Source organism: Solenopsis invicta, chromosome 12 (genome assembly GCF_016802725.1).
Source record: "Solenopsis invicta isolate M01_SB chromosome 12, UNIL_Sinv_3.0, whole genome shotgun sequence".
Lineage (NCBI taxonomy): Eukaryota > Metazoa > Arthropoda > Insecta > Hymenoptera > Formicidae > Solenopsis > Solenopsis invicta.
This window is the reverse complement of record NC_052675.1, coordinates 1,444,782-1,516,870: the sequence shown is the minus strand read 5'-3', so window position 1 is coordinate 1,516,870 and position 72,089 is coordinate 1,444,782. Positions and strand designations below refer to the sequence as shown.

General features: G+C 34.2%; 6 protein-coding genes across 6 annotated transcripts; 1 reads left to right on the top strand and 5 right to left on the bottom strand.

Annotated features, from left to right (window-relative positions):
- Positions 1 to 18,361: 18,361 nt before the first annotated feature.
- On the bottom strand, positions 18,362 to 18,802 carry LOC113004356 (uncharacterized protein F54H12.2-like). Its single transcript, XM_026137405.1, has one exon. The coding sequence runs from the start codon at positions 18,800 to 18,802 to the stop codon at positions 18,362 to 18,364; it is 441 nt and encodes a 146-aa protein (XP_025993190.1).
- Positions 18,803 to 20,384: 1,582 nt separating this feature from the next.
- Positions 20,385 to 21,499, bottom strand: LOC120359233. Its single transcript, XM_039456043.1, has 2 exons — positions 20,952 to 21,499; positions 20,385 to 20,745 (listed from the first exon to the last, which is right to left on the bottom strand). The coding sequence occupies exons 1-2, from the start codon at positions 21,497 to 21,499 to the stop codon at positions 20,385 to 20,387; spliced, it is 909 nt and encodes a 302-aa protein (XP_039311977.1).
- Positions 21,500 to 24,561: 3,062 nt separating this feature from the next.
- On the bottom strand, positions 24,562 to 26,761 carry LOC120359232. The gene is made up of 2 exons (XM_039456042.1): positions 24,731 to 26,761; positions 24,562 to 24,618 (listed from the first exon to the last, which is right to left on the bottom strand). Exons 1-2 carry the CDS (start codon positions 26,759 to 26,761, stop codon positions 24,562 to 24,564), a joined length of 2,088 nt encoding a protein of 695 aa, XP_039311976.1.
- A 24,153-nt stretch (positions 26,762 to 50,914) lies between these two features.
- LOC120359231 lies at positions 50,915 to 58,142 on the bottom strand. The gene is made up of 5 exons (XM_039456041.1): positions 58,133 to 58,142; positions 52,760 to 52,931; positions 51,316 to 51,484; positions 50,984 to 51,179; positions 50,915 to 50,931 (listed from the first exon to the last, which is right to left on the bottom strand). The coding sequence occupies exons 1-5, from the start codon at positions 58,140 to 58,142 to the stop codon at positions 50,915 to 50,917; spliced, it is 564 nt and encodes a 187-aa protein (XP_039311975.1).
- A 1,476-nt stretch (positions 58,143 to 59,618) lies between these two features.
- On the top strand, positions 59,619 to 63,865 carry LOC113003723. Its single transcript, XM_039456040.1, has 4 exons — positions 59,619 to 59,898; positions 60,182 to 60,903; positions 60,945 to 62,804; positions 62,861 to 63,865. Exons 1-4 carry the CDS (start codon positions 59,619 to 59,621, stop codon positions 63,863 to 63,865), a joined length of 3,867 nt encoding a protein of 1,288 aa, XP_039311974.1.
- A 1,471-nt stretch (positions 63,866 to 65,336) lies between these two features.
- On the bottom strand, positions 65,337 to 70,974 carry LOC105206659. The gene is made up of 4 exons (XM_039456039.1): positions 70,878 to 70,974; positions 67,470 to 68,855; positions 66,891 to 67,382; positions 65,337 to 65,392 (listed from the first exon to the last, which is right to left on the bottom strand). The coding sequence occupies exons 1-4, from the start codon at positions 70,972 to 70,974 to the stop codon at positions 65,337 to 65,339; spliced, it is 2,031 nt and encodes a 676-aa protein (XP_039311973.1).
- Between the last annotated feature and the right edge of the window lie 1,115 nt (positions 70,975 to 72,089).

Genomic DNA, 72,089 nt, shown 5'->3' with positions numbered 1-72,089 from the left:
TCCCCCCCAACTCCCGCAGAGGGAGCGGAGGGGGAGTAAGGCCACGAGGGAGGCGAGGCCCAAGGGAGGCGCGCCCAGTGCGCCCTCCCCGGGGCCGCCCGTCCTCGGCAAGGGGAAGCGGCGATAGTGCCGCTCCTCGGGTGCCCGCCCCTAGCTGCCCCTAGCGCTCGGGGGATGCGACGGGGCCCAGGCTGATGGGGCCCGGTGCCAGGCGAGATGTGTTCCCTCCCTGGCGCCCGGCCCGGCCACGCGAGCGCCGTGGACGGGAGGTGGTGGGGCGGGCGGCGGCGACCGCTCGTCCCTGGGCGTGGGGCTCGCACCGGCGATATGTCGGGAGCGGCCCCATGGCCCTAAATGGGCGCGGGGGTGCGTGATGCCTCGCTCCGCATCCCCGGGGTCGGGCTAGGTCCTACCGGCCAACGTATCTCGGCTGGGCCGGTAAAGCCCGACTCCCAACCCGACGAACTGACGCGTCGGGGAGCTTCATGCTCCGATCCCCAGTGGAGGGATGTTGGCGAGTGCCTATGCAATCCCGGTCCCTCCACGCAACGGGGCGAGATGGGCTCGGTGGGTTTTTAGTGGGTAGGCGGGCCGGGCCTCGCCAACTTTCTGCCGCGCAAGCGGTCTGTGCCGGCGAGGGGTACCGCGTCCCGAGTCCCACACTCCCGTGGTCTAGCCAACCCGGGGTACAATGAGTATTTTCCCCCCGTTAAAAAAAAAAAAAAAAAGGGGGGGTTGCAGGAAGAGAAGCAGAGCCCTTTCCCCGCCCACGCATTCACTGTACTATATTTTTATGTTTATATGTGAGTATATGTGTAGTTATCGCTTTTAATTTTCATAAACTTTTTATGATTATAACTTTTTAACGAAGGGCGAGCAACGGCTAAAACTTGTAGGACGTTACTCAGGATCATGACCTTGGCAACATATGTCAAGATCAAGGTCATCGGGGCAGCCTCCCCTATTCGATATATTTACCTTTATTTTTCTGGCAAAAAATATCAATATATCATGTAATATTCGCCCATTATTTAACAAAAATCTTCAAATTGGTATTTAATTGATGTCTTAATTATATTCATTTTTTATTTAAAAATTTTAACCTTCTCCAACACCTTCAATTCCTTTCTCCTTTCAATTTTATTTCTATTCTAAACTTCTTCGATACTTCCTTCTTCTTTCCTTTTTATATTATTCTATTCAAAAGTCTTTACCTTCTCCAACAACTTCAATTCTTCTCTCCTTTAAATTTTATTTTCATTCTACATTCGTTCGATCCTTCTTCCTTCCTTCCTTTCATTTTATATTATTTTATGTTTCTTCTTTCTTTTACCTTCATTTCTCTTTATTTCATTCTTAAAAGCTTTACTAAAATAGATAATATTCTATAAGAGAAATTTTTATTTTCATAACACAAAATGTGACACAATATTTACCCATTATTCCTTTATTTAAAAATCTTTAAATCTTTATTTTTTCTGCCTTTAAAAATTTTTTTCTCCTTTCTGTAATAATCCTATTTCAAAATTCTTATTCCTTTCCTTCTATCAACAATTTATTCTTTCTTATGTTTTTGTATAACTAAAATCTATATAAAACTTAAAATTTGAACATGTTATAGTTATTTAATGTATCATTATTTAATATACAATGACGTATATACTTAACACGTGATATAATTGTACTTTTGTATTTAAAAAAATATAGGAGCTTTAACTTCCAAGCACACACGATTGTCACATCTGAATAACTTCTGAATCGATCAAGTTCTAAATACTCTCAAACAATGACTTGGATAAAGTTGTATAATAAAAATGTTTTTATTCTTTTTATCGGTGTTCTACGGACGGAGGTATTATAATGAAAAGTTCAATCCTTTGAAATTTTATTTTCTGAGATACACGTGGTTATTACTAAGATTTTCATGTCTAGTTCACATTTTTAATACAGTACTGGAATTTGTATATAGCATAGACATGGGATATACAGATCAAACATTCGAGGAGTGAGAATGTCAGAAATTAGTAACAGAGAGAGAGAGAGAGAGAGAGAGAGAGAGAGAGAGACGTTTTGGAGACGAACAGAGAACAGAAAAAAGACAAAAGAGAAAAAGACAAAATACTGATCCAAAGTATGCTATCTCTTTTCAGTTTTTGACGCAAGAGTTTTACTCCACAAACGTACGGTCTATATATCCTATGTTCATATAGCGTTCCATCCATGACACGTTATGGCTGCACCCATGAGAAGCATAATCGTACTGTATATAGCTTGAATTCGTGTTGCTGTAATATTCAGCCATTAAAAAAAAAAAATCCTTTAAACCCGTGTTCAATAGCATACTAATTTTCTTTCGATCTTTATTTAAATGGTCTAAAGCAAGATGAAAATCTTTATCTTCTCCACATCCTATAATTCCTGTCTCCTTTCTATTTTTTTCTATTTTACATTCCTTAAAATCTTCCTTATTTTTACATTATACCATTTCTGATCTCGTTTTTTTTTTATTTTCATTTCACAACTATTAAAAACTTTACTAAAAGAGATATTGTTCTATTCAGAAAATATTCATTTTTATAATATAAAATATCAAAATATCATGAGATTATCAGCCATTATTAAAAAAATCTTCAAACCTGTGTTTAATTGCATTCTTAATTTCTTTTGTCCTTTATTTAAAAATTTTTACCTTTTCCAATTCTTAAATTTTTTTTTCTATTTTTTACAATCACGCAATTCTACCTCCTTTTTTCTTACATTATTTTATTCCTCTTCTTTTCTTTACATTTATTACACATTTTTTTAAATCATTACTAAAAGAGATAATGTTCAGTTAAAAAAATTTTCATACTGAAAACACAAAATATCAAAATGCCATGTGATATTCACCTATTATACAAAAAATCTTTAAACACGCGTTTAATTGCATTCCTAAATTCTTTCGTCCTTTGTTTAAAAATCTTTAACTTCTCCGCTTTTTTTAATTCTTTTCTCCTTTCTATTTTTTACCTATTTCGCTCTCTTACAGTTCTTCCTATTTTCTTCTTACATTATTTTATTTCTCTCCTTTTCTTAGTTTCGTTACACATTTTTCCAAATCTTTATTAAAAGAGATAATGTTCGGTTAATGAAATTTACATTCTTAAAACACAAAATGTCAAAATATCGTGTAAAATTCACCCTTTATTAAAAAAATCTTCAAAGTCAACGAGTCAAGTTCACGGTCAATTGCATCCTTACTTTTTTCCGTTGTTTATTTGAATAATAATCATTACCTTCTCCGCCTTCTTTAATTCCTTTCTCCTTTCTATTTTTTATCTTTTTTATACAATTCTTTCTCTTTCCTTCTTACATTATTTCATTCTTTTACTTTTCTTTACCTTCATTGCACTTTTATTCAAATTATTACTTAAAGAGATAATGTTCGGGTAATGAAATTATTATTCTTACAACACAAAATGTAAAAAAAAAAACAGAAAATAGAAACAGTGGATCTGATATGTGGAAAGCTTAAAATTCCGATGGTAGAGCAGTAATTGGCGATCTTGTCTCAAAGATTCAATAACAGTTCTGAAGGAATGTTCAGTAAAGAGCTAATAGATTAAGAAACTGTACGAGTACGAGAAAAAAAAGAAGCTTTGATTTAAATTTGTAACTTTACAGAAAAATGTATTTTATCGTATATATAAAGCCCTGGAAGAAGCAATAAAACGAGTTTGCGTTAATATTGATTCTTATCTATTTTCAAGCAATAATGGATAATTTCAAATTCATAATGAATAATTTATTAAAATGCATTGTATGTATATAGGGGAAAGTGGGGTAAATCACACCTAGCTGCAGTTTTTGCTCTCTATAAGGCGCAAGTAAAGTCCAATCCTAGAATTGAAGGTGCCAATAGAAAGATAATTTAATTTCCTTCGTTTTATAGTTAGATTTTTCTCGGTCATGTTATGATATTGTTATTATATAATTAAAGTTGAAATCAATAAAATTCAATTATTCTGAGTCTGATGATTCATAATATTTTACTAATTTAACATTTCTAAGACCAGATTTGATAAGCCGATTACCAGTGCTACGATCAGGTTGCAATCCGACGTAAAAGTCCGATTTAGACAAAAGTCTTTTCAAACTTTGGAACAATTTTTACAATAAACCGCAAAAGAGATCACAAAATAATTTATATTTTTTAATTCTACACTCTTTAATTATCTTAAATCAATTATCTTTCAAATTTTTAACACTTTTTAAATAATAATTTACAAGGATTTTCTTTTTTTTTAAAAATTTTTGCACGATGGCTGAAAATACATATTCGCGTCTATTCTGTGAATGATATAATGAATGACACTGCTGTCACATGTTCGGTGTCTCATAAGGACTTTACATTATAAATGGCAAGCAAATCGGCTAAATCGTATTCATTTAAATTAAAAAGGTCCGATTTGGAACACGGTCCGATTTATCCAACTTTTCTCTATATATTTACCGTATAGTTATATAATATATTTAAAAATTATTTTATTTTACATATGTTAAGTTTTGTAAAAAAATTAAATTATGTTTTAAAACTTTAATTACGTTAAAATAGCATATTAATTTTTTTTAAGGTACAGATAAAAATATTTGTCGTTTTTGTAAAGGTTGAACTTCTCTACGATTAGATTTTATAAATTCACCATTTTTATCCTTGAGTTTTCGAAACTCATTAAGCTAGAATTTTATTAATACATTTGTGTGCTTGCATCTTATTATTATACAAACTCTTTTAGGAATTTTAATATTTTAAAATATTAAACATTAATTGTATCATGTTGTAAATATTTAAAACAGTAATTAATAAAAAATTTTAAAGAGATAATTGTGTTGTTTATATAAACAAGAATAAATAATGTAAATTAAATGACTAACTTAAAAAGATTATATTGGAATAATAACTGGAAATACGATCCACGTAATATATGTTGAATTAGAGTCTATATTGCACGATCTGTAATACACGTAATAACTTAAACAATTTGTCAAACAAATAGATAAAATAGATACAATTCTATTGGAAAAATTTTTATTTTTATGACATAAAATATCAAAATATCATGTATTGTAATATTAACCCATTATCTTAAAAAAATCTTCAAACTGTTGTTCAATTGATGTCTTAATTTTATACATCTTTTATTTAAAAATTTAAACCTCCAACGCCTTCAATTCCTTTCTCCTTTCAATTTTATTTCCATTCTATACTCTTTCGATTCTACCTCCTTCCTTCCTCCCTTTTTATATTATTCTATTTCTTCTCTTTTCTTTATCTTCAGTACACATTTTTAAAAATCTTTAATAAAATAAATAATATATTGTTAAAAAATTTTTATTTTTATAACACAAAGTATCATATGATATTTACCCATTATTCCTTTATTTAAAGATTTTGAAATCTTTATCTTCTTTGCCTTCTTAATTTTTTTTCTTCTTTCTGTATTAATCCCATTTCAAAGCTCTTACTTCTTCCTTCTTTCTATCATTAAGTCATTCTTATACTTTTTCAAATTTAACCTTACAATAATAATATTTGTATACAAAAGAGCATTTTAATAACAATACTATAATAAATGTTAAACATATTTGCTATCTGAAAATAAAGTACAACACAAGGTATCAATTTTTTATAATGATTATTTTTACAACCATAAATAAGAACGTTTAATCAAACTTATCTGAAACAATCATTTTTTATCATATTAAAAGTTACTTTATTTTTATGATGTATTCTCTCTCTCCCTCTCTCTCTCTCTCTCTCTGAGTTTTTTATTTTGGAGTCCTTCCTTCTTTTTTTCCTTCTATCCATATATTAAAACTTTTCTTTCACCTTCCATTCCTCTGACCATTTTTATATCCTAAAAATAAAATGTAACACAATATATTCACGTACTTAATGTATAAGACTCAATGCATACAGGACGCGTTACGCGTGGCGAATAGCCAATCATTCTTTTGGTTTTTTATTTCTTTCCATAAAAGCGAAAAAATGATTGGCTACCTCACCACGCGTAACGCGTTGACGCGTGCTGTATGCATTGAGCATTATACTTACTTCCCTATATGAGAAATAAAAATATGTTATTTAATTTAAAACTTATCTGAGACACATTTGTTGACAGCAAGCTCAGCAATTATATGTATAATATTGATTAGTATGCATGACGCGATACGCGTTGCAAATTTTCATAAGTCACAAACGACGCAACGACAATTTGTATACCGGAAGAACGTTCGCGCCATTAATCTCGCGCGCGTGCACACACCACTTAAGGACGTTCTCTCAAAAATCACTTTTCTTAGAATGACTTTGAAATTTACACCATACATCAATTTGAAGGTCCTCTATACGTGGCCGAAAGCGCAACATTTGTTGCGGGGTTCAATTTTGAGATATTCGACCTCAAAGTTTCAATATTTAACATACCCACATAGAACTAAAATCTCCAATGGACGTCTAATGGACGTCTGCCGTGGAAGTTCGGACTTTCCAGTGGACGTCCCATCGACATCCAATGGAGGGCTACTAGGCATCCACAGTTCCGCATTGCGCACGTCCATTACACGTTAACAACGGTTGTCCATTAGACGTTGCGTGGATTATTAATAAAGGGTTCATAGAGCCTTAGTGGATGACAAACCGACGTCACGTGGATTATTAGTAGAGGCTTTATGGAGTTTCAGCAGACGTTATTTAGATTATTAATGGACGTGTACCGTGGAGGTTTGGACCTTCAGTGGACGTCTCATGGACGGTAAAAAAATTTTTTTTAAACAAATTTTATTATTTTTATAGCTTAATCTGTATTCACTGTTTCACATATAACATTTTAATTCACTAATTACAATTACGTATTATTTTATAAATTTTTGAAACGCATCGGCGCCGGCGGGATTCGAACCTAAGATCTTCGGAACGATAACCTAGTATCTTAACACTGAGCTAAACGTACATTTGTAAGATTGTTAATAAAAAGTTATATTTGAAGTAAAGCTGATTTGAACAAGAAGAAACTGGCGTCTTGGGTATCGCGCGAACACTCTTATTAACCTTTTGTTTATTTAGCCTTAGATATTTTTAATATAAATTATATAAATAATTAAAACCTGCTTCTGCCCATGGCCAAATCAGTCAAAAACAACAATTAGAAATAGTATCGAAGCATGAAAAAAACATTAATGACGTAAAAAGCCCGTTGCCAAAGTTAATTTTGCAATTAATTGTTATAAACAAATTGTCAAAACTGACTGTAGAGGAGAACTGATTGCGCAATCGATTCACCGAGAAAAATTACTAAAAAAACATATATGACGCTTTTTTAATTGGCATAGTTGTTATAATTGTTATAAACAAATTAGTTACATAATTGTTTTGATAAAGAGATAATGACCAAATTCCGTAAAGAGAGCGCATAATGTACGTAATATAACATTTTATCCTTGTTTAACTTCTGGTGATCAACAAGGATAACGTCATGCGCATTATACGCTTTACAGAATCTATCTGACTTCTATGATAAAAGTAAAATCTGATGAAGCTATAGAAATTTTATGGACTTCTAATGGACGTCCATCTGACTTCCATGATGGAAGTAAAATCCTATGAAGCTATAGAGGTTTAATGGACTTCTAATGGACGTCCATCTGACTTCTATGATGGAAATAAAATCCCATGGAGCTATGGAGGTTGGATGGATGTCTAATGGAGATCTATCTGACTTCCATGATGGAAGTAAAATCCCATGGAGCTATGAAAGTTGAATGGATATCTAATGAAGATCTATCTGACTTCCATGATGGAAGTAAAATCCCATGGAGCTATGGAGGTTTCATGGACTTCTAATGGACGTCCATCTGATTCCACCATGGAGATAGACGTCCCATGGAGCTATGGAAGGGCGATGGACATTCACTGGAGGTCAATTTCTATGTGGGTAGGATCCATATGAGTGGTCTCTATAAAACGGACGTTTTGTTTGATTGTGGAAAAAGTTTTCTTAGGATGTTTTTTAAAAACTAATATATGATGCATTAATATATAAGAAATATTATACAACTTCGAACATTAGGGCATGCGGTACTCGTTTTCGAAAAATAACTGTGTAAAGTATGCCGTCGAGGCGTTTTTTCGGCCGGCTCCGCGTAACGAACAAGAGAAGCATGCGCGACTTGGCAACGTCGCATCTGCCGAGAAATTGACAAGAAGCTTGAGCGCCGAAATCGTATGACTCGCAAGATGTAAAATGATTTCTTATTTTTATATGCAATATTACATATACATATTATAATAATATTAATTTAATAAGTATATTATTATAATATACATTTATAGTAATTTTATATTTTACTTTGACGAGTAATAAGGTTGAAATGAAAACATTATTAGCTTTATTTATATTTACTGAAACTATTTATAAACTATATAGATATTTTTAAATACGTATGAATCTCTTAAATTAAAAATAATTTTAAAATACATATACATAATCAATATAATTATAAAAAATTATAATAAAAACACAAAATATATTTAACTTTTTATTTGTTTTATATTTAAAAAATTCTATAACTTTCTCTATAATCTTTTTGTTTGTGGTAATTTTTGGTTTGTTATTTTCAACTTTTTCTGTAAACAGATCTTGAATTCCTCTTTCTCCTCCACTTTCACACAATTTTAAAAGAAAATCATACGTTACACTATGTAAAGCCAGTCTTTTCAAAATCTGTCGAGAAACGATATTTTGTAAATCAATTAAAAATTGTAAATTATAGCTAATTTTGTTTGTTTCTAATACTGATTTATAATAATCAGCAAAAAACGTCATGGAGTTAAATAAATAATCTTCACAATTCAAAATTGAAACAAGATTTTGCAAAATTGTTACATCATAAGCTGCGTCATGAAAATGTTGTGAATCTTGAGGTTCTAAAAAATCTTTTGTTACAGATAATGTCTGTAATGTAAACATTTGTGGATCTTTCCTATCTGGAAACTTTTTTTTAAATGCCGTTAATGAGTCGGAAAAGCCTGCAATCATGTTAAAATCATTGACCATATTATTATTTATGACTGAACGTAAAAATCGAGGTGCGTCAAAACTTGCTTTATGAGCTACTAATAAGGATTTTTTCGGGTGACACTTTTTTGGACACAGCATGATTAGACACCAACCAATCATCTTGACTTATCTAACCAAACCAACGGAAGAACTCTAGGTATCGGCCGCTGTGAGTGGTGGTGTCCAATCGTGCGGTGTCCAATCGTGCGCACACCATTTTTTCCCTTGAGAAACAGATTTTAAAAATTGCTGAAAAGATTGTAATGCTTCGGTGATTGTGAGAGTTAATAATTGCTGATTATAAAGATATAAGGTATTATTTATACAATGTAGCCCAGTAGCTTTACTCGCACTACATGAAATTTTTTGTTTGGGCTTAACATAAACATTAAAAAGATTTTCACCACTTTTTGCAGCTATTTGGATAATATGAGCATTATGAGCAAATCCTGTTGTTTCCAAATCAAAATAAAAAATACTTATTTCATTTTTTGATATCTTTTCCGAACTTTCATCTGTTTTATTTATCGTTGTGTCAATACCACAGTTGGTTTGATATGTTATGCCTTCTAACTTTTCTTTATTTTTTTTTCAGATTTTCTCTTTTTTGTTTTAGTTGTAGCCGTCGTAATTTACTTGATTTTAATTTATCTCTTAACAATCTTTTACATCTTTTGTTAGCAGCTACAATAGCATATTTGGTTGAATGTGATCCTTCCGAAATTCCTAATCTTTTCTGCATATTTAGTATACTTTGCTCTCCATCATTTTTACACACACACTATCGGCTATTCTAAAGTCGCACGCAGCACTTTTACTGAGGCATATATTTTTAGCAGCTTTATGTGTAACAATATTATTAAAGCTTTTGTTAGCTTGACTAGAAGCAGCTACCGAAAATTTGCCAGCATTCGCAGCGTACTTTCCGAAAAATTGTACTAATTCATCGTACAAATCAGGTTCCGATAACTGAATTGTGTGCTTACTTTTAGGTTTACACCAATTTCCACAATTTTCGTGGCGTCCAAAAAAATGATCTGGTAGCTTTTTTAATGCTTTCGCCAAACATTCTCTTTTGCCTTTATTTTGGGATACTGTGTAACTAAAACATTTTTTTATGTGAGAAATAATTCCTTTTCTATTCAGCTGCTTGTATTTGTTGCGCATTTTATATAGCTCATTAGAAAAATTTTTTGTTAAGTGATTTTTATCGGCTAGTTTATGAAAGTTAAAATCTGGATTGTCATTTCGTACGGCTGCTATCATTGAACTATCCTCATCGCTAATAATTACACGAACTTGCAAACTGACTTCTTTTAAAATTGCTATGGTTAATTAATTCAACTCCCGCGTCAGCTTCCATAGCTTTAGCGCTGCCTTGGAAGTTCAGGCGACAATCGTGATCCTCTTTCTTGTGCCGCAAATCACATTTCATACATTTCCAATTTCTAGTAGCATAATCAAGAACTTTCCCTGATAAAAAACCAATGATAGTGCTGTAACTGTTTAAACTATCGTAACTGCGACCATTACCGCGCTTGCTCCAGCCAGTATCAAATCCAACTATAATATTAACAACTTCGCCTATAGCCTGGTCAAATGCAACTGAATTAGACACATTATTTGAGGGCAGAGTAGTTTCTAAGATGTCTAGCTCCGGGTACATATCTTGAATAATGTCCTGTGGCCTGGAAAGTATACAATTGTGACAGGAAATATACCCAAGTTGTTTAGGTAAACTGTAATTATTTAAAAATAAATAGTTTATTTTGCAGCAAAATCTATCTTTCATAATCGAAAAAAATGAAAATATAAAATACATACTTATTTAGTGTAAAAATTAATTAATCTATTATATAAATATATTATATGAATTAATATATATAACCTAACATATAACATTAATTTAATTAATCTAAAATGTTAAAAATTAATCTTACTTATACCTATATATACCTATATATAATTAATGTTACCTATATATTTACAGTAATTTTCAATATTTAAACTAAATATTTACTTTTAATATACAATTTATAATATACAATTACAAAAATTTTTAAATCTTACAATCCTTTACACAGCTGTGTAATTTTTTCTATCACTAGTTTTTTCTCTTCCATTGCTGCTCGCTTACAACTGTTTTTAGCTTCTTCTTCAATTATTGATCCAATAATCTTCTCGTAGCGTTTATATAAATTATTGGAGATGCTGGGGATATTTGCACACGCCAAAATTTTGTTCAGGGCAGTATTGCCCATTCCAGAATGTATAGTACTTAATACAAATAATTAGACAAATATGAAATTACTTATTTAAATTGTATCAAAGCAATTTCATACATTTAAACTAACAAGGAAACACAGGGAAGTGTCCGCCTCAGATTAAAACGAGTTTTTAATATGTTGTAGTACAGATAAAAATAAGGGACACGTATTTTTTTATACGTGCCCATACGCACGTTAAGGGGGTGAAACACCCCTTTGAAGAAAATCGGTTTTTTTCTTTCGAAGTGTATTCCGTCGAAACTATAAGAGATAGAAAAAAATGTTTTAAATGAAAGTTGAATGGCTCGAAGAGTAATTTATGACAGCGGAAAAAAAATTAAAAAAAAAATTTTTTTTAATACTTTCTCCCACCACTTACCTATTTTTTTTCAAAATTTTTATTTTTTTTATAAGCAAAATAAAGCTTATTTTATTACGAATTCAACGGTATATGATAAAGTTACGATACAACATTCCCATTTTCCAAAAATAATTAAAAATCTCTCGATGCGCACGGTACGCGCACCCGTCCGCGCGTTCGTGCGCTACAAAAGTGACTCCCTTCGATTTCGACGTGCCTTTAATATGTTATACAGATTAAAATAAGGGACACGTATTTTTTACACGTGTCCTAATACACTTTTAAGTGTGAAACACCCCTTTGAAGAAAATCGGGTTTTTTCTTTCGAAGCGTGTATCGTCGAAACTATAAGAGATAATAAAAAAAAAACTCCCAACTGCTGCCAAAAGTTGGTTTAATAACAAGAATTAAAAAGTTTAAGATTAAAAATTAATTAATAACAAAAAAAATTAAAAATTTAAAAAACAATTTAAAAAATTATAAAGTTAATTAAAATTAAATAAAAATTAAAAAATTAAAAAGTTAATTACAAAAATTACAAAAATAAGAAAAAACCAACAAATTAATAAAAATTAACTAAATTAACAAATTTAGTAAAAAATTGGGAATAAAAAACAAATTAACATAAAAACAGAAAATCAACAAAACTAAAAAATAATAATAAAAAGATTGCTTTAAAAAGTTTGAAATAAAAATCAATTAAACAATTAAAATAACAACAAAAAATAAAACTACAGATACTAAAAAATAGTTTTAAAAGTTTGAAATAAAAATTAATTAAAGCAAATACTAATTGTTCGCGCTCTGACTTGAATTGACTGTGAGACGGCGAACGAAGTTTTGAGACGGAGACGGTTTCGGCGACTGCCCGACAAAGAGAATGTGAGTCAACGCGAAGAAGATGTTCTTTTTTCTGACGGATCCGGAGATTGCCGCGCTCTGACTGTAACTAGCCCAACACAATTGGAACTGACACAATGCTCACGCACGCATCGACATCTGTCGATAGCGGTACTAACCCGATCAAGGGAAGCGAGCTGTTTCCAAATTCACGCACTCTAACTTTCGCGTAGTATCTACCTCGAGATTCAATTGCGACTGCGACGCGCGTCTCACTCTCGCGCTTTATAAAGACAGCGATCCTTCCAGAAAGACTCCGGCGGGAAACCGAGAGATCGTCAACAATATTCCGCTCTCCGGATCTTTCCAGAAGGATCGCCGAATTCCGAAGACGTCAATATTTGTCGCTACGTTGGCTGGCAATTCAGCACGGCCCGAGCGCACGCTCCCGCCCGCCGTTTGCCACGCGCGAGCGCATGTTCGCGCTCGCGGCCGTGTCATCGCCTAACGACGGCCGGCCTTCGCTTCCCGCTCGCGAACGTCGGTCTCCCGCGAAATCGGGAAAAGAGACAACGCCTCGCACCCCGTTCCCGTCTCTCGCGCCATCCCGAACACTAATACTTGACATTTTAAATGCTAATTATATTTTTAGCACATTATTGTACCAATTAAAAATTAAAATTGAAATTTACACTTTGTTTAATAAAATACTTTTTTCTTCAATAATAAATTGTACTTAACCAGCAGTCGGGAGACGCCACGCTAAATAATAAATATAACATTACATTATATCCTGAATAGTTATAACATTCAGCGTGGCGTCTCCCGACTGCTGGTTAAGTACAATTTATTATTGAAAAAAAAAGTATTTTATTAAACAAAGTGTAAATTTCAATTTTAATTTTTAATTGGTACAATAATGTGCTACAAGTAGAATTAGCATTTAAAATGTCAAGTATTTGCTTTAATTAATTTTTATTTCAAACTTATAAAACTATTTTTTAGTATCCGTAGTTTTATTTTTTGTTGTTATTTTAATTGTTCAATTGATTTTTATTTCAAACTTTTTAAAGCAATCTTTTTATTATTATTTTTTAGTTTTGTTGATTTTCTGTTTTTATGTTAATTTGTTTTTTATTTCCAATTTTTTACTAAATTTGTTAATTTAGTTAATTTTTATTAATTTGTTGGTTTTTTCTTATTTTTGTAATTTTTGTAATTAACTTTTTATTTTTTTATTTTTACTTAATTTTAATTAACTTTATAATTTTTTAAATTGTTTTTTAAATTTTTAATTTTTTTTGTTATTAATTAATTTTTAATCTTAAACTTTTTAATTCTTGTTACTAAACCAACTTTTGGCAGCAGGCGGGAGTCTTTTTTTATTATCTCTTATAGTTTCGACGATACACGCTTCGAAAGAAAAAACCCGATTTTCTTCAAAGGGGTGTTTCACCCTTAAAAGTGTATTAGGGCACGTGTAAAAAATACGTGTCTCTTATTTTAATCTGTACAACATATTAAAGGCACGTCGAAACCGAAGGGAGTCACTTTTGTAGCGCACGAACACGCGGACGGGTGCGCGTACCGTGCGTATCGAGAGATTTTTAATTATTTTTGGAAAATGGGAATGTTGTATCGTAACTTTATCATATACCGTTGAATTCGTAATAAAATATGCTTTATTTTGCTTATAAAAACATAAAAATTTTGAAAAAAAATAGGTAAGTGGTGGGGGAAAGTATTAAAAAAAATTTAAAAAAAAAATTTTTTTCCGCTGTCATAAATTACTCTTCGAGCCATTCAACTTTTATTTAAAACATTTTTTTCTATCTCTTATAGTTTCGACGGCATACACTTCAAATGAAAAAAACCGATTTTCTTCGAAGGGGTCTTTCACCCCCTTAAAGTGCGTATGGGCACGTATAAAAAAATACGTGTCCCTTATTTTTATCTGTACTACAACATATTAAAAACTCGTTTTAATCTGAGGCGGACACTTCCCTGTGTTTCCTTGTAAGTCAGTAAAAAAAACTTACCAAGAATAAAACTTGCGTTGATGTGCGATACATTATTTTCTACTTTTCCTGTCTTGACTTGGTTTATATAATTGCATTTGTCACAGATGATACTTAAAATCGAGTGAAGACCCACACGTCTTTCACAAAACATTTTTTCTAAGTCTAAAAGACTTTTACACTGGCTACATTTTAAATTTTTGCCAAGCTCTCTTAGCTCTACGATGCGCCGTCCTTCGCCAACTTTTTTCCCTTGATGCTCAGTAATAAGTTCTTCAATTTCTTCCTTTTTAGATTCCGACATAGCTGCTAAAGCCTTAGCATGTCTATCCGCTAATTTTTTTTTCACAAATCTACCGTTCTTTAGTCTGCTTGATATTGTGTATCCTTGTGAAAAATAACCTCTCTGTATTGAACCCAAATAGTCGATCGTGTATTTTACGGAAGTTAGGAGCAGAAGCGCGTCGTTGCCAGATTGCTCAAAGCGACGCAGTAGTACGATTTTTATACTTCTGCGCAAGATAGGAAGAGCTAAACTACGCAGTGACACTCGAATAGTTTTCTCTTCAAGAGGAGGTTTTAATACTTGGGAAGAGCTCGGTTTGGATGAGCACGACTGCGACGAGAGAACGTTCTTAATCCCGCCGCACGTCAAAACGCAAAACGTCATTAAAATCATCGGCGAAACTCAAGCCACGATCTCGACTTTCTCGACCACGCCAGCCAGCTAGTCCCGTCCTAAAAATGAAATGTAACACAAAGTATTCACGTACTTATGTATAATACTTACTTTCCTATATGAGAAATGAAAATGTGTTATTAAATTCAAAAAACTTATCTGAGACACATTCGTTGACAGCAACGCTAGCAATTACACGTATATAATATTGATAATTAGTGTGCACGACGCGATAAGCGTTGCAAACTTTTACAATTCATACACGACGCAACGACAATTTGTATACCAGTAGTATATGGTTAGCCATGGGGCGTCAAAACAAATGACGTCACTGGCGCCAGTCTTATCAGTGAAGTGGTGGGGGTAGGGTGACGCGCTAGCAGTAAAAAGGCCAAGTGGAGGAGAGGGTCTGACGAAATTTGGAGCGGGGCGTGGAGGACCTGACGATATCAGGACCGTGGGGAGGGGCGGGGAAGACCTGACGATATCAGGAGCGTTTTTATTGGGAAGTAAAGGGGATGGCTCCGGGAGGAATTAGAGTGTGCTTATTGGTTTCCCCCACGGCTGCCCCAGGAGCGGATTGGTTGAAAAACAGGTATTTTGGGAAAAATTTAGCAGTAAAGGGGGAACGGGTAAAAGAGGCCTGAGAAGTCGAAAGGTCTTATCTGGAAATTACGATAGAAAGGACGGAAGCGCCTTTTACGATATACATATGCTTTCAAAGGTATGGTACGTTTAGAGAAAGATAATTATCAAAAGGAAGCACTTTACGATTTTAGCGTTACTACGTGCAGGAGATAGAGTCTTGGCGTTAGGTAGGTCGAGTGAAAAAATAATTCGGTTTTAAAAGTTACAAAAGAGTATTTATTGAAACATTCAACTTTTTTTCATACATCTACGAGTATATTCTTACATTTTTAAGTTACATGATTGAATGGGGTAGCATACAGATGATTTCATCACGCATTTTCTTTTATTATAAAGAAAAAATTTGCGAAATAATTCTGCGATTAGTCAATCGTTGTATGTGTGTTCGACAGAAAATAAATTGAGAAATTGATTAAGATTATAGCCGTTACACATGAAATATAAAAAAACACAGCAGTATTGCCCGCAAGTTTGGGAAAGCGCTCCTTGTAACTGTGTGGTGTTCCATTGATGCGTGATAGAGTTTCGTCGCAATCATAGGAGAAATCTAGAATCCGAGGGAGGTAATCCGTAGCTATCGAAATATGTTCCATTTCCAAGTTTGTCGATGTAAAAGGCGACCCAATGTTGGCCAGGTTGATTGTGATCATCCGTGTTGGCAACGATGGCGGTCGACCTCGTCCACACCTTCGGTAGCTTGTCGGCTGGATAGACTCCCGTGTATTCTGCGTTCAATTGGCGCAGCGCATGTAAAATTTCGAGGGAATTCATACGACGGCAGTGGGATTATTTTATCGTCTTCGGCTATAGCCGACGCTGTTTTGTATGTTATTTCTTCTTCTTCTTCTTCTTCTTCGCTGTCGTTTTCGTCGGAACGAAGACTGCTCGAGCTACTACTATTTTGCTCGATTAACCAGTGTTTCAATTTGTAAGCATTGCGCAACGCGCAGTGAAAATTTGCTTTTGCGCGAAATCCGTGATACGTGCATCGATGACCACTCTCCTCGACATCGGGTAAATTTTTGAAGGCCGGAGAAACGCCTTCCAGATTATATACGTTTCTGGATAGCAGATTGCGTAGGTAACGCGCCTTTTCGTGTCCCCTGCTATAGATGTAGCGTGCTTGTCGAGTAATTTCTCGTAGATGTTGCTTGAAATATTTGAGATTAACTTCGCCGTCGAACCACTCGATGCCGTGATAATTGCGCGTAAGCCAGTTGTTTTCACGTTTCGAATTTACAGGCAACTCGTCAAACGGGCAAGGTCGTATTATAATCCATTGGCCGATGATTGGAGTGTTGACAGCGACAACCGCGACTTCTTTCGGAATAAATTGTTCCTCAGCATCGCGAAAACCTTGAATGTCGATGACTATGTCCATAGTTTTATACTTTACGCAAGCTTTCTTAATCGAACCGGCTACGTCCGAGTCTCGTTCCAAACTGAATTCTCTTTTAGGCATACGGTAGTTTAATGATGGTGGTGACGATAAAGATGATGGGGGAGTGAACATTTTACAGACAATGTTCTTGTTGTTGATCCATCTGTGTTATAAGAGACTATCCAGAAAAATCGACTATGACTTGCCGAGATGAATCGATTTCTAGAACATTATCGAACTCGGCATACACGATGCAATTAACGGTCGCGGTAAGTGCCTTTTCGAATCTCACTTCTAGTCGTAAGCTTCCATGTTTCACGAGATTCCAATGCCCAGCACAATTAGCCGATAGATCGGGTGTAAGATCAAAAGCGAAGAGGCAATATCCGTTGGAGTAATCGTCTCTGCTTATAGAATTTCCCTCGTTCAAAAAATGTATGCCTGTTCCGGAAAAGAGGGTGTGATACGCTTCGATGTAGAGCGGTTCGTCTTTCTTAAAGCTCGGCTGTAACGGTCTACTTGGAATCTGCATTCGGTCAGCGTAGAGCGAAAGGAAATTTATGCCGTAATTCTTAAAGTTAAACGGGTTTAATTTTCTGTCGCCGTTAAACGCTTTGTTATCAACAAAGCCAACTATTATTCGTTTCGGTAGCTGTCCAAGTATCACATTGTCTAACGATTCTCCCCCGAGACCGGAGTGTATCGTGAACGTTTTAACTTCGACTCTCGTAAGGGGATACTTGGCAGTGGTTTTACTCAGCATTCTCGCATGCGCTAGTAATACTCTGGGAGTTATTTTTGCTCTTCTTACAAGTAGGCTAGCGTCTAGAATGCGGATTTTCGACGTGGAATTTGTTTCCATTAGACAAAACGAATCTTTGGAACGTACGAGTCTCATTCTAACTTCCACCCCGTTAATTAAGAATTTATCTTGATTAAAAACGTCGCAGTGAAGATGTCCTATGAGATCCAACGCGCGTCCTCCTTGAATGTAACGAGCGCGTCTTACGAGAGTCTGATTCGTTGGCGAATCTACCGGCTCGTCCATGAAACCGGGAGTATTCGTGTCCTACAGACAAGAGGTGAGATGGGAAGTTTTTGCGGGTGAAGCATAATTTAATAACGCCTCGATGTATGCTCGGTAAGCGTAAGCGTTGTTTGGAGGTGACACGAGTTTTTGATTGAAATACACGTCGATTTGATTGAACATGGAATGCAGCAGTTGATTTACAGGGCCTACTTTGGGCGCCGCGGCGGCTGCGGCGGCGGTGCCGGTATTTGTTCCCGTTTCTACACGTATACGGAGACTTAGCATAGTGTGCGTGAGATCCAGGTAGTCTTCTCCATGACCGGGTATAACAAATTCTATTGGTGCGTCGTCTGCGAGCGATGTTACGGGCTTGTAATAAATCCATTGAGCACTCTCGATACTAGTCTGGGTAGGCGGTAAAGCGAAGAGATCGAGTTCACTCTTCAAACACTCGCTCGAATGGGTATGAAGGAAAGACATACTAATTACGACGCACTATGGCTAACGCTAATTCGTGCGTGGATTACGTGAATATGTCGGATACACTGCGCTTCTTGCTGTTGCGGTGTTTCGTGCCGGATGACTTTTTAGTTTTTCGAGTTGTTCCGTGACTTTTCTTCTTCTTCGATTTTTTAGCGCCTTTTCTGCGTACACTTTTTTTCGATTTTCTTTTGACTGAACGATTACGTTTACAAAGCGACGTTCGCTTAGCGATGCGAGGATCGTGGTAACCGTAAGGAAACTGAAGCATCGGAGTTGTTACGGCTACTTTATATCCCGATCCTTTCATCAAGTCTTTTATTTTTTCTGTGGCTTTTCTTTTGAGGTTTTTCCCCGATTCCGCGAAGCGATTTTTGAATGCCTCATTCAACGGGGTATGGTTCTCGACATCCTCCATTACATTGATGCCCGCGCGTAAAGCCTCCTTACCGACAGCCCGCGCACCCCTCTTTAGATAAGGTAAAATTTTTCTAAATAATCCACTGAGAAAACTTCCGATACCATGTCCGCGTTGATACGTCCTATCAATGTAATCCTGTAATGTCGGCTCGTCCAGCCGACAAAAACCCGTGGAATTCCCCCACCCCTTCCGTTGGCACCTCCGCTTTGCGCCTCGTAATATTCCTCGTAGTCCATGGTGAAATTGATTTTCTTTCTTTTGTTTATCGCGGACTTACGTTTATTTCAACTGTATTCTAACGTAAATTATTGAGCGCGTCTGAAGTTCAATGTCACCGTCAAGGTTCCCGATTCAAATGGTATTTTTTTTCCGAGCTGATCTCTTATATCTATTTCGATTCTGCGGAAACGCGTTTGTCGCAACGGAATATAAAATGGAAAAGAGAAATGTTTCACCTGATTCGTTCCGTACGCGTAATTACTTTCGCGTGACTCGACCGGGACTATTCGGAGAAGCGGGGTTTGTACATCACCGGTTATATAAGATTCACAAATATCACAATAAACGAACAGCTTGTCTGGAATACCACGCCACAGGCTACAGGGCTCTTTACTCTGATAATAATAAATTCGATTATCGTTTTCCGTTTTAAATCCGAGTTTGAAAAAAGTCATGCATTCACCGGAATCGTTTATCATAATCTTACGAAAGTATAAATTATCTTTTACGCCTAATTCCGTTTCGCATCCTAATATTCGAAAAAGATTATCGGAAAAGTTAATATAATGATTAACACGACATTTTTCCACGTCGCAGCTAAGTCCTATTTTGAGTTTACCACCCTCTTTTTGTATTTCAAAAACAAAATGTGAATCTCGGCACGCTTCATTAATCTCATGGATAAGATTCTCGATAGTTTCGTAAATACCATTCTGTATTATTCTATGATGCAACACATATGATCCATTGCGTATCTCGTATATATCTTCTGTGGAAAAGAAATATTTGAGCTCATTTTCGGGAAACTGACGTACGTGAAAAAAACTACAGAGAAATTGAATCTCGCTTAGTGCAACTTCCCATTCTCCATGCAATTCTACAGTTTGAGGTAACTCCGTGATGAAGGAGGAAGTAGTATTTTCCGGAAAATACTGCATACTGCTATTGCTTGGAAGAATCATGTGAAATTGGTCCGTTGCCGTCATCTCGGAGATTCGATAAACTCGAAGCTGGGATCCAAGAGTCGAATTTGCTAGGATATCCGCGCCAGCTAACTAGCAGTTGCTTATTAGCACCACGTCCTTTACTCCTTATCACGCGATCCACAATAAATTCTTCCTCCTGTAGGTTTTTCTCGATTCGAGCTAATTCTTGTTCGTAAAAGATCCCGTCTATGACCTCCCCCGTTAAATCGCTTAATTCGTACACACGAGGTTTTTGCCATTCAAGAACACGATGAATTCGAAATATCTCCTCGGTCCAATTCGCCTCGTATCCTTTCTCGAAGGTGCCTTTCGCTCTACTGACGCGGACGAGATCGCCAGCATGGTATTTAGCATTCTTAATTTTGTTAACCGTCGAGTTATATTTTCACGCGCGATACGAGCATTTTCTCTCGTTACAACCGCTGGTTGCATTTTGGTGACCGAATGACGAGTGTGATTGTACGCACGCACAATATCCTGCAAAACATCGATATATCGACGCGTATTTTTATGCGTAAAATACCGCCACATTCGTTCCTTTAACGTTCTGTTAAAGCGTTCGACGACGGCTGCTTTGATGTCGGGATTGCGCGTTACTCTAAAACGAATATCGTTTTCTTCCAAAAATTTTTGCGTCGCACGCCCGACAAATTCTTTACCCTTGTCAGTTTGCAAGTATATAGGTATTCGTCCTTTGCTTCTCGCGAGTACACGCTGAAAAGCTTTTGTCACGCATACGCTCGTTTTGTCACGTAATGGTTCCACCCAAACAAATTTACTGAGTACATCGATAATCACGAGAATATAAGAATATCCGTCATTATAACTTTTAAGATTTCGCACCTCAATCAAATCGCCCTCCCACACATCGTCGATATTCGTTACGTTGTAATGCAGTCGAGGAAACTTTCGGCGCAGTGGACGGTGCAGCGAGTACGCATCTTGCGATTCCAGCCAGCGAGCGACATTGTTACGTGTGAAATTCGGCTTAGCGGCACGTGTCAGATTTTCCACTGCTGAGAAGCCGGCGTAATGCGCGGGATCGTAATATAATTTTTCAAGTTCCGACATTATCGATTATTTCTTCAGTGTATTCCAATCTAGCAAACGCCTTTTTCGCGCAGGAAGCGAATCCCCGTTTTTCATAAAAGTTGTAGATGGATAGGCTTTACGAAAGTAAGGGGACAGATACAATGCGTAATCAGGGGCTCTTTCTTCTTCTCGTTCCTGCTTCTTGCGTTTTTCCGATTGACGTTTTGTCGATCTCGTTGAATATGTTTTCGTTGCAATCGGTGTGGAACTTGACAAAGGCCGATGTTTCACATTAATCGGGGAAGAAAAAGCGAGGGTGCCATTTAACAGTCGCTTATTCCCTACCAGTGTCGAACGCGTGTTTAAGCTGCGTAGTAATCGAGCAAACTGAACTCCTCCTACTGGTGGTTTTACGGTTTTTCTTTCTCGCATCATGTCGTTCATCAGCTCGCTGATATTCGAATCTTTTACAATGCTGCCATCTATAGTCACGACTCCATTCTCGTTCCAATTAATTCTGTCAGGCACCGCTTTATCGAGCAAATGTTTCATCAGTAAGCGAGCTTGAGCGCGATACGATTTCAGGACAGTTTCTACTATTTTTCCGGCACTTTTCAGCAATCGAAGGCTATGTTCTCTTCTTATCACGGTATTGTCGATATCGGATAAATGAGAAAGATTAGCAGAAATTTGCGATTTTCGGGGGATATCGTGAGAAACGAGCATCGATTCGCCGTCGCTATTGTTGCTGATCTCCTCCAGGAGTGGTGTTTCGTTGTCGACAATTTCGGTTACGTTGGTTGCATTTTGTTTTCGCGCTTCTCGGATATAGTAAAGATACCGCCAAAGTACCTCTCTGTACATTTTCCATCTCTCATCCTCGTTACGCGGGTAAGGTGAATTAAGAATACGACTCATTTCCGCATCGAGTCGTGTCAGAAGGGTACCAGGAGTTTGTACGGAATTATTATTATTATTATTATTATCGTTTTCACCGTTCTCCGTCGTGATATTTTCTTTCGGCTCTACAGCAATCGATTTATTCTGTTGTTGCTGCTGTTGCTGCATTCTCTTAAGATTTTCTGTAGAAATTAAAACCATCTTTTTTGCCCTTTCCATTGCGATTTATTCTTATGATTCCGTGCCTCCGATGATTCGAGTTAATAAGGCCGACAATATGGGTCCTATGATATAGGGTAAAAATCCGCCTCGTTGCACCAAAAGTTGTCTCTTATCCTTCCAATTTCCGCGTTTTGTCGCAATACGTCGCAGTGTCGATTTGTATTTACTCAGTCGATCTTTTTCACGTCGTTTGAGCGGGACGTTGCCTTTAAGTGTATTAAAAACGCACTCGCAAATACAATGAATAAATTTATCGTCCGCGATTCGAAGAAAGATCATTCGCTGCTTATTGTTCAGATGACACAACGCCTCGAGAAGACAAGCGTTTCTCTTTCCGATTGAACGTCTGGCGATTTTCGTCACGCTGTCCGAACTCATGTTGTCCTCCTTCGTCGCGTGAGAGAACAACGCGACTGGCCTCCACGAGCCGCGTTACGCGATTTTTATGCAGTGGAAAACGATCTATGCGGTACGTAAACGTAATGTCTAGTATCATCGGGAAAGACGCACGTACGAAATCGATATTCGTCCGGAGTCGATTGCTTCAGATCGAGCAACAAGTATCCGTGAGGTCTCGAAGTAGCGTCGTAATAAGCCTCTTCTAGAAATTTCGGATCATCGGGATAGACTTGTCGCGCTAAATGGCGAATTTGAGCGCGATCGCGAGGATTTTTGAAAACCACGATGTAATTCGCGTTGAGAGATATGTCGCGTTGTCTGCGTCCCTGATGGAAAAGATTCTGCGAGATAAGAATGACACTGAGATTCTTATGATGACTTCCTTTGGTAAAAAGATCCACGATCGCGTCGCTCGACGACGATTCTCTCATAAGGTCATCGATTATCACGAGTTTCGGGGTAAACGGATCGTTCGAATAATCTTCCGGGCGAGGTAATCCCTCGCGAAATTCGATTATATTTTTCTTCGTCATTGTTGTCGTCGCCACTTTAACGTCGTATCCCCGTGCTGACTCTTCTGCCTCGCTTACACTCACGTCGTATTTTAATTGTCGATAAGCTTCTTGCCACTCAGCGTAATAAAATAAAACTCTCTCGAAACTCACGTCGGACATGTTCGATAGATATTTGATAAAAGACTTTACAAAGATCGTTTTCCCACACCCGGTGGGACCGCATATAATCGACGTCCAGGGATGTTTCCAACGCACATCCATTTTGCGAAATGATTGACTCGATTCCGGTGCGCTGCTTCAAAAACAAAAAAGGAAAAATGGCGGTCGATGCTGATAATAATACTAATCGTCGACAATATCGATATTAATAATTCGCGGAGTTAAAATTTCGAAGGCAGAGATAAGCGCATCAACGCGGCGGCGGCGGCGGCGTTCGCGCGCTCGCGTGAGCGTACCCCCGCTGGTACGTTAGCCAACCGCGGCCAACAACGAGCTGATCCGTGCCGCGGTGTGGGGTGCATACAGGCTTATCCCACTCACTTAGCGCTTAGGTCGGCATCGTTTTAATGAGCTGATAGACGATGACGATGGAGCCGATAGACGATAGACGAAAATAATTCACGAAAAAGAAACAAGGGAAAAAGTACACGGGAAACAAAACAGGATTCGGTTTGGAAATGTATAATAAAATTTTTTATGAAAAATTAATTAAAATGTTTTTTATTTTAGCACGTTTTTGTCCTAATTTTATATTGTAAAAATATTTACATTTTATATTTTACAATGCTAAAACTAATGAATGACTTATGATTAATACGTTTTTATAGAATTTTTACAATGATACTTATACGCTGCGGACGGAAAAATTGACGACTCGAAACTTAAATTTAAGCGAGAACAAAGCTCGAGTAAGAAAAGATGATTATTCGATAAAACCGTATGGAACCGAATAACGATTATTAATAAATCTGCGCTTTACCAATACCGCCGAACATGTTTTCCTCTCTTCTCTTGTTAAAATTTCGTGAAAAGCATTGCGACGAATTGCATTAAAGCGCAGATTTATCACGGGTTCCGTTCCACGGTTTTCTTCATCTTCTCCTTCCTCTTGCCTTTCTCTTTCTAATATTAAATTTCTTATACTATGGAAATTTACAAATCTAGAATTATTATAATTTAAAGTTATTCCTTTCACTTTACAAGTTTCACGAGTGATTCCATCCGCTGTACGAACCACATACGCATAAAATTTTGGGCCTCCCGACACAAACGACTCAATGTAGCTACCGTTGCCGTAGCTCTCGAGTTCGTCCGTCATGTCGCCCAGAAAATTCCCAGTACGTGGTTCGTACTCGTTTGAATCACCACTACTCAAATATATAACAGAATCGGTATCGCAATATAATACGCGCATATTTAACTTTTCTAAATAATCATACAATTTTAACCTAGCTTGTGCCGTCGTGTATGCCGCGATCACAACGTTGGTAATCGGAGAAGCTACGATTGCCTCTTCTCGCAGTCGCCACGAGACATACAATACCTCGTCGTTGACTGGTAATATGTCAGTTATTTCGTGCTCAGGGCTAGTGAGCAAAGTTGCGAAACGCTGAGGCGATTCTACGATCTCGGTACTAGGAAGATTCGATCGTTGGCCGAATTTTCCCCAGAAGGAATTTAAACAGAGCTTCGCGACCGAGCGCAAGCCAGGATTACGTGAGATGTTGTTTCTATCGAGTGTAATACCTTCGATTTCCTCATATTCACGAAGGTATCGTGCTTTACTCTCGTCATCTACACATTCGCTCGGCCATCCACTAGCTTCCTGCTTTAATTGCAAAAAGGAATTTATATATCCGGTGAACAATCCGCCCTGCCGCGTATTGCGATCGTAGCGAGCAACTTTGTATTGCCAAATTTCATTTACTTGCCTCACAAGATAACCTTTCTCGATGGCTTTACGTAATTCGCATGATACCCAAGTACCCTCGAATTCACGTTCGTCAGGATGTTCGTGAGTGCACGCGGACTGCGAGAACATTTCGCAGCAACTCCGGCACAACGCAAACAGCAATTTTCCGCGCACACGATACGGTAGTACCGGGTGAAAGAGATTGCGCGGTGGGAGTACTCGACAACGTACAAGACCTTCAACCGGGTCGAAATTATACCCTGGTCCGTCGCCGATTAACGACAAGCATTCCGCTCCGATATAGATTTCAGGGTGGCCGATCGGAAAAACGCCCGTCTTTAATACGTAAGGATACAGAGAACACACGTCCACGTAACGTATTTTCTCCGTGCACCCCGCTACTTCGAGTCGAGTTACGATATTTTCCGTGCGGCCACCAAAAAACGCGTCACGCGGATCGAGAGGCGCAGATTTTAGTATAGGGTGATGTTCGAGAAAATTACGCATCTCGTTATTTGCCCTCATCTCTCGGTCGAAAGCGCACTCCCATTTTTCAATCACCTGATATCCTTGCCGGCGAAGACGCCATGTCGTTGCGATAGTTCGTTCGTAACGCGTTTTTATCGTATCGTCGCGGTTAGCAGTTGAAAGCTTACTGTCACGATTCACTTGGAAGCAAGTAAGGCAACCGTGCCAGAAGCACCCGTGAAATTGGAGAACGAAACGCTGAGTTTCAGTCCCCAATTTTGTCTCGTAATATCCTTCTACGTAGCTACCGCCGATTAAACGCTCGCGACCTCGCCCGGCATGGTTTATAGGATGACCGAGCTCACGCTCCTTCCACACTAACCATTGTAAAGCTTTGCGCGATTGTCTATCGGCATTTCTGTATCCGCCCGGCGGGATGATTCCTATTTCCCCCTCGCGAAGAAAGTTTTTTCGAAAAACTTTCATACACGTGGAAGCGATAGTCGTGCATTCTTCGAAAGGACACACACCGCCGCGCTCTAAAAATATTTTTTGGAAAGCTACACAAGCACGTCGTAAAATATCTACGTCATTTCGATAATAACGTACGATCTCGCGCTGGAAGTCGAAGATGACATTTTTATTTGTCATTTCTGTATGCCATGCAAGAAATCGCTCGCGCTCATCAGGTTTCATTTGATCGGGAGAATAAAATCGAGCCTCGGGTAATGGACCGACATACGATTGATTCTCCACAGTGTTAAATAAATGCGGAAAAATGCCTTTATCTGCCGTATCCCTTAGCCCGAAAGCTTTAGGTAGATCAGATAATCGCATCGGCATATAATTAACGCTGTCGATGAATTTTGTATGACCGATCGTCATCACGATAATCTTCGTCCCGTTCAGAATTATCCGTGGCTTTTCCGTTATTAACGATTTTTCGACTAGATATTTTAAATTGCGCGTCGAACGCCTTTGCGTTGTGAGCGATACAAATAATACTTTTAAAATGTTTTGTCGGCCGTGTCACGAACTCTATAAACTGCTTTACCGGGTCGATATTAAATACAAATTCGCGCGTTCCGCACCAGCGACATCGCACCGTCATGTTGTCTATAGACACACAAGCAGCGCAAATTTGCTGTGCTACGCAGTCGGAACGTGTAACTTTACGTTCTCGGTTCCTTCGTACGTCTCGTCCTGCCGCGTTTCAAAATCGTAAAACATGAATGCGACAGCTCCCTTAACTTCATTGTCGTTCTCACCCTCGAGGTCATTAGCGTTTCTTTGCGCCTCTTCACGTATCGCCGCAGCACTCGTACCCTCTCCAGGGTCTTCAGCTTCGACTCTGCGTCGAAGAGGTTGCATAAAACACAAATGATTCACGGGTTGCTGAGAACGACATATCTTACAATAGGCGCTATTACATTCGTGCCGCGAGCTTGATTTTATAAATCGCCCACAATTGTTACAAATTTTAACCGAATGGCAAACAGTTGATTTTCCTTCATAAGATTTTTCGGTACGATGACGCTCGAAACATGAATTTCCGAAGAACGTACGATTACACATATCGCACCTGACTTTCTCCGCGTCGTGATGTTCACACGAGGGTATAGCGTAGCAGCGTGGGCATCTTTTAGAGCAACGATGCCCTCTGATGGGGCGATAACCAACGTTACACGCTACACAATATCCACCTTGCGAACCCGCAGCGGCTTTTAAATTTAAAATGGTATTATAATGGCGTCTACCCTCATAATACATAATATTTAAACAATGATTCGGTTCGCGTTCTAGTGAGGCGAGTATCGTACGCCCATCGTAGATTAGGTTCCCCCCGCGTCCGAAATCTTTAAAACCGTAAACCATTATTGCCAGATTTTCAGCGGCGAGATACCGTTGGAATTGCTGGATTTCGTAAATCCCACATCCCTCCTCCGGTATCACGATACCGGCGTTCATCGTTAATTTTAACGCTAAATCGCGTTGTAGCGAGGAACGTCGGAATCTTACGGCTTCCCACATTTCGTGACGCGGCCCCATCCGAAGATTTCCACGTTCGCAGTGGATTCGCGCGGCTACAAGTGAACGAGGAAAGCATAAATTATCGTCATTTACTATTTCCAATATCGATCGTTTGACGACATCCTCACGCGTCAATGGATTCGATACCCTTCCACGCCCCACCGGTACTGCGACATTGAAAACCCTGATGTTAAAAGTTTCCGTGACTTCAATTCCGCCGTTGCTTTGCGCTACCGAACTTACGAGTTCCCATATGTCCTTGTAAGTCAAATCGCGCGCCGGGCGAAAGGACAATCCCGTCGATCCGAGCGTCAAACTTTCGGAATTGAAAGATAGTCCTACGTAATCCGTCGGTTCACTTGAGCTTATCGCGTACGCATGGATTTCGCGGAACGCATTTTCTAGCCAACGCACGGTATCGGCACCATGTGGCACTGGATGTATCGCGAAACTCGCCTCTCTCCCGAGTATAGCAAAATTCCTAAATCTACGCGCGTTTTCCGTCTGCAGCTCTATATAATTAAATCTATCACCAACCCGATGTTGTTGTTGCTGCGACTGCTGCTGCTGCGATTGTGGGTCTTGCTCCTGTTGCTGAGAATGTTGCGACTGTGGTTGCTGCGACCGCTGTTGCTGCTGTTGAGGTCTTTGGTCGGCTACATTCTCCGCAGTATTGTGGAGAAATTCTTCCCCACTAGCGTTTCTTCCAATTACAGCTTCAGCAAGTCCAGCGCCAGTTTGAACTGAAAGATGAAATATTTTTATTAATCATTGCTGTCTTATATTTTGTTTTATTTTTTCTTTTCTTTTTTACTAATACGCGAAAATGCCGACAAAAGATATAATATACTAACTAACTCACCAAGTTACCCCGCGATATTTCCCCGCCCAGTGATATTAATTATGCCCTCCATGGTAAGGTATTGGCATAATGTATATCATCTAAAATTATTTTGTTTTATATTACTTCGAAATAAAATAATTTAATAATAATATTAATAATAATTACCATCATACTCTGGCGAAGCACCTCTGACTTCTCTTTCCTCGGCGTCATTTTCTATTTCCGCCCCCTCTTCATTATCCTCCACTTCACCGCCTTCATCCGATTCCTCTTCATCTCCTTCTTCCTCATCTTCCATCGCTTCCTGCTCTTCTTCTTCTTCTTCTTCTTCTATTTCATTTTCCTCTTCTTCTTGATCTTCTGCCTCCTCTTCCTCCTCTTCCTCATCTTCGTCTGTATCCCCCTCCTCATCTTCTCTTAATGCTTCTTCTTCGGTTTCCTCCTCTTCCTCCTCCTGCGTCGCTCTTTCCTCTCTTTCTTCTTCGTCCTCCGTCTCGTTTGCTTGCACTAAAAATAATATTTTTTTGTTATTAATTATGCTAAATAACTATATGTTAGTTTCTCCAAGTCTATTTTTTAAAACTTACCTGGAGTAAATATAGCCTCATCGGCTGAGGATGGAACTCTGTCAAAATTATCTCGAGAATCCTCGTCGTCATCTAAATATATAATAACAATAGTTATTATTATTATTATTACAATAACTTTATAACACGATATTTTTAAATTTACCTGATGATTCACCGACGGGGGTGTATCGAGGTGATGGTGGCTCCGCAACTAACAATAAGTCCGCGATTTCAATTCGTGGTCTTCCTAGAAAATTTTCTATATTTAATATTTGATAAAACTGTGAATATTTAATTTTCTCCACGAGACGACGCGTGTCTCATACTTACTGTACGTAGAGTTACTTACGGGCTGCTACGGCACCTTGAAGCTCCTCTTCTGCGCGTCGTCGTCGTCTCGCCCCGTAGTTTCGCTCAAGAGGCGCCGCACGATGAGGCGGTAGCGGCTCAACCCTGGCTACGTGTCTTACAACTGTAAAAATAAATATAATTAAATAATATCTAAAAACACTTACATTAATACGTTCAATTTTAAATTTACATCAAATTTACTTACCTTCTCTTTGACGCAAGAAGTCAGCTATATGACCCCCCGCATCATTTTCAAAAAACGCTTTATTCTGTTGTCGCATTTCAACGTGACGTCGAATTATATTTTCCAACGTCACGTTGCCATTACAGTGCCCCAGCCTGTGCATAACACATAGCAATGTGCTGGAGCACTCCTTAGCGAACTTGTCGAACAATGCGTAGTTCGACGAGTCATTGTCACGCGCTATCTTCTTAAAATAGTGACCCTTCACTGTTTTATTATTAAAATTACACGCCACGATAAAAAATTTAACAATATCGTCGCGCAACATTTTCACTATTTTCACTTTTTCACTCGCAATAAAAATTGCTCTTACAACGTTTGTCGTAGTACAACGAAAAACTCTCGACTTATAACTGGAGAGTACGAAAGCCGAACTAACGCTTAGCTTTCGTGAAACTTAACATTTATACGTTGCATCTTCCAAATATTTCAAAAGCGAGGAAAAAGAAAATGAATTTATCTCGACAACTCAGCCTTCTTTCGAACTCTGATTTTTCTAGTTAGTCCTATCTACTGTTCTGTTTTGTTGCTAGACAAAACCCTCGTTTCGTAGATTAATCTTATAGTAGATAATGTTTCCTATTCTTTGATTAGAAAAAAATCATACTCTTGTCAAAAGTTGACATTTGAAAAAATCAGGCTAAGAGCCAAACCTTAAAAATTCTTCTAACAAAAGTATATTTTTGACATTCTTTCCTGTCGATAAAACGAAAGGCTCGATAAAAGTTTAATCTTTGACTCCCTATCTAGAAAAAATCACGCTCACCGCAAAGGATGATATTTTTGATAACGGAAGTGAAGGAAGTCATTTATCTGGAAAAAGTCAGTAAGTGCAAGTTATTACATGTCCGAACAACTTATCGTAAGTGCGCACGCTCACGTCTTTGTCGTATTAGACATATCCTCGTGATATTTTAAATCATATCGCTGTAAGATTATTTCTGTTAGAAAATTTAGAAAAATTTAAAAATGTTTTTAATTTCTTAGCTGCGCGCGCAAACTCGTGTCTATATTGTTGCAACGTCGCAAACAGAGTCGACGTGGTCAACGATACCCCGTACTGAAAATCATTCAAGTCTCCTCGTTCGAAGTGTTAACTTCGTTAGAGAGTAACCTTGTGTTTTTATTACTGTTAGTCCTGTTACTTTTCATCAGTTTCGCCGTTCGATAGAACAAAGTAAAAAGAAGAAGATCGCTAACCAGCAAGCTAGTAATAACTCTGCAAAGCGAACAGGGATTCCCGATATCAGCGAGATGCATAACGACGAGAGGAGAAGCGAACGCTTTCCCATGTTACTGACAACAACGTATGGACTCAACAATTCACATACGAAAAGGATACTCGTGGGACTGCAAACTACTAAAAAGGGAATCTTTGAGCCTGTAGTGAAATTAAGCGGGAGCAACGCTGACGGAGTATATTTTGATGCGGAATCGTGGCTGCAATTTCAAGAAAACATGGGTGTTATGAGCGACTACTTGAACGCGAATAACAAATTCAAACCGGAACCTGTAGTAATAAAAAATATCTCAGTCATCTTTACCTCATCCTACGGGTCAAAGTCGCTATTGTTGACGTACAAGGAGAAAGAAAAATCAGATTCTGCGGAAAATACCAACGAGGAGGGCGAAGATTCAGCACCACCGATGAAGAAACGGAAACTCTATGCCGTAGCAATCGTGATGCAGAAAACTACCTTCCTGGGCCTGGAGAACGTAATGAAGTGCGTGGATGCTTATTTAGAACATTTAAAAACTTTAAGCAATATCGTCAACGAGTGCGCTCACTATTTAATCAAAGAAATAGAATTGAAACTTCCGAAAAGTTACGTAGATCGCGATATTATAAAACTAACGTTAAAAGGAAACTATAGTGAAATCGAACGCGATGTACGTACTCAAATTAAGGATTTAACTTTTCTTGATATGTACTTTAATATAATATTTTTAGAAATAACTTTACTGCGCTTCGACGAAATCGTCCATATAATTCTGTCAAATCACGGGTCATAATTTGTACAATTTCATTATATAAACGCACTCTTTTGCAGCGTCATATTTAATCATGCATTTTTTAAAAAGTATAAATCTTCGTATGATTAATGTAAGAATAATAATAAATAGTTTGTAAGATTAATGTAACAATAATAATAGTTTTCACAAATTTTTTCTTTATAATAAAAGAAAATGCGTGATGAAACCATCTGTATGCTACCCCATTCAATCATGTAACTTAAAAATGTAAGAATATACTCGTAGATGTATGAAAAAAAAAGTTGAATGTTTCAATAAATACTCTTTTGTAACTTTTAAAACCGAATTATTTTTTCACTCGACCTACCTAATGCCAAGACTCTATCTCCTGTACGTAGTAACGCTAAAATCGTAAAGTGCTTCCTTTTGATAATTATCTTTTTCTAAACTTACCATACCTTTGAAAGCATATGTATATCGTAAAAGGCGCTTCCGTCCTTTCTATCGTAATTTCCAGATAAGACCTTTCGACTCCTCTTTTACCCGTTCCCCACTTTGCTGCTAAATTTTTCCCAAAATACCTGTTTTTCAACCAATCCGCTCCTGGGGCAGCCGTGGGGGAAACCAATAAGCACACTCTAATTCCTTCCGGAGCCATCCCCTTTACTTCCCAATAAAAACGCTCCTGATATCGTCAGGTCTTCCCCGCCCCTCCCGCCGGTCCTGATATCGTCAGGTCCTCCACGCCCCGCTCCAAATTTCGTCAGACCCTCCCCTCCACTTGGCCCTTTTACTGCTAGCGCGTCACCCTACCCCCGCCACTTCATTGATAAGACTGGCGCCAGTGACGTCATTTGTTTTGACGCCCCATGGCTAACCATATACTACTTATACCGGAAGAACATACACATTTCTTCTCGCCACTAACCTCGCGCGCGTGCACACACTACTTAACCCCGCCGCACGTCAAAACGCAAAACGTCATTAGCATTATCATCGGCGAAACTCACGCCACGATCTCAACTCTTTCGAACACGTCAACCAGCCACAGCCAATCGGCAAGGCGGAAAAGCGGCAACAAAGCCCGCGATACATTTCGACAACGACAGCACACTTCGTGCGTTACATATCCTTTTTATTATAGCATAATTATGTTTATTGATATTATAAAATGATATTTGTTTCTCAGAGAAATTTATTTCTTAAGTATTAAATTGATTAGTGATTAATTATTTTTTTTAAGTACTAAAAGCATTGTTGTTAGTGTTTTTAATACTTAAAATAAAAAATTAAATAACCAATTTAATACTTGGAGTAATAATTTTTTTCTAAGGGGAGTATAGTATTATGATAATAAATTTTACTAAAAATTTATTAAAAGTATACATAAAACTGTTAAATCTGTTATTTATTAGTTTCTTAACAGATTTATTACTTAACTAAATTATTACAAAATTCAATAATATGGTGACAAATCAAAATTTACAATTTTATATCAACAAGCCTGGTTAAATATTTAAATTAGATATCCAATTAATAAATACAATTTTATTAATATTAAATGTATTTTTGTTTAGGCAAGTATTATAACTAATAGCATTAATCTATCTGTGAACAATTTTAACTAATAATTCTATTTATTTTCAAAAATAAATAGAATTGTTCAAAATTAAATTAAAAGTAGAAGTTAAATAAAGATGACTGCCCAAAAACTGATATTTAGATTAAAGTAGAAACGCAAAATAAGAATTTTTATTCCAAAAATATTTTATTAAATATATTATGCTGAATGCACATGTGTATTACATTATTATACATGTTTACGCATGTAAGTTTTACATATACTAGCTCATCACAAGCGCGCCATTTATTTAATTTCATGTTTACATATAATAATAACTAAATATAAATAATAAGATAATTATTTCAAAAATTATATACTTATGATTAAGAATATTAGAGTTTATGATAACAAATGACAGATAATATTTTGATGACTGATTACAAATAAGTAAATTATAAATAGATATAAAAATAGAATATGATTTGATTTATTATTACTCTATGAAATTAGCAAATACTGTATTTTAAATGTTTTTTAAATATTTATTTTTTATTATAACGTTTCTTTAATAATAATAAATAAATATTTAAAAAACACATTTAAAAAATATTGATTCTTGATAGGGTAAATGACTGGATAAACAGTAGCCTTGAAATTCTAGTATTGTACTTTATCAAATTCTCAAAAATCAAAAATTAATTGTTATTGCTTGTATAAACAATCCATTGCTCTGCATTGTTGGAGAGTTTAGTTTATCATCAATGCTACTACACGAAAATCGAGTGAGCAGGCGATGCTCACTCTTATCAACTTACATCAAGGTATTTTCTGATTAGTCATTTCAACAGTCCCACTGTCAAGTGGGCCCTACTTTTTTCGTATTCGGAAACCATGATATTAGTTTCACCCTCGTTAGCATTTGTGCATATCGCTGCAACGATTATATCATAATCGATTTGCCAATCTAATTATTATTATCTTATGTCTTACATTTATTTTATCCTATTTTTACTGGTTATGTGACTCTCGTACAGTACAGTTTATATAAGTGTAACAACCTGTGTTTTGTCCGAGCGCGGACGAGCTCAGGGAAGCCAGGGCTCGAAGGAAGGTTGCCGGGTTTAATCAATTCCGAGATCGGACGTGCGTGTAATGTGTAATGACTTTATTTACGATCTACTAATGACAATATGTGCCCGCAGTTCGCGGATACACGCGGTGCATCCGCGACGGTACGGTGACGCGGGTTTATAATAAGAAGACGCGGTATTACAATAAAAAGGCGCGGTATTTACAGTACGAAGACGCGGTATTTACAGCAAGAAGACGCGGTATTTACAGACCGGGGATCTATGTACATACGTCCGGTCGCTCGCACTCGGGTCGCGGTCGGTGCGAGAGAGCGCACGATAGCGCGGTCTCGCTCGCGCTTGGTGTCGGTATCGTCGCGAGGATCCTACGATGTTTATGTCGTCGCCGGCCTTGTCGGTCCGCGGTGCGCGCGGGCCGGGACGCCCCACGCTAGAAGCCGCGTCGGTGTTCCGCGAATTCGCGACAGGTGCGCGGCGGGATTCCCTTAGTAGGGAATCCCCGACGTGAGTCGGTGTCGGCTGCCTCGAGAGCTCTCGATGGAGGCAGAGATATCTCTACCCCCTTGGTGGCAGTCGTTACCGTGGATGTTTGGACGGAGATGGGTTGAGGGAATCGTTGAGATCTCTCAACGGTGGCAGAGCTCGCTCTACCACTCGGATTCCCTCGGTGCTGGGAAAGCGGGATCGGAAATCGCCGAGATCTCTCGGCGGTGACAGAGCTCGCTCTACCACGCGGATTTCCTGGGTCTGGCTCGGAGGCTGGACCGGAGAGGAGTCGATCTCTCTGCGGGATCGTCCGCCTTTTATACCCCGATCTCGGAGAGTCGGGGATGTTCGAGTGGAGTTCGGTTCTTCTCAGAATACAGCATCCCCGCTGCTCCGAGATCGGTCCGGTATCGCGCTCTCGCTTGAGCGTACGCCTCTCTGTCGCTCCAACGCCAGGAGCATGCGAATCCGTGCGCGTGCGCGCGGACTTCGGGCGTTTAACGGCGCGCTCGTCGGGCCGTTCGCGTGCGTGTGTTCGAGGCGATTATCGGCGCGTAGCGCCTGTTCGTCTGTCCGGCGGGTGTTCGGCCGGACAGGGGGGGCGGTTCGTGGCCCCAGGGGAACGATGCGGAGGCGCATCGTTACATAAGTATCAAAACTAAAAAGAAAAAAAGATGTCGTTACACGCCGATATTACAGATTTCTTAACCTAAATAGTCATCAATTTAACAATTTCGATTTACAGGCAGACACTTTTCTGCTTTTTTTTTTCGTTTCGTAAAATCACATTAAGTCTCAATTTATCAATATCGGAAGTGAGGTTTTTAAAGTGAATAATTATTGTAATTTTATATATATATATATAATATAAAAAAATGAATCGCACATGTATAGTTTATATAATGCAAGAATATTATGTAAGTACATACAGTAATGTTTTAGTATTTAATATTATTTTGTTATATGTATAATAACAAATGTTTACATTGAAATAACGTCTTATATAGAGAAATTACATGAAGTCGATAAAGACAATGGGATATTATACTAAAATGTTTATATACAATTCAATAATAAAATGCAAGGTGCTACTTATTCTGAAGAAAGAACAACTGCAATAATGTTATGTAAGTATAACACGTTATTTTGTTTATTTTGTTATATAAGAACAAATGTTTACATTGAATTAATATCTTATATAGTTAAATTACATAATAATGTAATACAAAAGGAATATTTAAATTATAATAATTTCAATATAAAATATAAACATAGACAATATAAGAAATTTAAAAAAAAACTATATAATTTTTATTGTTTATTATAAAAGCTAAATTTTTCATCTTAAAACTTACATTGATTTTACATAAATTACATTGTATACATAAAATTATTTATTTTGATTTCTTTTTTCTTTAATTAAAATGTTTAGGTTGCAATTGGAAGATTTTACTATAATTATATAAAAATAATAATATAAGAAAAGAAATTAAATAGAAATTAAAGATAATATATTACATGATGATCAATTATTGTAGTATGATTTTATAAAACCTTAATTATTGTAATATGTTAAATAATATTAAAATAAATTAATAAACTATTTTTTATTTTTATTTTATTTGGTAAGGAACTTTTGGAAATTTTTGATATGTTGTTTAATAATTATTATTCAATTTTTATAATATTTTAAATATAGTAATTATAAACTTCTACATGTATGAATAGTAATGTTTTATAATATAATATAACATAACTATTAGCAAATAGTCTTGAATAATAATTATATTTGTTTTTAATAGTAATGAATAATAATATATCAATTTTATACATTTTATTTCAATAGTTCCTTTCTATATGAAACTAAATGTGAGAAATACATACTACATAAAGAAAAAGTTGTCATATTATATTGTTACAATATTTATTAGGTGGTTATTATACAAATTATTTAAGAAATCATTTAAATTTAAACAATTAATATAATATAGAACAAATGGTGAAAAATTCACGACTTTGCAAAATTTATATAAAAAACTTTCAAACTTGTCAGTATAGTAGAATAAGTTTTCTTGTTATTTTTAACTATTTTTATTTTTCTTGTTTTTATAACTTATGTTTTTGTATTTATTTTATTATATAAACATATGTTTATATTAAATTAACATTTTGTATAGAGAAATTACATCTATATTGATTATTTTTGTATTATACTTACATTTTATATTATATTTATTCATACGAATCTTTTTCACGTGGATTGCAATTTGAAAATTTTTGAATAATTACATAGAAATAATATACAATATATAATTATAATATATTATTACCATATTATTTTTTAAATAATATGCTTATAATATAACTATAACTATTAACAACATAACTATAACTATTAACAAATAGTTTTGAATAGTAATTACATTTATTTTAAATAGTAATTGAATAATAAAGTATTCATGTTTCCAATAGTATTTAATAATACTGTATCATAATTTTATATATGATATTTCAATAATTCCTTTCTATATAAATCTAAATATAAAAAATACGTATATGAAGAAAAAGTTGCTATATTGTATTGTTACAATATTTATTATTATATATCTAATTAATACAGAAATTATTTAAGTAACTATTTAAACTATTAATACAAAATAAATGGAAAATAAATGCACGAAATTGTAAAATTTATATCACACTTTCAAGCATGTAGAATAATAAATCTTCTTATAATAACATTTACTTAATCTTGTTATTTTTATTCAATTTTTTTTCTTATTTTGTTCCTGTAAAAAGTAATATTATTGTTATTATTATTTTGCAGATCACATGAATAAATATAGGCACTAAGATTTAGCTGCGACCGAAAAAGGCTTTCTTACTATCATTGTGTTGTTACACTATCAGTCTAATAACATATTTGTAATTTTGCAGATTGTTTTAATTTTTTCAAAATGTGAATATTAATTAAAGAAAGAAGTGGAAAATTTGACTTTAGATGGCTACCAGAAAGGTAATTTGAAAGATAACTTGTCATCCGCATATATTCCAGGAGGGGAATCAAAATTGATTAAATAAGTTTAAAAGCTTTCGATAAGAAGAAGAAGAGAAAGAAGAAGAAAAGAAAAAGAAGAAGGAGGCATTATGATTACGATCAACAATATGATTACTCATATTATTTCTGTTATTAAATAATGTATTTTAACAATTGTTTATAGAGTTATTCATTTAGTAGACCACTATTAATACATAATAATTGATAATTGTTATAAGGCATTTTTATTTTTAAGCTTTTCTAATTTTTTTGAAATATATTTTTAACCATTAATTACACATATTTCTTTATTATTTTTGAACTTGAGTGTATTATCATACGAATGTACCTATACATACATTTGAATGCTTTTTTGTTATTTAATTTTTTATTCGACTGTATATTTCGAATTATACAATAACATGGAATCAAAATAATACTGAAATAGTATTATCAAATTGTCAATAAATTGAAAATTAAGGATTAATTAGAGTATATCGTAATTATTAATTTGCAAGTTTAAACAATTTATTTTCTTCTAACAATGTAGAACATTTCATTTCCATTTAGAGTCTTCTTTAAATACATAATTACGTTACAAAGTATTTCTATATGTGGAGGCAAAACATTCTACATTGTTAGAAAGAAATAAATTGTTTAAACTTGCGCATTAATAACCGTAATATACTCTTAATAGTCCTTTCTTTACTGAATATAATAGAATTTTGTTAATATGATTTTTTAAACTAAATTTTTATTAAAAATTTTTTTTGATAAATCCATTAACATTTTAGATATCACATTATTTAGAAACATTACAGACATCATTTTATATTTGTTGTTTAATGTTAAACACGGACAAAATAATATTGCTAATAAAATTTCTATTGGTATTTTTAATTTTTGAACGTAAAAAATTCTAAATAATGGAAAATTAAAATATATAGAATTTTGTAACAAGATAATGTATTTCCTTTAAAGTAAATTAATTTTTAAAAATTATTATTATGGATATATTACGACCACTTTTTTTCTTCCACCGATTATACAGTACATTAGATTTTTATAAACCATATGTCCTAAATAATAAATATTTCATTATTTTGAGTTTAGAATCTGTTAAACAACATTTTGATGAATATAACTGTTTATGTTTTAATGGAAAATATTAGATATAAACAAAGTTATTTAATAAAATGAAATTGGATATCATATTATCCTCTTCTTTAATAATTTTTGCATATATTATCTATTGTAGTACATTGTCATTCTCTAATGATCTTTTTTTTGAAGGGGACGGTTAACCTTTATAATTTTTTAAAATGATAAACGTCCATATAAAGATTTTTTTATGATTTGTAAAAATATGGTGGATCAATTGTAAAATATATATTTATAAAACTAAAACGGTACTATAAATTTTAATTATTAAAAGTTTTTTATTTTGATCAAGTATTACATTGTATGAAAACATGAGATTTAATAAAGTTTCGTAATCAATAAATTAATTAAAAATATTAGGAAAAAGAAAATGTTTGAATGCAAATATTATAATTAATTATATAAAAAATAAAAAGTTGAAAAATTAAAAAGTTTATTATGTTACGTCCAGAGTTGCAGTAGGATAGGTAAGACATGGAGGGAGAAAGGAGGGACGTAACAACTTGAGAATGTGCCCACGAGGCAGGCCGCGTCGACAACCCAGAATATATGGGTCAATGGGTCCACAGCGGGGGGCCCAATGACAAACATTCAGGGTGTTCCGCGTCCCTCGGTCCTGTTTTGAGGCAGCAAATTTAATTGCTTTACCTCGGGATCGGACCTAGTGCGTGGCTTAATAGAGCAAGGGATGATGAGTGAGGTGGAGAAATTAATCAAATTCCTTATAATCAGTCATTGATTTATTGAAAAAAAATATGAAAGATAAATATGTATAAAAAAAAGGGATTAATTCTATGTAAAAGTAATTTATTACAGATTAGACCTGGTAAGAAGCACAATTTAGTAATACAAACGAAAAAAAATCCGCAGACTCGCGATACAAGCTCGAGGTTAACAATTAAATTATGCACATTTATATATACATATATACATATATATATATATATATCTATATATATATATTTTTATATATATATATATATATTAACATTTATAATATTTTATATTAGTGTAACGAACAGAGTATTCGCAAGTGTGTATGTGTGCCTATATTGGGACTTCATTTAATACGACGGTATTGGGGCGGAAGTGATTTAAAAATATTAGTTTGGGAATTAGATAATATTTTGGATATATATATGGGGGAGATACACGGGGACTGGTGCATCGGGGGGAGACAGAGAAAGGAAGACACGGACCGCTTCGAGGTCAAATACTTCGGGGCCGGTAGAGAACGCACCAGGAGGGAGTGGGACCGAAGAGATCGGAAACATTGAGAGAATTAACTCTAGCGACTGAAGAGGACCAGGGGCAAAATAACAACGTGGGGGAAGTGGAGGTAGCTCCTCTACGATCTCTATACTGAGCGCGGGGCTAGGAGAACGATCCTGGTCCTCGAGATCATGCGATCCGAGGATCGGAGGGGTGGAGCAAGGTTGCTCCTTCTCCTCGTGGGGCCCTACGTTTGGGAAATCCGCAGGAGGTTGATCTTCCTCCAAATTGAGAATCTCAGCGATCGGAGATCCCTGAGAAGAGAGCGAAATGGGAGAGTCCGGGAAGATTCTATAGGTTATTTGAGAATCGGGGGAGTCGGCGCGAAGAAAATTATCTACGGGGGAGTCAGCGCGAAGATTTTCTACGGGGGAGTCGGAGCGCGGAGAATTATATAAGGGGGAGTCGGCGCGATAAAAGCTATCTACTGGGGAGTCGGCGCGGAAAAAATTATCTACGGGGGAGTGGGGGAAAAATGCGAATGGGGGAAGTCGCTCGGCTCCCTTGAGCCACGGGGTCCAATGTGACAGTGCAAGTTTTCTGTATTAACGTTCTGCAAAATTGTCACGGTGGGTATGAAAACTTTCGTTTTCAAAATATATAACTTCCATCAAAAAATTATGCCGAAATAAGCATGTATACTTTAGTTAAAGGCAGATATGTAATTGGAGCCTTGCAAAGTAAATTTTTACTTGTCATAACTTTTTGATATGTATAGATTTCTAGGAATTCTACAGTTAAAAAAAAATTCATAAGACGTTCGTCGGGATCTAGGTTCAATACCAACGTGCGCACAAAAACGTTTAATTGTTCTGTATCTGAAATATTTACGATAAATAATATCGATGTTTAGTGGGGTCCAATGTGACGCAGGTTGATGGGGTCCTCTGTGCCACGCTTACAGAACTACCTAACCTAGGTACGTGACAGCGCGAGTTTCCGTAGTGTGTTTCGATCGTGGAATAGTAAATGTTAGTGCCTAAATTTTCCTATAAAATGAAATAATTTCCATCGATAATCATATCCACACTTTCATTTTCTCTTTTTTTCACCCTTTAGTTACAGATCACATGTAATCGAGTCGCTGATCTCTGCTAGGTTACGATAAAGAGTAAGGTTATAGGACTTTGTTTTCAGTTTTCAATTTCTTAGGTCATCTGATGAAACAAATATGACACGATTATTGATAAATTGATTCTCTAGCACAGTCTTGGTTTGTCCTTTTTGTAGAGAGAGGAGTTAATATATTACGTTGAAAAACATGCCGCGACAGAGAAAGAAGAAAACGGACCGGCAGACTGTTGACGCCGCTACGATGGAGCTGGGGATTCGCAAAGTTGTCGATGATGAGTGGAGTATTCGAGCTACAGCAGAGAGCTTGGGCATAAACCGAACAACTTTACAACGCTATGTCAAAAAGTATAAGGAGACTGCACCGGAGGAGCGTAGATGTATGAGACTCACACCGAACTACGCAACAAAAGTGGTCTTCTCACCTATTATTGAAGAAAATCTGAAAGAATACCTAATAACTGCATCCCAAATGCATCATGGATTAACTCGCAAGCAAGTTATGCAATTAGCATACCAGCTAGCTGTTGCGAACAAGCTTGATTGCCCACAGAATTGGCAAGAAAAACAGTCTGCCGGTGTCGACTGGTATTATGGCTTTATGAAAAGGCATTCTGAGCTTTCGCTAAGAAAACCTGAAGGAACTAGCTTAGCTCGGTCCACTAGTTTCAATCGTACTTCAGTTACCGATTTTTTCGATAATTTAGAGTCCGCGTATAAACAGCTCGGAGCTGACTTATCGCCCGCTGTAATCTATAACTTAGACGAAACTGCTCTGTCGACGGTTCACAATCCACCCAATGTTATCGCTCCAAAAGGACAAAAACAAGTAGGCCAAGTGACATCGGGTGAGCGGGGAACTTTGGTTACGGCGTGCGGTATTATTGCGGCTAACGGAAACTCGATTCCTCCTTACATGGTATTTCCGCGCGTAGGTTTCAAACAGCACATGTTGAAAGGGGCTCCGCCGGGCTCTAGCGGGGGAGCATCCAAAAGCGGTTGGATGAATGGCCAATTGTTTGTTGAAGTTTTGGAGCATTTTCAAAAATACGCGCGTGCGTCTATAGAGAAAAAGGTTCTACTCATTCTTGATAACCACGAATCACACGTCACCATAACGAGCTTAGATTTCTGTAAACAAAATGGAATCATCCTTCTGACTCTGCCTCCGCATACCTCTAACAAACTACAACCACTTGACCGTACCGTTTATAAGTCCTTGAAAAGTGCTTTTAACGCGGCTTGTAACGAGTGGATGATCAGTAATCCGGGCAAAACAATTTCTATTTATGAAGTGGCGGAACTTTTTGGAATCGCTTATCCTTCGGCTTTCACACCTGATAATATTAAGAAAGGATTTGAATCGACCGGTATTTGGAAATTGAATCGAAATGTATTCAAAGACTCCGACTTCCTGTGCTCTTCTGTCACGAATAGGCCCGATCCTGCGGTTACTGATACTGCGTCGGAAAATACCGGTCTTCTTTCGAACAGGAATATTGATCCTAATCTCGATGTTATCGAATTGCCTAATAATAAAGCTCAACTTATAAACTCCAACGACGTTATTGTATTAAATACTTCGATGGAGCCGATCGACCTTAATTTACCAACCATGACGCTTGGTGTTAGTGACGTCTTGGTATTAAACCCGGAAGTTCCTATGCCTTGCGAAGTTAGACCAGGCGCAATTGATAGCGTAAAAGCTGGTAACAAAGAGAACCTCGTTTTATCTCAGGATGTACGGCCGTTTCCAAAAGCTGCACCACGAAAGGGTGTTAACAGAAAGAGAGTCCGTAGTGCAATATTAACAGACAGCCCTGTTAAGAACTCTTTATGTGAAGAGATGAATGCCAGACTCATAAAAAAAGAATTAATCGAGGAGAATAAGCGTAAAAGGAGTGCGGCGCTCGTTGCGAAATCTAAGACTGAGCCTAAGACTGCATCGAAAAAAAAGACGACCCGAAAAACTGCTGCTAAGCAATAAAACTAAATGCAATACGTCTTGAAATGCAATACGTCTTAGATTATAAGTCTAGTCGCATAAACCAAATGTTATATTATAATATAATAATATATTGCCGATTACTATGTTGGATTTTATAAAAATCTGTAATAAACAGGATTTAAACAGATTTCTTCTACGTGTCACAGAGTACCCTACCTTTCACATTACATGTCACAGGGTACCCTACCTTTCACATTGCATGTCACAGTGTACCCTACGCTGTGACTCAATCGACCCCACGCGTGGGGTCCACTGTGACAAACGCAGCATTTCGAAATATCAATATTTTTGCAAAATATTTCTGAAAATTTACTTCTTAAGTCATTTACAAACAAAGTTTATTATATTAAGCATCGAATAGTCCCATTTATATTCTAATGAAGTTATTAAAAACCATTTTTAATGTCATTTGAAAAAACGTGGTTCAAGGGTGCCCACTCTCCCCTATACTATTATTATACTATTTATACTATTTTTCATCTATGATTCCCTTTGTCCCTTCGAGGGCCGTGTACACCACTTTATTCATTAATACACCCACGTGCAATATTTACTTTTACGACTTTTTTATATTCCTCGGTAATTGTTATCCGAGAAAGCGGCAGGTTTGACAATTGAACTCTCAGAAGCATTAAATGTAAAAAAAAATTCTTTGATTTGTTGCTATGCGGGTGTCGGGCATCAGAACTCAAAGGGATGCACACGTGCGTCTTCCAGCTCCTTGATTTTACTATCTTGGGTGTTTCCGGTATCGAGCAACGGTATCACCTCAGATCTCTTCAATTGATGAATTTATAACTACTTAATTCGTGACATCCGGTTATTGCCGTGAGAGTCACCGAATTCTTGGGATCGGGGTGAGATCACCATCGCTCGCCCGTTAATTAGAATATCCGCTGATTGCGAAGGAAAGAATCGTTACTCCGCAGGACGTAACAATTAAAGTTAGTAAAAAGTTAAAAAATATATAATAAAAATTAAAATAATCTTTAATATATATACATAATCTTATTATATTTGTTTTAAAACACCAAATTCGTGCGTGTACGGAGTGGAAACATGAAAATGACATCCCTACAATGAATTGTAAGTAGACGCATTTTAGTTTATTAAATATATTAATAGATCAAAAACAATCTAACAAATCTATGTTTTTTTAGGAAAAAAAAACAACTCGCTTTTATCAAATATAGACTGTATGTATTATTTTAAATTAGTATTTATATTTCTTTTTGAGGACATACAATGATCCGAAACACTGAAGTTGTGTGTGTACAGAGTAGAAACGTGAAAATAGCATTATTATAATGGATTGTAAGTAAACGCATTTCAGAATACGCATTTTATTCAATGTATAAATAGATCCAAATCAAATTTTTAATAAATTTTTGTTTTTTTTTAGGGAAAACAACCTGTACGTTCTCATCAAACAGACTACATGTATTACTTTAAATTAATATTTATATTTCTTTTTTAATATAATTTTAAATAATCTTTTTTATATAGTTTTAGTTAACATATTAAATAATTATTTAATTCCGAAATATCGTAAATGTAATAAATAATATTTATTATTAAAAAAATTTATAAATATTTTACCTGATTGTAATACCCCAATTCTTTCAATTTTGCTTTCTTCAACCAGATCCAAATTACAATATTCTTTTTCGTTAAAATCCGTTATATGTATTTCTAATTTATTATTACCGTCAGTTAAGGAACTATAGCTAATTATTTAAAATTTCTAATGGTATTTCTAAAGTTTTGAATGTAAGAAAATTCTAAATTAAAATTTTAAACAATAAAAAATTAATTAATTAATTAATTTTGTACCAAAATAATGTATTTTTTGAAAATAAAAAATTAACTTTAAAAAATTATTTTTTATGGACAATCATGTTAGAACCACTTTTTTTCTTCCATTGATTTTACAATATATTAGATTTTTATAAAACACATATGCGAAGTAATAAATTTTTTATTATTTTGAGTCTAAAATCTGTCAAACAACACTTTGACGAATATATTTGTAAAAAAAATATCAATTTAAAAATATTAGTTATAAATAAAATTATATTCAATAAAATGGAAATAGGTGCTATATTATCTTCTTCACTTTGATGAATATATTCATAAAAAAATTTAAATTTGGAAATATTAGTTTTAAATAAAGTTATTCAATAAAATAGAAATGGATGCCATATTACCTTCTTCTCATCTAATTATTTCTACATATATTACCTGTTGTGATACATTTACATTTTCTAATGATCTTTTTCTGGAAAAAGAATAGTTAACACTTATAATTTTTGCTAATGGTAAACGTTCATTCAAAGATTTAATATCTTCGATATTTTGTACCAAAAAATATGGTGGATCAACTGTAAAGTAAATATTTATAAAATTAAAATATTAATTTTATTTAATGACATTTTTTTTTATCAAAAAATTTGATATATTCAATCAAATTTTGTAATCAATAAATCAATTAAAAATATTAAAAAAAAATGTTCGAATAAAAATGTTTTAATTACATAAATTTAAAAAATTCAATAAATTAATTATAAATTTTTTTTATAGAATATAATATTAAATTAAAATAAATTTATATTTATTATGATAAAACAAAATTTTAAATGATTATTCAATTTTCAAATATTATGATAAATGTGATAAATAAAGTTTGTTATTAAAAAATTATTTTACCATGTTGTAATACTCCAACTATTTCAATTTTACATCCTTTAACTAAATCTAAATCTAAATATTCTTTTTCATTAAAATTCATAATATGTATTTCTAATTTAACATTGCCATCAGTTAGAGAACCACACCCAACCATTTTATTCAATCTATTATTATGGATGGCTGCAAAATTGGTTTTTATATACCCTTCAATCGCTAAAAAATATATATTAATTAGTAGGATAAAGATTATATGTGTAATATGTACAGAAAGGATGGTGTTGTGAAATTTATCTAAGATATCAAATTAAAAATTCTTTATTTATAACTATACAGGGTGTCAGAAAAAAAGGGTCACATATTTTGATAGCAAGTAGTATTGATCAAAACAAAAAGAAAAGGTCTAATTAACATGGGTCCTAAAACTAATATCTTCAAAGATACAAGCTATTTTGTTATTCGAGTTTTTTGTCATTTTCTTATTAGTCGTGTCATCTTTAGAATGTCTCCTGATATTTACATTTGCAACAGATACTACAAGTCAAACGACATTGCGTAGGCCTTGACGAATGTGAGCAGCCCTAGTAAACAAAAGAGTGTTTACTACTGTTGCTATACGAGAGTTCGTCAGTACGAGATTAATCGTCTCAGTCAGCATTAAAATTTTTTGTTTTTTGTAAAAAAAGGAGTTTTTATTTTGTTATCATATGTACATACATTTAGTTTCTTTATCTCAGTTTTTTTTATAGAAGATTAATGATTACATTTTATATTAAAATAAAAAATATTTTTTTTATCTTTTTTTGTTTATTTTTTATTTTTTAAGGCACCTAGAAAAAAGATATCCCCATTGTACCCCACTCTTCCCTACTCCTTTGTTCATTACATTCTAAAGATGACCCGACTAATAAGAAAATGACAAAAAGCTCGAATAACAAAATAGCTTGTATCTTTGAAGATATTAGTTTTAGGACCCATGTTAATTAGACCTTTTCTTTTTTTTTGATCAATACTACTGTTACGTCCTGTGGAGTAACAATTCTTTTCTTTCGAAATCGATGCAGCCAAGCAACCGAAAATTTCGAAAAGATGATCTACCTTAACCGCGCAGATACACTAAAGTCGAGTCAATACGGCTGGTCCATCCTTGACACGTGCCGATTTTGGCGGATGATTGACCCCATCGACATGAAACACTTGTCGTACAATTAAAAAGTAGCGCGCGGACGACAATAGGAAGCAGTACACCTGCGGATTAAAATCCCATAGAAATCATAGGCAGAATCAGGTATAAAAGGAAGGAGCTCCGGAGCCCGCGGGCACTTACTTACTTTCTTACAATCATTTACAGTCACTTACGGGCACATACCGCACCTTTTTTTCATTCTGATCAATCGCTCATTTTTCGCTTCGCGATTCACTCTAGTTCGATCCGGCGCACATTCCGTGACATTATATGTCCGAGTTTGTGACGTTCGGATTCGTATTCACCGTACTTAAATTCGACGCGGCATTGTGAGATCCGAACACTCTGAGTGCCAACCGTCGACCAACCGTCCGCCGTTGTAAGCTGAATCCGCTCTGCCAACCACTAAATCGTTCGCACCTTCAAACTTCACCCAACAGTAAGTCTCAGCCGTCCATTATTTTTATTTTTTTATTTTTACTCTTCATAAGACTACCTTCTCTCTCTCATAAGATATTTGTTTTGTTGATTTATATTTTTCAAAACATTCATATATTCAGTATTATTGCACTACCCTTCCTTTTCTCCCTCTATTACTCTCAGTCTCTTTATTTCCCGCAGGATACAGTCGAGCTCTTTCGATTGGGTCCGCGACTCTTTTATTTCCCGTAGGATACAATCGAGCTCTTTCGATTGGGTCCACGACTCTCTTTATTTCCCGCAGGATACAGTCGAGCTCTTTCGATTGGGTCCGCGACTCTTTTTATTTCCCGTAGGATACAATCGAGCTCTTTCGATTGGGTCCACGACTCTCTTTATTTCCCGCAGGATACAGTCGAGCTCTTTCGATTGGGTCCGCGACTCTTTTATTTCCCGTAGGATACAATCGAGCTCTTTCGATTGGGTCCACGACTCTCTTTATTTCCCGCAGGATACAGTCGAGCTCTTTCGATTGGGTCCGCGACTCTTTTATTTCCCGTAGGATACAATCGAGCTCTTTCGATTGGGTCCACGACTCTCTTTATTTCCCGCAGGATACAGTCGAGCTCTTTCGATTGGGTCCGCGACTCTTTTTATTTCCCGTAGGATACAATCGAGCTCTTTCGATTGGGTCCACGACTCTCTTTATTTCCCGCAGGATACAGTCGAGCTCTTTCGATTGGGTCCGCGACTCTTTTATTTCCCGTAGGATACAATCGAGCTCTTTCGATTGGGTCCACGACTCTCTTTATTTCCCGCAGGATACAGTCGAGCTCTTTCGATTGGGTCCGCGACTCTTTTATTTCCCGTAGGATACAATCGAGCTCTTTCGATTGGGTCCACGACTCTCTTTATTTCCCGCAGGATACAGTCGAGCTCTTTCGATTGGGTCCGCGACTCTTTTATTTCCCGTAGGATACAATCGAGCTCTTTCGATTGGGTCCACGACTCTCTTTATTTCCCGCAGGATACAGTCGAGCTCTTTCGATTGGGTCCGCGACTCTTTTATTTCCCGTAGGATACAATCGAGCTCTTTCGATTGGGTCCACGACTCTCTTTATTTCCCGCAGGATACAGTCGAGCTCTTTCGATTGGGTCCGCGACTCTTTTTATTTCCCGTAGGATACAATCGAGCTCTTTCGATTGGGTCCGCGACTCTCTTTATTTCCCGTAGGATACAATCGAGCTCTTTCGATTGGGTCCGCGACTCTTTTATTTCCCGTAGGATACAATCGAGCTCTTTCGATTGGGTCCACGACTCTCTTTATTTCCCGCAGGATACAGTCGAGCTCTTTCGATTGGGTCCGCGACTCTTTTATTTCCCGTAGGATACAATCGAGCTCTTTCGATTGGGTCCACGACTCTCTTTGTTTCCCGCAGGATACAGTCGAGCTCTTTCGATTGGGTCCGCGACTCTTTTTATTTCCCGTAGGATACAATCGAGCTCTTTCGATTGGGTCCACGACTCTCTTTATTCCCTGCTGGATACAATCGAACTCTCGTTCGATTGAATTCGCAGTTTTCTTTGCTTCCAGCGGAAACGAAGAATTCTGTTCCTTTTATTAATTCAAACCTTTTTTTTCTTTTGCTTTTCCTTTTTCTTCTTTCAAGAAGTTATAATATAAATTTTATTTCCCTTTATAAGAAAGAGAGAACGTAGCCTCAATTCTCAAATTCATTTTAGTGCGTAAGCGAGTCCCTGACCATAAAACTCGAAGAGCCATTAAGAACTGTCGGAATCGCCGAAATAAGAAGCTCCGGAGGCTTGGCGCATCGTTGTCGCTCTGCGGTAAATTACGCAAACAGCGAGCAAAAATTTCTGTTTTACCTAACGCTCTAATTAATTTGAGTACTTCCGACGAACCGACCGACTCATCTCCGCCAGTCTCAAATCCGTCCCCCGAATCACACTCTTTTTCCCCCTGTCGTTATCCTTCCCCCTCTTACTCTCCTGGATCTCATGTAGAACCAGATTTTAAACAACCACCAGGGTCACCGTCTTCTACCTTCGATCCTTTTGCAGAACCCTTAGCCTCTCCTCGGGATTCAACCTTTTCTCCTACAGATTTTCCTCCTACACCTTCCCCCGATCTTTTTTATCGTAATTCCGATTCACCTGTTCGAAGACCTCCGGAAGATCCATATTCCCCCGCGCTAGAGTTTCCCCAAGAAAACCCGCATTCCGATTCATTATTTACTTCCGAACAGGTAGAGAATATAGTAAATGAAAATATCGAAGCGAATCGAAGAGTACTCAATGAATTTGAAGAAATCTTCGACTCGCTCCAAAGCCTACCTGGATAACTAAAAATTCCTTGATCATAAAATACACCTACACATGCACACTTATAACCAACTAGAATTTAAGTTATAATTACAATTTTTTTTGTTATTAAGAACATAAGATTTTTCTTCTTTTTATTACACATGTTTTCTACTGACAAAAATATTATTTGTACATTAATAATTATTATTTTAGTCATCACCTATCATTGTAATTGGTTATTTCTTTTATTATGTTAAAATAAATTGTAATTCTTAGTCTCAATCATTTTTCTTTACTTCAACCACCTCTAATTCCCGCTCCGATAAAATTGCACTTAGTCCGATCCCGCGTAAAAGCGATTCGATTCGTTTACGCAAAATAAGGACTACACGAATGCAAGAGTCTGAATGAGAGTCATAGGTCGTCATCCTCGACACCTGACCTACATTCTGACTCACCTGACGCATTCGACTCGTCGCACTCGCCCGGAGACATGTGTGCGAGAGATTAGGCTTGTTCCGTCCTTCCTACCTCGCTCGAATTATTTCTCTAAGTCTCTACCTGCCAACCGACCCGATGTTAATTAGACCTTTTCTTTTTTTTTGATCAATACTACTTGCTATCAAAATATGAGACCCTTTTTTTCTGACACCCTGTATATATATTAAATATATAAAATTATGAAAAAAATATGAAAAATGAAAACATGAATGATATTTCACAACTCTCTCCTTTCTATAACAAATATAATTATTAATAAATTAATAAAATTTTACAAAAGACTTACTGACATAAGTTGAAGTATTTAATAATTCTGAAAATTTAACTCGTTGTGGTGAGTTCGACGTAACATTAGATATATTATATTTTCCCAAGGTACATAATATAGTATTAGGTTGAATTAATAATTCGTACGGAACGTTGCCATTATTAAAATGCGAAATTTTTGGTGTACGTGCTTGAGCACCATCTAAATGTATAATCTATAAATAAATATTTTAATTAATTACAGATATAAGAAATATTTCTTATCAATGTGATGTATTAACAATAATTAAATATTTAGTTGTTATTTTTTGTTATTATAATATGTATATTAAGTATAAAAGAAACATTCACGTGATTTGAGCGTATATGAGGTTCAATACGATTGATTTCCTCATTCCATACAACAATTTGGACTCGTCTACCCGATCCGTTATTTAAGTAAAATTTAAAAAATTTGTATTGCTGGTTTGAACCCACATAACGTGGAGCCTCGATCCCATCCACGTAACCAACGATTTCACTATATAAAAAAGTTTATTTTTAAATTATCAATTTTATAAACTTAATTATGTAATACTTGAAAATATAGTATACTATTTTTAATTTAATAATTTTAATTTATTAATTTTATAGTTAGTTTCTTCCCTTTTTAAACCGTGTTTGAATTCTACTTTTATTATTTAAGGTAATAGTTTTGGAACCAAAGGGTATAGCGGAATAAGAAGAGTGATTTTGGGCCCCGCGCATAATCAATCGTTATATAGGGCAAAATATCTACCTAGATAAAAGAAAATTTTGTGTCAAGTTTCATTTCAAAAAACTCACAACTTTGAGATATCGCAAAAATGTGATTTTTCATTAATATCTTTTTTCTTCGTTAAATCTAAATTAATCTATACAAAAAAAACGTAGTTATAAAAGATATCCATATACATAAACTCTAATTTTTTTGTCATTCTGTGCTAAAAATTCTGTTTTTAAAAAAATCTAAAATTTTTGAAATTGCATTATCTTTTGATATAAAATAATGACCATTTCTAAAAAAATTCAGTGGATGAGTGATATAACATATTATATTCAAGATTTTTTTCAGATTTTTGAATTTGATGAAACGTGTAAAAAATAAATAAAAACTGATTTTTTAAATTATTTTTTGGTCTTAAGTACATCTGATTGACATGTAATACGTTGTTTTTAAATACAATTACCTTCGATTACACATTTGCAAACAGTAATATAAAATTATAGAGTTTAACACAAAATGACAAAAAAATGAAAGTTTATTTATATGGATACTCTATATAATCATGAATTTTTTTGTAAATTATTTATTTAGATTTAACGGAGAAAAAAATATTAATGAAAAATCACATTTCTTGCGATATATCAAAATTGTGGGAGTCTTTAGAAATAAAACTTGGCACAAAATTTTCTTTTATGTACAGAGGTGCATTCTTTTAGGTACATAGGATATTTTGCTGTATATAATGCGATGATTGATTACACGCGGGGTCCAAAATCATTCGTCTTATTCCACTATACCCTTTCACATACATTCTTTTTGTAATACATATTACAAAAAAGCATTAATTTTATAAAATATAAAATAATATTATAAAATTACTATACTACCTGACAAATGACATTTTCTTTTATTTACGTTAAAAATTTTATTTTTAGCTTTCATAAAAAAATATTAATCTAAAAACAAAATAAGGTGCCAATATTTTATTATGATTTTCTTTAACTATATAATTATTACAAATGTTTATTGTAAAAATAAAATAATATTTACACTGTCGAATCAAATACTTCAATTTCATCAAGTTCGTCATTTTTCGTTAGTAATTTAATACCATTTAAGTTTTCAAATTCAGATAATGGATCAAGGGATTTATTTAAATTATGCGATTCATTTAAAACATTATCCGAATCAATAATTGAATCAAGATCATCGTCTGAATTTTCTTTAAATAAATAAAAAATAGGTTTAATATAATACAAATAACATACAATAATAATTATAATGTTTAATAATAGAAGAGAAGAGAACAATATGGCTTTCATTTTTATTTAAATGAATATCTTTGTTTATAAAATTAATATTTTCCAATAAAACTTAAACGATTACATTTGGTAAAGTGTTGTTTGACAGATTTTAAACTCAAAATAATGAAATATTTATTATTTAAGACTTGAAACACAATACCTTGTTACAAAATTATATATTTTGAATTTTCCATTGTTTAGAATTTTTTGATTTAAAACTTCTTTATATTACAAAACTTTAAAAATACTATAAAAATTTAATTAGATATATTATTTTATCTCTATTTAATATTAAACAATAAGCATAAAATAATGTTTCTGATATTTTTAAATACCATTTTTTAGAATAACAATTAATTTATTAAAAAAATATTTCAATATAAAAATTTTGCTTAAAAATTTACTTAAAAAAAATTTTATATTATTGTTTTGATTTCATATAACTCAAAATAAGTATAACCGAATAAAAAGGTAAATAACAAAAAATCATTTAAATGTTTGTATATTTATGTAATAATATCCAGTAAAAATAATAAGGAAATATGTGTTATTAAAATTAAAAGAATATTTTGAAAAAATGTAAAAGTACTCAAAAGTAAAAATACATTATAATAATTGTCATTTATTATGTATTAGCATATTAACATCACAAAAAAATGGCGGATTACAAAACAAATAACTCTATAAGTAATTGTTAAAATACGTCACCTAATAATACACATCATAGGGATAGCTATATTGTCGACAGTAGCAATACTACTCTTTGCAATAATAACCTAATATACAAATATTATATACGTTTGTGTCTATGTGTACGTGTGTGGTGCGTGTGCGCGTGCGTGTGCGTGTGCGCGTGCGTGTGCGTGTGCGCGTGCGTGCGTGCATGTCGCGTGCATGCGTCTGCGCGTACGTGCGTAAGTGCGTGCGTGCGTACGGAAGTGCGTGTGTGCGTGTGTGTACATACGTATATAACATATACAAGTATGTGAATTTATTTACAAATGTGTGTGTGTGTGTGTGTGTGTGTGTGTGTGTGTGTGTTTATACACATATATGTATACATAAGTAAAAATTTATAAATAATTATTTAGCTTAATTATTCTCATACATATACATGTTATAAATAATATTCCAAATTTACTTCTTAATAATTTTTTCAATCATTATTTTTAAAGTTATTTTTTATAATATATATAGAAGAAAAAAGGATAATATGGTACGTGTTTTTATTTTATTGAATAATTTTGTTTATAATCATTATTTTATATTGTTTACTATTAATAACAATAAACAAAATTATATCTATAATGTTTTTGAACATTACTATCGAATTGTCAATGAAATATTTTGATATAATAATTTCAATTAAAAATCACATTATGGAATCTCATATGAAATTTACTTTATATAATTTGAAGTGTACGTAACTATGAAAAGTTAAATGTAAAAAAAAAATACTTGAATATACATACATTAAATAATACTCTCAAGTTTAAAAACAAGTATAATTTTAATTATTAAAATTTATCTTTTATTAAAGGAAATAATGAAAATAACCATTATATTCATAATTACCATAATATCCATTTCTTCATAATTATATAACGTGATATAAATTATAGAAAATATTTACGTCATAAGAACTATTTTATATAGAATTATATTATTAAAAATAAAACGTAAATACCTGTATTTATATTCAATTTTTGTAATGATTCACAATTACTTTCTTTTATTAGTTTGCTCATTCTTGAAATTTCTGTATATCTTGATGTTTTTATTAAATCTATATTATACATTAAAAATCTATATTATTCATTAAAAAAATATAAAATTTAAATGAGAGAACAAAAAAAAGGGAAAATTATGTGGTACAAATCTGCACACGTGAAAAGAGAGGAAAAGAAAGAGTGTACGAAAATAAGAAATGTAAAAATTACAAATATTACTTATTACATTTCAAATTTGAATTAAATATTTCATATGACATTATAAACTTACTAATGTTATTAAATACCAATTATAATTTTTGTTCTGATCTATAAAATAAAAATGATTTTAAATGTATTAAAATGTATTAAAAATTAGAAATTAACAGAGAATTTGATTTTCACACATACCTAAAGTAATATTTTTAATTAAATTTGTTTTAAGTAATTTGATAAAATAGTTAAGGAAAACCCGAGATAAGAAACATAATGTAAATAAATTTACTCATGAACTACATTTTAATAAAAATAAAAATCGAGACAATAGGGAAATCACTTGTCAAAAGCAATATAATTTGTAATATTATTTTAAGAGCAATAAGAATAAAGGCGGATGATATGTGAAAATTACAAATATTTCTTATTTTACTCTAAATATAAATTAATGATTTTATTTGACATTATGGAGTAATTAATGCTATTAAGTATCAATTATAATTTCTGTTCTGATCTATGTGATAAAAAAGATTTTAAAACTATTGAAACGTATTAAAAATTAAAAATTAACAGAGTATATTGTTTTCACACATACCTAAAGTCATATTTTTAATTAAATCTGTTTTAAGCAATTGGTTAAAATAATTAAGGAAGACCCACAATAATAAACACAATGTAAATAAGTTTACGCACAAACTATATTTAAATAGAAATAAAAAGCAAAATAATAGGAAATTTACTAAGCGAAAGGGATATGTTTTTTGTAATATTACTTTAAGGATAATAAGAAAAAAGACGGACAATAAGAAAATTACAAATATTACTTATTTTTTTTCAAATATGAATTAAATATTTTATATGATTATAAACTTACTAATGCTATTATATATCAATTATAATTTTTGTTCTGATCTATAAAATAAAAATGATTTTAAATGTATCGATATGTACTAAAAATTAGAAATTAACAGTGTATATTGTTTTCAAATAGTTAAGGAAAACCCGAGATAATAAACATACTGTAAATTAATTTCATCATGAACTACATTTAAATCAAAATCAAAATCAAAACAATAGGGAAATTACTTAGCGAAAGCGATATATCTCTTAGAATATTAGTTTAAGAATAATACGAATAAAGGTGGGCAATATGTAAAAATTAGCTCGAGATATAAATCGCGATTATATACTTTGAAACACCGTACACCAAACTACATCACCAAATCAAGAAAAATTTCCAAAGGTCTCGTCCAATCGCCCGCACCACGCACCGTGAAAATTTGCAAAAAAAGACATCACCAACCACATGTACGATACGCGATAATGTAGCGAGAAATTAATTAGGCACATCATCGATCGCGTTTCTCAATCGGGATAACACAGAATCTTTAACCTTTCTTTTCTATACTACTTATACTTGATTTATCGAAATTATATCTTCACACTCAAAAAAAATGTTTTCGATACGTTTTGTTTATACACTGCAGAGATATATTTAAAATGCCTTAAGAAAAATGAAATTATCTACTTAATATAAATTACTCTTTTCGAACTTTTTCCTTTATTCTTCCTTTTCTTAGATTCTTTAATATTTCTTTCTGTCTTTTTCTTTTTCTTTTATTTTTCTCCTACTTTCTTTTTTCCCTTCTTTCAATTTAGACTTATTTTCTATTTTTATTAAATTTTAGTCGAAGTATCAACTTCAGTTATTTATTTCTAATTACATTGAGATAGTTACTTAGCAACAGTTCATTTAACTCTGAATTTGCAATCGAATGCTTTATATTAATTGATTAATCGATATCATTAACGAGAAAGTACAATTTATATATTAGGTGAATGAAAAAGATATAAAAAATGAACTTACTTGATACATCAAATTTATGTATAATGTAATTTTTAATTTTACACTCACACAACCGCACACATGCACACACATGTACGTGCGATGTGTATGTATGTGCATTCATATACGTATATAAGATTTTGAACGTCATAAAATATTTCAATTTTCATATTTGTGCATATACATCCTTAAATTTAATATATATTTATAATCTTTTTTAAAGGACATTGACAGTGTATTGTGTATACATATAATAGAGGCAGAAGAGAGTTTAGAAACATCATTTTATTTTTTTTTAGATATAACTAAAAAAAGGGAAAATTACGTGGTACAAATGTGCACACGTGAAGAAAGAGAAAAAAAGAGAGTATACGAAAGTTAAAAATGTAAAAATTACAATTATTACTTATTTATTTTATATTTTATAATAATTAATGCTTTTTTGTAATATGTAATACAAAAAAAATATGTGAGAAAGGATATAGTGGAATAAGAAAAAATGATTTTGGACCCCGCGTGTAATCAATTGTTATATACAGCAAAATATCCTGTTCACGCTACGCGTGTCTCTTCAGTTTTCCTTCGCGCCGTTTTTGCGTAAACCTTTAAACACCAGTTTAAAGGTTCTTTTCTAATAATGTACTAATATTACATGATATTTTGTGTCATAAAAATAAAAATTTTTCTAATATAAATGTGCACACGTGAAGAGAGGGAAAAAGAGAGAGTATACGAAAGTAAAAAATGTAAAAATTACAATTGTTACTTATTTCATTTAAAATATAAATTAAATATTTTGTATGACATTATAACCTTACTAATGCGATTAAATATTATTTATAATTTCTGTTCTGATCTATATAATTAAAAAGATTTTAAAAGAATTGAAATGTATTAAAAATTAGAAATTAACAGTGTATATTGTTTTCACAACAGACATATCTAAAGTTATATTTTTAAATTAAATCAGTTTTAAGCAATATGGTAAAATAATTAAGGAAAACCCGAGATAATAAATATAATGTAAATAAATTTATTCATGAACTAAATTTAAATAAAAGTAAAAATTGAGACAATAGGGAAATCACTTAGCAAAAGCGATATATCTTTTGTAATATTACTTTAAGAATAATAAGAATAAAGGCGGATGATATGTGAAAATTATAAATATTTCTTATTTTACTCTAAATATGAATTAATGATTTTATTTGACATTATGGAGTAATTAATGCTATTAAGTATCAATTATAATTTCTGTTCTGATCCATGTGATAAAAAAGACTTTAAATGGATTGAAATGTATTATTAAAAGTTAGAAATTAACAGAGTATATTGTTTTCACACATACCTAAAGTCATACTTTTAATTAAATCTGTTTTAAGCAATTTGTTAAAATAATTAAGGAAGACCAACGATAATAAACACAATATAAATAAATTTACGCACAAACTACATTTAAATAGAAATAAAAACCAAAATGATAGGAAATTTACTTAGCAAAAGCGATATGTCTTTTGTAATAGTAAAAATATTAAAAATATTTAAAAATAATAAGAAAAAAGACAGACAATATGAAAATTACAAATATTACTTATTTTATTTCAAATGTGTATGAATTAAATATTTTATATGGCATTATAAACTTACTAATACTATTAAATAAGTCATTACGTTCGTATTTAATTAATTTTTGTTACTTCAATACTAATTAAATTTACTTATTTATTGTACTTATTAAAGTTTTATTTGCACATAATGTAATTGATATTATTATTTGTACTATTTATTTATTCAAGCATTTTATTTTTATTTTAAATTGCATGTTTGTTACAACGTCAATTCACAGTTATCTATTTATTAAGTATTTTAAACAATTACATATTTTTACACGAAAAGTAGAATTTTGCAAAATTACTAAAATTTGGAATAATTTTTTTAGGATTAAAATAATTATGTAATTATTATATTTTGTTAATAAAATATTTATGCAAGATGCTGAAAATATCAAAACTTTTTACAACATTGTTATACTTAAGCATCATACATAATTACTTTTGTATTATATATAAGGGAAACTTTTATTTAAATGAACTTAAATGAACTTTAAATAAACTTTAAATGAACTTCTATTTGACAATGTTTACAATATTTACAAGTTGTTTAAAAATATTATAATACATTTGTAGGTAAAAATTGCACCACTCATTCATTACTAATTGTAGATATTTCTATTCGGAGACGATCGGGGAAAAATGTTTCTCTATTATACTGTTCTATTTCTGGGTCCCTTGGCTCCCAGCTCCCACTGCAAAGGTGGCGCTCTACGGAAAAAGGGCACTATTGTAGGGACGACAATTATTGTTGGCAATACTTTAATATTTGGGTGAACCTCCATTACTTTCCTTAATCCATTCTTTTGTTGTTTCATATCTAAATTTATAACACAAAATATTAAAATATTTTGTAATATTTATCCATTATTAAAAACACCCCCAAACCCATGTACATTCATATTTAAATAAATTAAAAGAAAAAATACGTAGACTATTAAAAAACTGCAAAAAATCAATAACCTTCAACAAAAGTATTTCTCATATCGCGTAATGTACGGTGAGTAACATCAATTATGCAACGTCTCGTCCGGATGGATAATTGTAGTAGCGTCCCGCTGCGTTATCTTCAACAGATTTTTAAAGAACAAACTTTTTGTTCTGAGGTGCGGCTCCTGTGCACCTCCGTGCGCTCTTGCGCCTCTTCATTGTTTTCTGTTGCGTGTCTTTGACAGGCAGAAGTTAAGAATTGCTTGCAGTTTTGGATCGTCGGAACCTGCAAGGATGGGAAAATCGAGTCGCAAGGAGAAAAAGAGGAGGAGAAATTCCTCTCGCGATCGTCTCACAGTCCTGGAGAATAAAGTAGAACGCGTGCTTGGCCTATTGTCTCAAAGAGAGGTTAAATCGCCCGGCCGCCCTCGATCTTCGACATCGATTCTAACCACTGAGATCCAGGATAATCTAGGGTCATGCAGCGACTCGGAATCTATAAGATCCGTCTCGGCCGGTGCCTCCCAGGCTTCCTCGGAAGGCCAAGTATTACCGGCGGACCAGATGTATTCAGGTGTGTACAAAACGCTAGATCTGTATTTGGAAAATACAGACGGCAGGTCGACACATCCACTTTCTCCCGATCTGTATTCGTGAAGTACAGGCAATGGGAAGATAGAACAAAAGTTCTGCTCACCCTATTTCTCCCGATCTGTATTCGAGAAGTACAGGCAATGGGAAGATAGAACAAAAGTTCTGCTCATCCTCTTTCTCCTGATCTGTTTTCGAGAAATACAGACAATCGGAAGATAGAACAAGTTCTACTTATCAGGTAGTATTTTCCTTCTCTCTTTCAGGAGCAAGTAACTTATCTGTCAGATCCTCATCCCCTACACCACACAAACGAGTTAGGTTAGAGGAAGGACCGTCCACTAACGTGGAAGAGGAAGCAGCAGAGCCTCTAACTAAAGAGTTATTTGGATCCGACCTCGTTCAAGAGGAGTTAGCGCCGTGGAATGAGCTAGTGACTCATCGTTGGCGCGATCTGGCGCGCAAGGGCCTCCCGGCAGAGCAGCGCGATCCTTTACTAAAGAAATATGCCCCTGGCGAAGCAGTGGCTTTTCTTAAAGCCCCCATGCTAAATCAAGAGTGCAAGGTGGCTCTTAAGAATAACTCGATAGTGAAGAGAGACAATTACAACAACATGAATCAAAATCAGGTGGGCGCGGCCTTATGTGCATTGGGCGAAGCGATCTCTGACTTCCTTAGACCAGATACGCAAAGATCCTTGTGTCCTGAGGCCCGGTTAGCAGTGGCTAAAGTCAACGAGGGAGCCCAAATCTTGACAGATTTACATTACAGGTTATCCCTCGCTAGGAGAGCTCAGATTGCACCCACTCTGAATCTAACAGCCAAGGCTACAATTGACTCCATTCCGGTGGACGATTTCCTGTTTGGTGCCTCTTTTGGAGAGGAAATTAAAAAGGTTGCCTCCATGGAAAAGTCTTCGAGGGACATTATTAAGGCACCGCTAACAGTCTCAAAACGAGTACAACAACCGCTAAAACAGCCAGCGCAGGTAGCCTCAGCGAGACCGGGAAACTCCCGGGCCCCTGTCAGGAGCTCGAGATCGGCTTGGAGGAGAACAGGGGTAACAAGCGATCGCCGCCGATCAACATACCGCTCCAGGTCCCATTCGAGGAGGCGTTAAACTGTGTGGAGGTAAATAGAGCGGGCAGGTTGTCAGCCTACCTTCCCCGGTGGAAGGAAATCACCTCAGACCAGTTAATTTTACAAGCCGTCGCAGGGTACAGACTCCCATTTGCACAACAGCCACTTCCCTCAGAGAGAAAACCTTCTGTTCATCTCTCTAAACTAGAAAAACAGATCTGCTCTCAAGAAGTTGCTAGTCTTCTTGATAAGGGGGCGATCGAGATGGTAGAGCCGTGCGAAGGTGATTACCTATCGCCATTCTTTGTCATTAGAAAATCCTCGGGAGGATGGAGATTTATTCTCAATCTAAAAAATCTCAACCGATACGTTATAGCTCCGCACTTTAAGTTAGAAAATTGGAAAACAGTTATTCGCCTTTTATCCCAGGGCGATTTCCTTGCCTCTATTGATCTAGAGGACGCCTATTTCCTCGTTCCTATTCACCAAGAAGATAGGAGATTTTTACGTTTCCAGTTCCAGGGACAACGCTATCAATTTAGAGTTCTACCCTTTGGCCTAGCCTCAGCGCCTTATATATTTACCAAAATATTAAAACCGGTGCTACATATTCTTAGAGAGAAAGGGTTTCTCTCCGTGGTTTATCTAGATGATTTCCTGCTCATCGCACCTTCTTACCACCAGTGTATCCAGAACGTCTCTACAACAATGGATCTCTTAACATCATTAGGCTTTATAATTAATAAGAAGAAGAGTGTTCTCACACCAGCGAAAATCTGCAGATTTCTAGGCCTTAATTTCGATACGGATCTATTCGCAATAGCAATCCCCTCGGACAAAAGAGCTAGTCTTCTTCGAAGGACCCTAGATATGCTAAGCAGAACTCGCTGTAGTATTCGAGATTTGGCCAGCTTTATAGGTTCCCTGGTAGCAGTCTGTCCAGCTGTCCAATACGGCATTCTACATACTAAATCTTTAGAGAGAGAGAAGTTCTTAGCTTTGACAGCGTCAGAGGGTAATTTTGAAGCCCAGATGTCCCTTCCGACCTTTCTTAGGAAGGATCTATCATGGTGGAAGGATATCTTCGCGGATACATCGCAGCGAAATTATATTAGGTCGGATATTTTCGAGCTTGAAATCTTCTCAGATGCTTCCCTGACGGGATGGGGAGCTGCTTGCAAGGGGGAACGCACTCATGGTTTTTGGTCAACGGAGCAAAAGAAACTGCATATCAATCATTTGGAACTCCTAGCGGTTTTCCACGCGTTAAGATGCTTCGCATCACACTTACTTGGTGCCAGTGTGCTTTTAAGAGTGGACAACTCCACGGCCTTGGCATACATTAATCGCATGGGTTCGATTAAGTTCCCTATACTATCAAACCTTACACGAGAAATATGGGATTGGTGTGCGGAACGAGATTTGTTTATTTATGCCTCATACATTCCCTCGGCACAAAACGTGGAGGCAGACGCAGAATCGAGAGTGGTAGCGCAAGAAACAGAATGGACTTTAGCGCAGAAATATTTTGACATAATCTTGGAGCACTTTGGACCCTTCGATATTGACCTGTTTGCTACATCAATTAATTGCAAATGCCATCGATTTGTGTCTTGGCTTCCAGACCCTTTAGCTGAGGCAGTGGATGCCTTTTCTCTAAAATGGTCGGACGTATTCTTTTATGCATTCCCACCTTTCATTCTAATATTAAGAATGTTACGCAAGATTATCACGGATAAAGCCGTGGGAGTGGTTGTTGTGCCGTGGTGGCCTGCCCAGCCATGGTTCCCATTACTTAATCAACTCATGGTCGGTCATCCGATCCTGTTCAAACCAGATCCCGAGATGTTATCTTCTCCTTTCAGGGTAGTTCATCCAGCCTGGACAAGGATTTCCCTGGCAGTCGCCAAATTATCCGGCAAGCCTTCTTGCACAAAGGGATCCCGCCATCCGCATTAACAGCAACTTTAGCATCAATCTCTAGTTCTACACTAGCTCAATATACAAAACCTATTAGATTATGGTGGCATTTCTGCAAACAGAAGGGAAGCTGTTGCTTCAATCCTTCAGTCTCATTCTTTCTAGAGTTCTTGTCGAATTCCTTCGAGGAGGTGGGTTCGTACGCCATCTTGAACTCATATCGCTCAGCGATATCTCTTATCTCAATGAATGATTTGGGCTCACATCCCTTGGTAAAGAGATATTTCAGGGGTGTCGCAGCCTTAAAACCTCAACGTCCCCGTTATGATTATATTTGGGACCCATCCCCAGTAATTGATTATTTAGCCACGTTATATCCGCATGAAGATTTGACGCTAGAAAGACTATCAGGGAAGTTGGCAACGCTTCTTGCCCTCACAACTGCCCAAAGAATGCAGACCCTGGCAGCCATTCAGCTCCAAAATATCTCTATTTCGGATTCTCTTATAATAAAAATTCCAGCCAGACTTAAAACCTCAGGGATTGGGAAATCTCAGCCATTACTTTCGTTTAAGCCCTTTTGGGATAAACCAGAACTTTGTGTAGTATCCCTAGTTAAATTTTATCTCAGATACACAGAGAATCTCCGTCAGGGAAACGAGGGCTCACTCTTTATTTCCTTTCGTGCCCCATACAATGCGGTTTCTTCTCAAACGCTGGGCAGATGGGTAAAATCGGAACTGGGTGCAGCGGGAATAAATATAGATATTTTTTCGGCCCACTCCACCCGCCATGCCTCGACATCTCTTGCGGCTAGCAAGGGTATTAGTTTGGAAGAAATTAGACGCACGGCTGGTTGGAGCAATTCATCTGACATATTTGCACGCTTTTATAACCGTCCTATAGTTGAGGACTCCTCTTTCCAGTCAGCGATTCTGAATAGATCTTAAGTTTCAAAATATGATGCTTTATATTAAATTAAGTAACCCTTCTCCTACGGGACAGATAAAATGATGTTTAATTTAGTTCGCCTTATTTCGTTGAAACCCGGCTTAAGTTTAGTTTATACCAATATCGTTATATGTAATACAGTTACCTATGTGCAACTATATGTAACCTTTATGTACTTATACACAATACAGCTACAAGTCGACTAGCACGGTCTCAGGGAAAAACAAAATACTTAATAAATTATTTTTATTTTTCCCTGTCTATACACAAATCTGAGCTTTAAAAATCTACAATTATCCATCCGGACGAGACGTTGCATAATTGAGTAATCAAACGAACTTGTGAAGTTCGATTTCAATTATGCTGTCTCGTCCGGATGGATTTTCCCTCCCACCCACAACCTCAGGTCAGATTTGTGTGCTTTAAACTAATGAAGAGGCGCAAGAGCGCACGGAGGTGCACAGGAGCCGCACCTCAGAACAAAAAGTTTGTTCTTTAAAAATCTGTTGAAGATAACGCAGCGGGACGCTACTACAATTATCCATCCGGACGAGACAGCATAATTGAAATCGAACTTCACAAGTTCGTTTGATTACTCAAATATATCGGATAATAATTTAAACGTTGCCCAGCAACAGTTCATATACTCCTAAAGTTGCATAATATACAAATACCCGAATATATGTACATTCATGTGATAACACATTCACATTTATGAATAATAAAGAAGAATGTGTAATTAAAAATTAAAAGTGTAAAGTATAGAACAAACAAATATTTAAGTATACATATATTTGAGTAATAATACTCTCAAGTTTTAAAATAATTAGAATTACATATAATACAGCATTTAATGCAAATTAAATATTACTTAAAACAAAAAATCTTATTTACAGCCAAAAATTATAATATAAAAATGCCCATAAATATATAAATTTTAAAATTTAATATTACAAACATGCTTTAGCAAGTTTTAAAATTTAAACTGTTGCATCTTTACTAATAAAAATTAAATCATACAATTCATTAGTTATCATACACAATAATGTATAATTGCAACCTCTTAAAAACGATTACACATTTCTCACCCAAAAGTAACGATATTTTTTATAAAACATGTATTGATTGATACTAAAAAGATCATTAATAGTCGTAAGCTGCAAAATATACAAATAAAATATATTATTGTATCATTTATCATATATATTAACATTACATTTTAATTTATATATCAATTTATTTATTAATATCATAATTATTACAATATATTATTAATATTATTTATTTATGATTATTAATATATTATTGTGCATTATAATTATTAATGAAACATTTTATAACATTTTTTAGTTTCTGAATACCAGATAACAAACGTTGCTATCCTTATATTCAATACACATTTGACTTTGTTCAGGCAAAGTAATAAGATGCGTGGAAATTTGGATACATCAAATTTGTTGCAAAATCTAACTACTGTGACATAAGATGATGTAAAAAACCGATTACTAATTTTTCTCTTACTTCATCTACACAAAAAATTTGCAAAAATTGTATTTTTAACTAAATAACCAATCCAAATGTAAAAAGACCTAAAAACAATTGTAACCAATTTAAATTTTTATTGTTGAAATTTACTATTATAAGAAATAAAAAATTATACAATATAATAAAAAAAATAATAAAATGACAATATAAAGTATATAAAAATAAAAAGTAGAATATTTTTTAACATATAAGACTTTGTTAAGGAAAACCCAAGATAATAAACATACTATAAATAAATTTACACACAAACTATATTTAAATAGAAATAAAAATCAAAATGATAGAAAATTTATTTAGCGAAAGGGATATGTCTTTTGTAATATTACTTTAAGAATAATAAGAAAAAAGACGGACAATATAAAAATTACAAATATTACTTATTTTATTTCAAATATGAATTAAATATTTTATATGATTATAAACTTAATGCTATTAAATATCAATTATAATTTCTGTTCTAATCAATAAAATAAAAATGATTTTAAATATATTGAAATGTATTAAAAATTAAAAATTAACAGTGTATATTGTTTTTACAACAGACATATCTAAAGTCATATTTTTAAATTAAATCAGTTTTAATCAATTTGCTAAAGTAGTTAAGGAAAACCCGAGATAATAAACATACTGTAAATAAATTTAATCATGAACTACATTTAAATAAAAATAAAAATTGAGACAGTAGGGAAATCACTTAGCAAAAATTAATTTCTTTCAAACCTTTTCTATTCTTTTTCCTTTTTCTTAGTTTCATTAATTTTTTTTTCTCTCTTTCTTCTTCTTTTTCTGTATTTATTTCCTATTTACTTTTCGCCATAATTTTATATATAATTTTATATATAATATAATGTATAAATTTCAAGTTTACACACAACATATACACATAAACATACATATGTATCCAACATATGAGTTTACGTTTACATATACAGAGTGTCTCACATAATTTTAATCCTACGTATTTGCATAATTGTTTCGTTATACAACACGTATAAAAAATTAAAATAGTATTATTTACAGTTCTTATTTTATACTTAATTATTTTGTATTAAATGTATTTTGAAATATATTTAATTTATGTTAAAAAAATATATTTCGAGAAATATAATAGTACATAAATGTTTGTGAACTTCCATTTAAAAACTTTTAAGAACTTCAGATCATGTATATATTTCTTTATAAACATAATTTTTAACTTGTTTATTATTACGCTGACTACCAAGATAAACTTTAATGCTTGCCAGGAGCGTACCCGTGAAAAAGCAACATAAAGTTGACCATGATTAAATACATCTTTACGAAGATCAATTCCTAATCTATCAAATGTTTGTCCTTGTGATTTATTAATTGTCATAGCAAAAGCTAATTTTATCGGAAATTGTCTTCTTTTAAAAGTAAAAGGATATACATTTTCACAATACAATGTTATACGATTTAAAAAAACAATATCTCCTACTTTATCCCCTGTTAAAATTTTACATTTTAGTAAATGATCAGCAAGTTCAATAATCATTAGTCTAGTGCCATTACAAAAACCTTCATTAATACTAAGATTTCTAATCAACATAATAACACAGTTTGGTTTCAAATGTAATTCATAAGGTGGTAGTGATGACGGAGACAAAGTATTTAAATATTCTGGTAATATAGCTTCATCAATGTCGCCATTATCATTGCAATTTTCAGTACTATCTATATTTGTATAAATTCGTTCTTCAAATGCATCAAATAATTTGACAACTTGTTTATTAATTTCATCAACATCAACATTTCTTGCAGAAAGTATCGCACATTTCGCCATTTTATCAAATTCTTTATTTTGTATCAAATCACTATATACATCTTGTACAATATCGGCATTAATGGGAGTGATGCAACAATCAGGGAGTTGTATATTATCATTAGAATCATTTAATATTCCATCTCCCATATCCAATAAAAATTTTGCAAATTCAGTTTCCTCAGGAAGAACTCGCATGTTCGTTAAAGAAAAATTTCTAAAATATTTCCAAATAGTACTAAATTTGATTAAAAGATTTTCAATTTCACTTCGAGTACCATGTACTTTAATAGGAAGAAGTTGTCTAAAATCACCACCTAATACAATAATTTTTCCACCGAAAGGTAAAGCATTATTCATAATATCACGCAGTGTTCGATCTATAATCTCTAAAGCATAGCGTGGTGCCATTGGCGCTTCATCCCAAACAAAAATATCTGTTTCTTTCAAATAATGAGCTTCTTTAGATTGAATTTTAATGTTAGATGATGAATTAGCATATAATGGAACTGGTAATCCAAATATTTTATGAACTGTTCTTCCTACTGGTAATAACGTAGCTGCTATACCCGTGAAAGCCATTGAACATACATGTTTATTTCGAATTTTGGCTAAATGATATATAGTAGTATATATAAATGTTTTTCCTGAACCACTGGGACCATCGATATAAATACAATTGTTATCATGATTATTAGTATCTAATTCATTTAATACGAGATCTACTATTTCTTTTTGTTTATTATTTAACTGATTATATTGTTTGGTACCAACTTCCATAGCTTCTTCAAGTATTATATAATCATTCTCTGTATCATTATTTATACATTGTTCCATTTGGGGAAAATCAGCAAGATTTTTACCTTCAACACAAAGCATAGTATTAATTTGTGTATATGCTTTCTTTTGTCCTTGTATTAATCCAAAGTGTCGAATATAATCTTCCGACATTGCTACTTTAAAATTTTCCCAAAGTTCTTCAGGATATAATGGTTGACAATGTAATAATATACGTACAAATAATCTACGAAGTTGTCGAGGCATCATCCATCCAACAGCTTCTTTCATAGCTCGTTTCCGTTCATCATCATCTTCAATTAAACCTAAAGCTAAACATGCCGCTGAAAATGATTGACATTTTTCTCCATTGACAGTTTTTAAATCATCAAAACTCGTAGCTCCTTTTACAGTGAGCAATAATAGCCGTAAATGAAATAATTCAATTTGTGTTGGACTAATGGAATATATTCGTCCTATACAATTGTAATGACTTTTACGTTTGGCCCAATATGCTACATTTTTTCCACTGATTTTCTCTTTTTTAAACGTATAACACTGAGGAATTTCTATATATAAATATTGTCTTGCTTCTTCATCACGAGAATTTAAGGAGAAGTAATTAATTAACATCGTAACTTGATTTAAAGCAGAAGTCATTGCTTCTTCATCAGCTTCACTTTCAATCATAACATTTTGTTCGTTAGGAAGATGGACTGGTAAACGAAATATAGTATGACTTTTATCTTGTAATTTTTTTTCGAGAATACGCCAACAAGCTTCTACAGGTCCGACATAACGAGTTTCTATAAAATTACGTATCTCATCATGATCAATAGTTACATTACTTGTTTCAGGTTCAATTATGATAGTAGCGGCATCATGTCCTTTGTAAATATATTTATAAAGATACTTAACTGATTTAATACTTGAAACTACTTCAACATTTATATGACAATTAAAAATAATTGATAAAATAGGATAATACGGAACTACGTAACGATTATCTACTATAAATCCACCAGGGCGTTCAAAACTCTTGTTATTATTTCTTCGACGATAATAAGGATAAGCATCTTCATCCATCCTAGTTTCTTCTTAATATGGCTTAGGATAATGTTTTGAACATTTTCCATCTACTAAACACCAATCGCCACAAGGTCCATGAATCATGTGTTTCATAACTATATTATGTAAAGTACAATTTTCATTTGGATCAGGAATTTCAGCAGAAATATACTTATCAACAATCTGAGGTGTTGTTATTTTAAAATTATATTTTAAAGTAACTAACATATGAATATGTGGTAAACCACGTTTTTGAAATTCAATTACATATACGTAAGCTGCTACTTCTCCAAAAAATTTTTGTTTTATAATCAAGTCAATTAAATAATCCTTTTTAATATTAAAAACTCGTGTACAAATGTCAGGTCTATCAGAAGTTTGTTGACCATGCAAAAGATTTTCTTCAATTTCACGCCATTTTGGATTACAAGTCATAGTAATAAAGAGGTCCGGTTTACCAAATTTATTAACAATTGCCATTGCATCTTGGTAATTTTGTAACATATTACGCGGTGATCCAATAAATGTAGAGGGAAGTATAACCATTTTTCCGATACGTCCATTTACATTATTTGCCATAGTTTGCATATAATCTTTTAAACCTTGATAAGTTTCAGAACGTAATTCTTTTTGATGATTTTTACAATAATTTATTCTGTCTTTTTCAATTTTTACATAGCTATCTACAAGCCTATGTTGAAATAAACGACATCCTAATATAAAAATGTTAAATTCATCACGAATAGCCATGCGATATTTAATATATTGACCTCTAGCAATTCGTTTATTACTATTTAATTTTGTTAAATTACAATGCCATCCTTGAGTACCATATGGATAAAATAATGGATAAATCCATGGTTCAACATTGGGATTCATGGTACTAACATTTTGCAAAGTTTTGGTACTTCTATTACGTATTCTATTACGTGTTACATATGATTCTGGAATTTCTCCATCAGCAGTAGTTCGAAAAACGGCTGCAACTTCATTAGTTCTTTGAGCATTATATCGCCGTCGATCAATTCCTGATTTTAACGTAAATAATAATTGTAATTCTGATAACAATTTTCCCGATTCTATTTCTAATCGTCGTTAAATTTCTAATTCTTCACCCATCATTTGATAAGATTTAGCAAATACATTACATTCTCGCATTATACGTTCAAGATTTTGTATGATTTCTAAATCTAATTCAGAATTTTCAGTAAAACGATAATTTATTGCTTCATTAGAATCTATAATAAAAAGCTGACCATAAGACGGTTTTTCATTTTGAGCAGCATATAATGCTGTATTTATTTGATAATAAATTTGTCCTTGTATTTTAAAACAATATGGACCTGGTCGTCTATTTGGAAAATTAACTAAATTAGCGTTAAAAGATGCGAAAGAAAATGAACTATTATAACTACGAACATGTTTAAAAAAATTATTAGATTTTATATGAGTACCATCAAATAGATTATGAAGAAATTGTGGAGACTGAGGTAGTGATTCTAAATAAACCGTACCATGACTACAACAATCATGAAATGAATTTCCTTTATTAGATATTTTTTCAGCTGCAAAATGTTTTGCATTACAATGAATACAAGATATATTCATAGAACCAATATAATATTCATTTATATCATCAATTAGTAATCTATTAATATCTAAACGATACATTTGTTTTCTTCGTGACCGATAATGAGATTGATATTCTGCATGGCGTTGTTGACGTATTGGTACAGTATTTGTCGTATTTACTTGAATTATTTCTTCAATATTTTCTTCAATTATTTCTTCATGTAATTCAAATACTCGAATAGCACCAACATAATTTCTACAATTATTACTTGTTGCTTTTGCATTCTGAAGATAACGACGTTGATGTTCCGGTCGTTGAAACTCCTCTTCTTCTTCTAAAGTACGCTCTACTCTACGCCTTGGCATTTTACAAAAATACAAAATATAAAAATAAAATTTATAATTATAATTAATTTAATAAAATTAATTTGTAATTAAATAAGAAAATAATTTAGCTACTAAAAAAATTTTATTTTTAATTTAAATTTTTTTTTGAATATTATAAGAGTCCTAAGATAAGTGAATATAAATTATTATATATACATTAATTAATGTATTTAAACAAATTATATTATCGATTATGATAATATATACCGCGACTTTAATTACAAACCAATTCGTAAACAATAAATGTATATGTGATACATTATTTATTGAGTATAATAAGTTTAGACCAAGTTTAAATAAAAGTTTAAAATATTATAATTTTTTTAAATTTAAATTATCAATAAAAGAAAAAACCTTAATTCTCACGTTTGTAAGACGAAATTGAATAATATATAAAAGCAATAATCATTATAATCATTCTTATCATCATCGTCATCGTCATCGTCATCGTCATCGTCATCGTCATCGTCATCGTCATCGTCATCGTCATCGTCATCGTCAACGTCATCGTCATCGTCATCGTCATCGTCATCGTCATCGTCATCGTCATCGTCATCGTCATCGTCATCGTCATCGTCATCGTCATCGTCATCGTCATCGTCATCGTCATCGTCATCGTCATCGTCATCGTCATCGTCATCGTCATCGTCATCGTCATCGTCATCGTCATCGTCATCGTCATCGTCATCGTCATCGTCATCGTCATCGTCATCGTCATCGTCATCGTCATCGTCATCGTCATCGTCATCGTCATCGTCATCGTCATCGTCATCGTCATCGTCATCGTCATCGTCATCGTCATCGTCATCGTCATCGTCATCGTCATCGTCATCGTCATCGTCATCGTCATCGTCATCGTCATCGTCATCGTCATCGTCATCGTCATCGTCATCGTCATCGTCATCGTCATCGTCATCATCATCAACATATTATTATTTTTATTAGTATTATTATTAGTATATTATTATATTATTATTTTAAATATTTATTATTTAATTAAAATACTAAGTTTAAGTTTTATTAAACATGTCTAATAAACAATATATAATATATACACACTATATATAAATTATATTAATATATTTTATTTTAAA

Bases quoted from the DNA above. Each gene is read 5' to 3' on its own strand.
- LOC105206659 (XM_039456039.1), bottom strand. From the start codon at position 70,974: ATGCCAAGGCGTAGAGTAGAGCGTACTTTAGAAGAAGAAGAGGAGTTT. The intron at 68,856-70,877 runs GTAATAATTGTA...ATATTTACAAAG, and splicing joins TCAGAATGCAAAAGCAACAA to GACATGATGCCGCTACTATC. The intron at 67,383-67,469 runs GTACTCGAAGTG...CGAACATGCGAG, and splicing joins TCTTCCTATTAAAGTACATG to TTCTTCCTGAGGAAACTGAA.
- LOC120359233 (XM_039456043.1), bottom strand. From the start codon at position 21,499: ATGTCGGAACTTGAAAAATTATATTACGATCCCGCGCATTACGCCGGC. The intron at 20,746-20,951 runs GTATTTTACGCA...CGTCCGCGTCAG, and splicing joins TTAAAGGAACGAATGTGGCG to TAGAGCGAAAGGCACCTTCG.
- LOC120359231 (XM_039456041.1), bottom strand. The intron at 51,485-52,759 runs GTAAATATTATT...TTTTTTATATAG, and splicing joins GAAGTATTTGATTCGACAGT to TGAAATCGTTGGTTACGTGG. The intron at 51,180-51,315 runs GTGAATGTTTCT...ATTTATTTATAG, and splicing joins CTCATATACGCTCAAATCAC to ATTATACATTTAGATGGTGC.
- LOC113003723 (XM_039456040.1), top strand. From the start codon at position 59,619: ATGGGAAAATCGAGTCGCAAGGAGAAAAAGAGGAGGAGAAATTCCTCT. The intron at 59,899-60,181 runs GTGTGTACAAAA...TCTCTCTTTCAG, and splicing joins GGCGGACCAGATGTATTCAG to GAGCAAGTAACTTATCTGTC. The intron at 62,805-62,860 runs GTCGGTCATCCG...TTCTCCTTTCAG, and splicing joins CATTACTTAATCAACTCATG to GGTAGTTCATCCAGCCTGGA.
- LOC120359232 (XM_039456042.1), bottom strand. From the start codon at position 26,761: ATGACGATCGGTCATACAAAATTCATCGACAGCGTTAATTATATGCCG. The intron at 24,619-24,730 runs GTTCGTACAGCG...ATTTAATATTAG, and splicing joins CAAAATTTTATGCGTATGTG to AAAGAGAAAGGCAAGAGGAA.
- LOC113004356 (XM_026137405.1), bottom strand. From the start codon at position 18,802: ATGTCTTTCCTTCATACCCATTCGAGCGAGTGTTTGAAGAGTGAACTC.